The 69,943-nt window shown below is 38.8% G+C and overlaps 6 protein-coding genes, 1 long non-coding RNA gene and 1 other non-coding gene across 12 annotated transcripts; 4 read left to right on the top strand and 4 right to left on the bottom strand.

Moving 5' to 3' along the window:
• Positions 1–6,844: 6,844 nt before the first annotated feature.
• On the top strand, positions 6,845–21,204 carry LOC131330888 (serine/threonine-protein kinase STY8-like). 2 transcript variants are annotated; one of them, XM_058364634.1, is made up of 6 exons: positions 6,845–7,044; positions 7,919–7,973; positions 8,783–8,893; positions 11,864–11,917; positions 11,990–12,232; positions 20,876–21,204. In XM_058364634.1, the coding sequence occupies exons 1-5, from the start codon at positions 6,896–6,898 to the stop codon at positions 12,212–12,214; spliced, it is 594 nt and encodes a 197-aa protein (XP_058220617.1). In that variant the 5' UTR covers positions 6,845–6,895; the 3' UTR covers positions 12,215–12,232; positions 20,876–21,204. The 2 variants fall into 2 exon arrangements, with proteins under 2 accessions (XP_058220617.1, XP_058220616.1); XM_058364633.1 differs by lacking the exon at positions 20,876–21,204 and having other exon boundaries at positions 11,990–12,341.
• On the top strand, positions 15,557–21,204 carry LOC131330887 (serine/threonine-protein kinase STY17-like). Its single transcript, XM_058364632.1, has 7 exons — positions 15,557–15,878; positions 17,219–17,333; positions 17,993–18,042; positions 18,513–18,567; positions 19,736–19,846; positions 20,488–20,538; positions 20,664–21,204. Exons 1-7 carry the CDS (start codon positions 15,706–15,708, stop codon positions 20,886–20,888), a joined length of 780 nt encoding a protein of 259 aa, XP_058220615.1. The 5' UTR covers positions 15,557–15,705; the 3' UTR covers positions 20,889–21,204.
• Positions 21,205–30,924: 9,720 nt separating this feature from the next.
• LOC131330886 (serine/threonine-protein kinase STY46-like) lies at positions 30,925–43,173 on the top strand. 4 transcript variants are annotated; one of them, XM_058364628.1, is made up of 16 exons: positions 30,925–31,738; positions 32,805–32,919; positions 33,646–33,746; positions 33,846–33,959; positions 35,414–35,468; positions 36,302–36,412; positions 39,496–39,546; positions 39,620–39,795; positions 39,872–39,979; positions 40,733–40,806; positions 40,946–41,121; positions 41,515–41,610; positions 41,876–41,956; positions 42,077–42,130; positions 42,386–42,520; positions 42,650–43,173. In XM_058364628.1, exons 1-16 carry the CDS (start codon positions 31,551–31,553, stop codon positions 42,785–42,787), a joined length of 1,773 nt encoding a protein of 590 aa, XP_058220611.1. In that variant the 5' UTR covers positions 30,925–31,550; the 3' UTR covers positions 42,788–43,173. The 4 variants fall into 4 exon arrangements, with proteins under 4 accessions (XP_058220611.1, XP_058220614.1, XP_058220610.1 ...); XM_058364631.1 differs by having other exon boundaries at positions 33,843–33,959; positions 42,660–43,173; XM_058364627.1 differs by having other exon boundaries at positions 33,843–33,959.
• On the bottom strand, positions 33,995–34,963 carry LOC131330889 (uncharacterized). Its single transcript, XR_009201278.1, has 2 exons — positions 34,660–34,963; positions 33,995–34,604 (listed from the first exon to the last, which is right to left on the bottom strand). It is a non-coding gene; the product is annotated as an uncharacterized LOC131330889 (long non-coding RNA).
• Positions 43,174–47,407: 4,234 nt separating the features above from the next.
• On the top strand, positions 47,408–52,064 carry LOC131330885 (mechanosensitive ion channel protein 8-like). The gene is made up of 5 exons (XM_058364626.1): positions 47,408–49,480; positions 49,791–49,914; positions 50,157–50,450; positions 50,575–50,777; positions 51,435–52,064. Exons 1-5 carry the CDS (start codon positions 47,823–47,825, stop codon positions 51,721–51,723), a joined length of 2,568 nt encoding a protein of 855 aa, XP_058220609.1. The 5' UTR covers positions 47,408–47,822; the 3' UTR covers positions 51,724–52,064.
• A 4,956-nt stretch (positions 52,065–57,020) lies between these two features.
• Positions 57,021–57,173, bottom strand: LOC131331679 (U4 spliceosomal RNA). Its single transcript, XR_009201480.1, has one exon. It is a non-coding gene; the product is annotated as a U4 spliceosomal RNA (small nuclear RNA).
• A 337-nt stretch (positions 57,174–57,510) lies between these two features.
• LOC131330884 (high mobility group B protein 9) lies at positions 57,511–61,655 on the bottom strand. Its single transcript, XM_058364625.1, has 5 exons — positions 60,894–61,655; positions 60,605–60,683; positions 60,305–60,467; positions 57,950–58,308; positions 57,511–57,763 (listed from the first exon to the last, which is right to left on the bottom strand). The coding sequence occupies exons 1-5, from the start codon at positions 61,028–61,030 to the stop codon at positions 57,662–57,664; spliced, it is 840 nt and encodes a 279-aa protein (XP_058220608.1). The 5' UTR covers positions 61,031–61,655; the 3' UTR covers positions 57,511–57,661.
• Positions 61,656–65,020: 3,365 nt separating this feature from the next.
• On the bottom strand, positions 65,021–67,943 carry LOC131330316 (uncharacterized). The gene is made up of 4 exons (XM_058363853.1): positions 67,926–67,943; positions 67,683–67,759; positions 65,437–65,820; positions 65,021–65,345 (listed from the first exon to the last, which is right to left on the bottom strand). Exons 1-4 carry the CDS (start codon positions 67,941–67,943, stop codon positions 65,021–65,023), a joined length of 804 nt encoding a protein of 267 aa, XP_058219836.1.
• Positions 67,944–69,943: the final 2,000 nt, after the last annotated feature.

Here is a 69,943-nt window from a genome sequence, read left to right as displayed (position 1 = left end):
TTAATTATGACTTTTAGAATAATATGATCAGAATAACTCTTTATAGCCGTTCAAACGGAGTGAAAATTGGAGTACTTAATTTTTTTAACCATAATTTTTAATATATAAACGGTTTCAAAAAAGTGCTCAAATTTTCACTCTGTTTGAATCGGTGTAAAAATCTTGTTATTCTGATTATATTATTCTAAAAGGTCATAATTTATTTTTATCTCTAGGACTCTCATATTAAGTATATGCTCTTTATTTAGGACCCTGTGGAGTAGAAATGTGATTACGGGAGCCTTATAAACAAAAATTAATTATGACCTTTTAGAATAATATGACAAGAATACCAAAATTATTGCACCGATTCAAACGGAGTGAAAATTTGAACACTTAAGTTTTTTTTAGACGGTTATATATTAAAAAATGTGGTTAAAAAATTAAATACTCTAATTTTCACTCCGTTTGAAACAGTACAAAGATATTATTCTGATCATATTATTCTAAAGAGTCATAATTAAATTTTGTCTTTAAGACTCTTATAATCATATTTCTGTTCCATAAGATTGCAAACGGAAAATTTAGATTTTTTTTATACCAAAACGTCGACGTTTAAAACAGTGGGTAGGGGCTACTGCGCCTCCAGGGGCAGCAGAGCCCCCAGGTCCTGTGAAAGTAGCCCCTTTTGGAGTGATTTGCATGCGAAGCTGCATTTAAGAACCGACATTGCGTCTTCCACCTTCCCTCTCTTCATAAGCCCTTCAACAACCATGTTCGGATCAGAGCGTGTACCGAGCCATCCAAACAGATTGCAATATTGGTTATACGGATTATCGGCAGGGATTATCTAATAATCAGATTTAGATTTATCGGGTTATAAAATTTCAAGAAAAAATCAAAAAAAATTTAGGTTCTCATATTGTTTAGTATTTTTTTCGTTTTACAGACCGGACAAATATTTTAGAAAAAAGAGAGTATTAATGTCGTGATATCATAGTATAATGACAAACTATCATGTGTCGTGCTAATCCTGACAAAAAAAAAAACACGGTGTACCGAGAGTAAAGTTGGTCAACATTTCCTATTATGAGCAAAATTCTATTCTATGTATTCTTTTTGAGTAATGACAAAATTGAACAGAACTATTATGAAAGTACGTTTTGGTCCGAATTGAGTATACTGGCAAAGCGATGAGAAAAGAGATGACCCCAAAATGATGATCATTCATGCGACACAAAAGAGGGCCAACAACAATCCTATTTGATGATCCGAGCTATTCATTTTATAAGTTTCGATTTGTTTGTCCTCCACGAAAAAAAAAATTCACTCAGACATTGGTATATAACTAAACGAAGAAATTTTATTGCAGAAAGATAGAGGGTTAGACTATGACGGTTCATTTCTCATTGTACAAATATGAATCGACCAAGCCTTTACTTATACCTTATCAAAATAGATTTTATGCATGAACGATAGACACATTGATATTAACAGTTCAAATCGTCAAATGAAACCAGTGTCGGTCTCATTTTGTGTCAAATGACAAATCACATAAAGAATTGTCGCATGAAAGATCTCTTGTTTCCAACGCTTGCCGGCTAAGCCCCTTAAAAAAAGAAGCCAAAACTTGCCAATAAAAATAATACCTCACGAAACACATGACATGTCCACAAAGATATGGAATCTATAGTGATATTCATCAGCACCCAAGTCCCAAAACTTTTAAAAAGAAGAGAAGAAGGAGACGACTTTTCATTAACCAAATGAAGGTGCATGGAATCCCAAGATACATTCTTCATTTGATCACTTTCATTCTTTTGTTAACAGCTCTGTTTAGTCCATGGTTTTTACTTATTTTTGTTGGGAAAAATTAATTTTCTAAATCACTTAGAAAAATTAATTTTCTAAATCCCTTAAAAACCATGGACTATCAAACAAAAAAAATTAATTTTGTTAAGTGGACTGTGAAACATGTTTACAAGTATAATTAAGAAAATTCTGATTAACCCGTTTTGAACAAACAAAAAATGTGAAAAGAGTACTTCAAAGGAGATTTGAGGTGATAGAGGCTGGTCTAGTTTTTTTTTTTTCTTTTTCTGTTAAGAGGGAAGAAGATATTATTATTACTGCATAGAAGAAGGGGCAAATGCCCTAACATCATCGAGGGCTAAGGACGATAACCATTGGGGAAAATTTCCTCTCCAGTTCATCGTTCCCGTACCTGATAGGAATTCCTTAGTCAATTTGTGGGCTACCCTATTAAAATTTAAAAGCCAGCTGAATACAATCTAAAATTATAGTATCACAGTCCGCAGAAGAACGTGTCTGATTCAAGTGGTTGGATGTCTCTTTATCCGGTTTAAGGTCTGGATTCTAAATCGCACAAATAGAGATTCTATACCCCCACAAACCCTTCCCCTCAGCCAAAGATTAGAGTAGATGTTTGATTTGCCAAGGTCAAAAAAAAAAAAATTAAAAAGACTATTCCAAAAAGATGGTAAAGTATGAGATCTTGAATAGTTGTCACCAATGAGAGAAAGATCCTCTAATGTGGTGATTTCACACGGATGTGATAGAAAATGACTCACCATGATTCTATTCAAAGATCAAGTCATTGATTTCGAGGTATCAATGAATTATGACGAGAGATATTCGTTAAAAGTAGGGCAAAAAATCGTTCTATTGTTTATAGAATAATAGATTATTTTGACTAACTGTGATTCGACAAAGTCTTTTATTTATATCAGATGAACCTGATTTTTTTTATATGAATGGCGTACACATAAATACATACAAAAATAAAGCAATTTGAACTTGTGAATGGAATCATCGAGAATCTGATTTTGCATCACGTAATCACAAGAGAGATCGGCAAACAAGACAAACTTGACTAACCAATATTGAGTCCACCCAAATTGGGTCCTACTAACCATTCACGGTGGTATAATAAAAAATGGATAACCAAAAGTTGGCGCATCAGCATTTGATTATTCATTTAAAAGGTTGCTAAGCTTACCAATATTGAGATTCACAATTGTCGTTTTTAGTCCATAACCAAAATAAGGAGTCCACAATAATTTCAATATCTTTCTCCCCATCTGTTTTCCGCCATTCACTTATCTTTATTTACGTTTTTTTTGGCAAAAATATATCGATTCCCTCCTTTAATTTTGGGGGAAAATCGGTGACTTCATTCCCTTCTGTTGTGATTTTTTTAATTTTTATTTGGAGGGGGATAGAAACGGAAAAGAATAGTGAAATGCCTTAATCCGGCGATGATGGGTTGAATGGTAGATGATCGAGAGATATGAACTTTACTTTTGGAGGGAATGAAAGAGAAATAGTTTGTGGTTAAAGTGGAAAAAATATAAAGTTGGCGAAGAAGAGAAAAAGAAAATACCAATTGAAACATGCATGTATATAAATTTTGGAAATAGTTAACTAATGTGATGTGGGGTCGACAAATTTTGATTATTGAAAAATGTTGCTAGTTTTGGTTATTCAAAGTCTAAAATTTGATTATTTCTAAGGATGTTAAGTTTGATTATACCATTGTGAGTCATTTTTTGCACAAATATTGTTAACTTTAAAAACAATTAATTTTTTATTATATCACTGTGGACAAGGATGGGATCAGGGGGGGTCTAGTAGCGGCGACCGCCACGACAAGAATTTTAAAAAATGCAATTATTATATGTAAAAAAAAATTTATGCCCAACTTATATAGTCTCGCCACCACTAAATTTTTTTAGTATACATTTCGCCACTGCTAGGGTAAAATCCTGGTTCCGTCCTTGACTGTGGATAGCCTAAGAAGGCAATGAAAAAAATGGTCCAGTAGTATAAGGCAAGATGATCAATGGAGGATCTTATTCTCTGCTCTCTTACGTATTAAAACCCTGTTAACAAATACGGAAAATCTCAAAACACCTCTCGAACTTTGACATTAATGTATAATAAAAATTACGACTTTGTTAAACTTTAATTAGACACATGAACTATTGAGGCGTTATCCAATTAGACTCATGCTGTCTAAATCCGTCAAATTACTAACAAAAAGGGAAAATGACGGCCAAGGACGTGTTTGATAATTAATACTCTTCAAGGACATTTTCAGCATTAATAAATATTTTCAGCATGTTCTTGGCGAATATTAATTATCAAAACACCTAGGATGTCATTTTCCCTAACAAAAACTGATGACCGGGTTATTTATTCTGTTATGTACCACCACAACCACCCCCTTTTGAGAGAGGAGAGTTAGACGGTGAGGAGGAGATGGGGGCAAAGTTGGATTTTGCCACATTCGCTTTCAGAGGCGAGTCTAGTGCCGGAGTTGCAGGGGAGGCCGCCGTGGAGGAACGGTTGAGGATCGGACAGCCGAGGGTGCACTTTTGGTCGTGGAGTATGAAGGGAGGAGAGACAGGGAGAGCGTCATCCAGGTCAGCATATAACGGGAAAAAAAATAAATCCTGATAAGCAATTTCCGTCAGTAATTTGACGGAGTTAGACAGCAGTGCCTAATTGAACAACGCGTCGCTAATTTAGGTGTCTTAATTAAAGTTTAATAAAGTTTGAGTTTCTATTAGTCATTAAGGTCAAACTTCGGGGGTTTTCTGAAAATTTTCCTACAAATAAGAGCAGTTTGAGGCTTGAGCGGGAAAGTGAAGCCAAATCCATCGCTTATATATTCTGGAGAGAGAGAGAGAGAGAGAGAGAGTATTCATACAACAAGAAGATATTTGGGCAGTTTGTGTGTACTATTTTGTTATCTGGATATTTTTCAAGTTGCGATGGGAGGAGACACGGAGAGTACTATCACTACGGCGACCGGGTCGGTGTCGAGTCATCGGAAGCGGGTGCAGAAGTCCGACGTTTATGAGGAGATATCTAAGAAGCTCAGGGCCTCGGAAAACGAAGAGGCGAGTCAACCAGGTTTCGAGGACGAGTTATGGAATCACTTCAATCGATTTTCTGTTAGGTACTCTCTTGCCCTACCTCTTTAATATATATATACAGAAATCTTCAGGCGAGGACCTTAAAATGAGAATCTTATATGCAGACCTCCTATTTCTCGCCTTTCCCGATCGAATTTCGATGATCTAAGCCGCTCAATGTGTTTAGAACGTGATTTTAAAGGTATTCGTGAGAAGTCGGCAAAAAAAAAATGACCGGGAAGGGCTTGATTTGAGCAGTTGTTATTTGAATCTATAGATAAAAAACAAATAAAAACTGCTCGGATGAAGCCCTTTCCGGTCTTTTTTTTTTTGCTGATTTCTTGGATGTACCCTAAAAAACACGTTCTGAACATATTGAGCGACTCGAATCATCGAAATTCGATCGGGAAAGGGAGATCCGCATTTTATTAAAATAAGGTAGTTCTTATACTCTATATTTTATATAATTTTAGCGAAAAAATTTCGCCCAAATATTGACTTTTTTTAATATTTAGCGAGTGTGAAAGTGTCTTTTTAAAAACATCCAAACAAACTAAAATTCACGAGCAAGGATTGAGAATGCGAGCTCAGTGCGAGAACTGAGAGTGCGAGCGGAGGGTCCTAATGGAGGATTATGTGACTAAGGTGTTCACGGCGGCAAGAGATGTAAGCATCGGAGGTTTTATTTTCCCTTTCCTACCATCTTGGCTCGGCAAGTAAACAAAGGACTGTTATGGCTTCTTTTTTCTTTTGAAAATGCTTACTGTACTGGTTTTTGCTAATCATCTTTTCACTTTATACCTTTCTATGGCTCTCAGCATCAGTGTGTTGAAATGGTTTTTCGGAGATGTTCTTTGAATTGATCCTTCTCGTTAGAAGGTTTCGCTTGTGGTGTTATTTTATGGAACAGTTGTAGTCCAAGACATTGGGATTTCTAATTTTATGAGAAAAGAAACAGGAGTTGTACTTTGGAACAGTTTTCTATTTGGTCGTTAAGTAAATTATGCTGTTGTCAATTGGCAGAGACTGAAAATTTTCTCGAATCTGAAATTTGGGTTCTAGGCATTCTACCTACTTTTGTACTCTAGCGATGGCTGATTCACTGATAGACTGAGCTACCTATTGCAGCTATGCAACAGATGTGAACGTAGAGCAGCCAGAAGATATTATTATGCACATGAAGTTGCTGCATCTAGCAGAAGAGTCTAATACTAGACCTGCATTTGAAGTCCGTATTGTGCAGGTAATCTGTGTCAAAGCCGTCAGTTAACAATTAGAACAACTTTGTATGTTTGGTTAGTTGTTGAAGTTAACTTTGTGCATCGTCGATATTGGTGGTGTTTGTACGGATTCTTGTTATCTGGCTGTTCCAAATCTTGATATATTGCTGCATATGCAGATAAATGAATGACTATATTCGTTACCAATTTCCTTCTTTTTCTTTCCCCTCTTCGTTGCTGGCAACATTTTGTGTAACAACAACTCTTTCATGTTCTGAGAAGTAGGGTAGCCTGAGTAGGTCTATGTATACCATCAAGTAGGTAGGTAGGTAAGCTAGTTAATAGGTGGTACGAGTCATAAGAGACATCATGAACTCATGGTTGAGTATATATCCTAAATAAATGGTAGACACATAACTCAACCTTTGCTTATTAGTCACTTGTAATTTTTCACATGACTTTTGCATGACTCAAATGTAGTTTACTATTTTTTTTCAAACTACTACTATCACTTTTCTTTCTTGCTCCTCCAATTAGACTTGTAACTTCTTCGCTCAGCTATATGTATCTCGGCAATTTCTCTCTTATTCAGGTTCCTGTGCCTAATGACTCTAACGTAAGCTGCGATGAAATTGTTCATTTGATGAGAAATGCGGATCTACAAACTTCTGATGATTCTACCAGGCAGAAGCAAGATAATAAGAATGCTATCTGAACTATCTCTTTTGGTTTATCAAAATTGTCCAGCAACTCTGTATGAACACTATTTCTGAGTTTCTATACTCCTTCACTTTCAGCAGTCGTCCAACATATGCCTTTGGCTTGTCACCAAGTCTTGAACTTGCACTTAAGGCTAAAGGATCAAATGGTCAAGGTGGAGGTGATTGTGATCTCCACTCTTTTCGGTAATTACTTCTGAAAGATTTGCTCCTGATTGAGGTTTTCTTTACATTTGCTAGTTCACAGAGTGTTTGTGGTTGATGTCAAATTGTTCTTTCCACATTTAACGCCAAGATTACTTCAATCTTGTTGGAGTTTGTCCCACATCAGTTAATTATCTCCTCTAAAACTAGGATATGAGCCTGAGTGGACTCTCCACTTATTTTCAATTGGTTTTGAGTTGGATACTTTAACATGGTATTAGAACTAGGGTTTCAGAGAATTTGTTCCCCCTTGTTTGTGCCATAAGTGCACCGTTGTCTCCACGCACGAGCATTGTAAAGAAATGTTATTGAGTGTGCACAAGTGTTGTGATGATTTGTATTGTTTCATCCTTCAATCTTACTGTAACATTGGGATTTCGGATTTCATCCCGGTGCTACAGTAGAGGCTTCATAACTAGTATTAGCTAGAGCTCCTGGTGTTTACTTGGTTTGGGAATTAGTAATTTAGTATTTAATGATCCTTGGGATGGAAAAGAGAGGTGTGATGATTATTTTTGCACAACTTTTGGCTCTTTTGTTCACTTGGTTTGGGAATTAGTAATTTAGTATTGAATATACCAATCGGAGCTTAACAAAGTACCTCTTGCAAAGCTCTTTTTTCCATGTGTTCTTATTGGGTTACCTTCAGTGCCAGATTATTTTGGAGATTTTGAATGCTGTTGTGTTCAGATCATATCCACGTATATGATGAATTTATCTTATTGCTGTAGAATTCTATTAATAATTTTTATGTGACATCGTGAAAATGAGTTGTAACATAGAAGTACGGTTCAGCTAATTCTGGAAGATTTTTTATTCATGATCCAGTGACTGTAAAACTTTCTGAACTATGCAGACATTTCTATGAAATTACAATTTCAACTGTTGACAAGCCAAAGCTCCTCAGTAAGGTAGCTAAATTTTGTTTATTATCCTTTTTGATGGCTCCTAAAATATTTGCGTCTTCTTATTTTGCTTGTCTTCTTTTTGGTGGACCAGAACAAGCATTTCTATGGATCACTTACTATGTATACAGCTGCACTGTTAACCACTGTGATGTAATTTGATTCCAAATCTAATTTTGCTGGATAATTAACAAGGGTTGTTATTGGTTAGAGCACTAAATAGCACAATTTTGTTTACTATTTTTCGCAGAATCCTTTCCTAGTATACTGTATAGTTGTACAGACGTCAGGCATTTTTTAAAATATGGTTTAGTGACATGCTGACAGTGTAATGCTTGAATTAATCTAACCGACGTATATAATGACTGTGAACGCATCATTTGACTATGTTAATCTTGCTTCCTTGCAAGTATACAACTCCCTCTACATCTTTTTGTATTTTATGTCTTCCATCTTATTACCTCAGTCTTACCTTTCTTTCAGCACCAGCCATTATGTTTTTTCATGGAAGTCCCACTTTTGGTTCTTGGGAAAACCCTTATTTCTGTAGGGCCACAATGTTGAACTAGTGCCGTTTAGAGGCCATGATTAGCCTTACTGCACTTGAAAGAATCATTTTAGGAGTTGTTTCTTACCTCTTGTTCACCATCTGTTTTCTTCATGATGATTAGTTTGAAAGCTATTTATCCAACTTCTCACACTTGTTCTAACATTATTCAATTGCAATTGTCCAGCACAAGCTATGGCAATTTGTTTTTGCTGTAAGTTGATGTTACTTAGTCAGCTTCTTAATCTGTTGTATGCTCACTTTTCAGTTAACTTCCTTACTTTCTGAGATTGGGCTGAATATCCAAGAAGCACATGCTTTTTCAACTGTTGATGGTTACTCCTTGGATACATTTGTTGTTGATGGCTGGTCATCCGAGGTACACTGCTCTTTCTTAGAATTTCTCCAATTTATATTAGTTGTGAACTAGAAACAGGATACATAATGATATAATGATGCGAGACGATTAATGAAAATGAATAAAGGAAGATAAAACTTTAGGCATTAAGGAAGTAATGATATCCCTGTACCAAAACCATATGTAAAATCAAACATATCTATCTACTACTGAATAGAATGAGTAGAGTCCTTCGAATTGGCTCTTCAAAAGATAATAGATGATAACCCTAAATTCTTTAATAGGATATCTTCTCAAATAACAACTAAAAGTACAAAGTATAATCCTAACGTCTAAAGAGATAATGATCAATGGATGATGATAACATAAATCAATATCCTCCTCAATCATATACAAATAGCTCACGGGGCCCATGGGATATTCCTTTCAGTTCCCTATCAGTTCTCCCCTCTGAGAAGAACTCGACTCTAGCGAGCTAGAACTGTGATCCATCATTAAAATCTTGAAAAGATGCATGAACAAAACCAACTGTGATCCATCATTAAATTCTTGAAAAGATGCATGAGCAAAACCATGTTTTTGGAAGAACATCTTACAGAAATGACTATTGATGGGGTCGGACAACCAATCTTATCTATCCAAATGCTTTCTTAAGATCAAATTTCAGCCCCCAATAATTTGTTGATCTACCAATATGTGCAATATTATCCGTAAGTTGAACTGTAAGCTATCGAACAATTTGTTGTTCTTCCCCATTGCTTCTAAAGTTACTGTGTTTCTTCTCTTTGTCCGAACCAAAATGTTGGGGGTAAGGACTTGGACTAGGCAGTACTCCTTCTGTCCCAATTTGTTTGTCCAATTGTCGAAATTCATGTCTTTCAAAAATATACTTATATCTTACATTTTATAATGTTTTTTTATGATTTAGTATAATAAAACTAATTGAGATCTATCAAACAAGACCCATATTGCATATTAAAAACATTACGAATTGAAAATTATGGACAATTCTTTGAGAGGTCAAACGCTCTCAAAAAGTCAAAAAGATGACAAACAAATCGGGACAGAGGGAGTAGGATACAGTATTAGTTTCTGGGATTTACTTGTGCAGCGGTTGTTTATTTTTTTATTTCGAGAAGTAGAAATTGGGTTGGAAGCCAAAAAAGAAACAAAGATTGATGTTTACTCTAATACCTAATTGTTGCAGGAGCAGCAGGACAATTAGCGTAAACAAATAAAGGAAGCTAAAACCTTGGGCATCTCTGTGCCTAAGGACCCCAAGGAACTACTAATATCCATGTATCAAAACCATATACAAATCAAATATATTTCATGAACTATTGTATAGATTGGTAGAATCTTTTGAATGGGCTCTTCGAAAGATAACAGAAGTATAAACATGAGCTAAATTCTTTATTATGAGAACTCGTCAAATTACTAAGTAAAATCCTAGCATCAAAAGAGATAATTTTAAAGGGATTAGGATAAATAGATAATGATGACATAAACCAATATCCTTCCTGATCATATATGAATTGCTCGTGGGGCCCATGAGGCACTCCTTTCCATTCCCTATCACATAACTTGTAGGCAAGTGGGCTATTTGTTTAGTGCTACTACTCTGCCATTTTACCTCATTTGGTATAAATTGCAAGTTGTTCTATTTTCATAGTTGGTTATGTCATGTGACACTTCAAGTCTTCTTAATATCTCAAAGCATTATAAATTTCATATTGTTGATTGGTAATACAATACAAACTGCAAGATCACAATGCAATGCTTTTTACATGTTAAGGTCTCGTGTGGAGTTAATAATACTTGATCGATCTTTTGTTCTATTTTTGGTGAAGAAGAATATTGATTTTCTGTGAAACTATTGGTCTCTATTCTCGAAATACTCCGGAAGTTACGTTTATTGATAACATAAAAGAAATGCTCCAAAGCAGATAAGGCTACCTGAAGTTGGATGCGGTGAAAAGTTGGATTGCGCACATAAAACTTGGTGGATGAATTAATAATTATCAAATACTCTTGCAGTTGAGAGTGAAATCGCATTTGCTGTTGTGAGAATACCTAATCTGTTGTCCTATGAGTCACAAGGCAATGTGCCATGGGAAGTCCTTCTTTATGGGTATAAGATCAAATATCTTAGGACCGGTGATGTTTCCAAGTTTCTTGTCTTTTACTGTTTTGTCAGGGTTACTTTTATTGGCCTCTACCCGGGCTAGGAGTAGCCTATGATGCTAGAACAAGGCCAATTTTGGGGGTCTGGGAGGAGCACCTCGTCCCTCAAGGTTTTTGAGATACTTATTGTATTTCTGGGGCGAGTTTCTATAAAAGAGAGAACAATAGAGCTTTGGGTGTCTGAGAAGCGTAATCCTTAGTGGATTTGTCCTCTCTCTCGCTGTCGTGGACGTAGGTTTGCGTACCATGTGATTGATTTTCTTTAGTTACTGTTTTGTGTATTTGGAACCATCTTGGTATTGCATAACAGGTGGATTATGGTGAATGCCTTGTATTACCTCCATTGCTATATGGCAAGGGCACTATAGGTATCCATCAAGTCATTAAAGTTCAACATTTACTTAGTTTTCAGTTCTCGTTTCTTCATAGATTTCACGCGCAGTCTTATTTTTAGTTTGTGTATGCGCATTAGCTATTTATTAGTTTCAGTTTATTGCGTGCAATTGTTTTTTCTTGCGCTTGCGAGGTTGTTAGAAAATTCCACTATGGATCTGCTTCTTTGTTGTTGCTCCTAAGTTGTTGATATTTACTTTTTGTATTGTTTAACTTTTTCCTACATAGCCTTTCAAAAAAACTTTTTCCTACATCGTATTCATATATATAGCACTGTTTTCTGATGTCAAATGGCCAGATTCCCATATATGTCTATCTTTAAGGGATTTTATTTTTTATTTTTTGAAAGTTTAAAATGTTTATCTTCTATCTTATTACAAACTGATTGACTCATTTGTCTGGTGGAAAATTTAGGAAAAAATGGAGCAGCTTAGAGATGTATTGGAGGGGGAAATTCCTAAGATTACGGTAAATAGTCTACATGCTTTTTTCAGTTAAGAATTTATTATGCATGTAATACAATGGTTATGTACACTTCAGAATCTATCTCGGTCCAAAAATCAATTCAAATCGCCTTCGTTGCTCTCTCGGATCAAGGATGGCGATACTGAGAACGAAAGGATCGCGTCACGCTTGAAGATCGAACAGACTGCGAAGGCTCTTCAGGAAGCGCAGGTCCTTGTGCAACTATTGGAAAAGGAGCACGCCTTGGCTGTTCAGGAAGACCTCGCAATAGCTAGTGAAGCCACTTCTTCTCTGCAGTAGGACCCATATGATGATTTGGTTTTCCTTGTAACATGTTGTTTGCTTTATCTTTTGCAGCATGGAAATGGGAAGTGTTATTACGAAGCTTTTGGGAAAGGAATAAAATTTGTGGGACAACTTTCTGTAATCGTCGATTACACTTTTAATCACGTCATTATACAACTTGCAACGTATTGAATACCACATCAAAACTTCATTACATCATGGATAGTACATCTTGATGAACTTAACATTGATTGGGCTGGTTAAGAATCAGTCGCCCACTCTTGCTGGCCTATAACAGGCAGCTTTGGCTGAGCCGAGTTTCTCATTAGTGCGGTTGTCGACTTCCAGACTAGGTCTCCAACTTTGAACTCCCTCGGAGCAACACCTTTGTTGTAGAATTTGACAACTGGCTCCCAGTACTTCTCTTCATGTTCCGCGGCCATTTCTCTCCTTTCCTCTCAGGCTTCTAAATCTGCCCTTCTTTCCTCGTGAGTCACTTCTGTTGCAAGGGCTAGTCTTGCTGAAAGGACACTTAGCTCAGCAGGTAGCACTGTTTCTGCCGCACATACCGAGCTGAAAGGGCTGACTCGCGTTGACTTTCGCTTGGAGGTTAAATAAGCCTATAGCACTACAGATAATTGCTCGGACCAAGTCCCACCTTTCTCGTCTAGTAACTTGCTCAGAATCCTGATGAGAGTTTTATTATTGGTGGCCTCCGCCTGACCATTTCCTTGAGAATAATAAGGGGTTGATGTGTGATGTTCAATCGAATACGATACTAGGAGCTATCGAACATGCTTGTTTATGAACAATCCAATGTTAGGAAAGAAGGATAGGCGTTGTATTCACAGAATGCTAACCATATGTTTAGAATCTCCAAGATTGTATTAGGACTTTTTAGAACGTCATCAGCCATTACTATAGTATATATTGAGCTTCAGATTCTCCAAGATTGTATTAAGACTTGTTAGAAAAGAGACACTTCGAATAAAACAAGGTCGGTAATCAAGATTCTCTCATATATATGGTGATCACTTGTGACACATAAAAGGGCCAACCATGCACATAATTGATCATGATCCAAATTATTCAGTTTATAAGTCTCAATGTGTTTGTCATCTATGAAAAAAAAAATTAAATCACTAGGATGTTATCAAACTAAACAAAGAAATTTTATAACATAAAGATAGAAGGTAAGACTACGACGGTTCATTTCTCATTAGACAAATATACATGAATCGACCAAGCCTTTACTTATATCTTATATATCAACCTGATTTTATACATGAACGATAGACACATCAATACCTATAAAATGAACAGTTCAAATCGTCAAATGAAACCATTGTCAACCTCATTTTTGTGTCAAATGAAAAAATCACATAAGAGATTATCACAAGAGAGAGATCTTAATTCCAATCCCATGCATGGTTTGAGTCCAACTTCCAAATGACAAACGCAAAGTACATGTACTTGCCGGCTAAGCCAAAAATACATGACACGTCATGTCTCGTACATGTACTTTGTGTACGAGACATGACATGCACACAAAGATATGGTACTTGCAGGCTAAGCCAAAATACATGACGTGTACACAAAGATATGAGATCTCTAGTGAAATTCATCAACACCCAAGTCCCAAAACTTCTAAAAAGAAGAAGACGACGACTTTTCATTAATCAAATGAGGTATAATAATCTCAAAGATACATTCTTCACTGACCAAATGAAAACTGTACGAGGATGGAATCTTATAAAGTCTTCATTGCCCTTACCGGAAGAGATCGTGGACAGAAAACAAGGGCACTGTCTCATGATCTCCTCGAAGGTGTTTGGTAGTTTAATCAGGACTAGTATGTCATTCTTTTGTTAAAGCTTTTTGATAGTCCATGGTTTTGACTTAATTACTATTTTTGTTGGGAAAATTAATTTTCTTTAAGATTTTTTGTTAGGACTACGTCAAAAATTAAATGCGATTCAAGTACCAATTGAGGTGGGTCCAAATGGGATTATATACTCTAAGTAAGGGGTTTAATTCATGAAAATATGAGCAAAATCTATTTTCAGGCTTCTCATTAGTGGAGGTTCTATACCGCACAAGGCCTTCCCCTCACTCAAAGAATAGAGTGGATGTTTGATTTGCAAAGGTCAAAAAAATTTGAAAAAACTATTCCAAAACGATCTATGAGATCTTGAATATTTGTCCCCAATGAGAGAAAGGATACGATCCTTTCATTCATGTGGTGATTTCAACATGACCTTGTGTAATGTAAAATGAGATCCGCACCATGATTCTTTTCAACGATGAAGCCATTAAATTTATTAATTTTGAGGTGTCAATGAGTCAGGATGAGCAGAAATCCGTTTAAAGTTGGTCAACTTGTATTTGTTTTTAGAATAATAGATAGTTTTTATACTGTTCTGACAAATATGATTAGAAAATATCTTTATCGATATCTGATGAACCTGTTTCTTTTTCTTTCTGCATGAGTGACGTACCCATAAATACTTAAAAAATAAAGCAATTCAAATTGATCAATGGAATCATAGCGAATATGCTTTTTTATCACATACGTAATCACATGAAAAATCGGTACAAAAGATAATAACAACTCAACCAATTAGGCTCTCCACATTAGGTCTAAGAAGGCAAGGAAAAAGTTTTCTACTATACAAGGCAAGGTGATCATTGGAGGATCATTCGACTCATGCCTCTTACATATTAAAAGCACGTTAACAAATACTCCCTCCCTCCGTTTCTAAATAAGTGTCCAGCGCGCAAAATTGGGCCTTAGAAAATATGCATATTTTTCATTAAAAAATTTAATTTTTTTTTCACAATATAATAGAACTCATTGTTATCTATTGATTTGTGAAAAAAATTTGATTTTTTTATCGAAACAAATGCATCTTTTTGAAAGCCTAGGTTTGCGCGTCGGACACTTATTTATGGACGGAGGGGATAGGAAGGATTTCAAAATACCTTCTCAACTTTGAACTCTGGCCTTCAATGTTTAATAGACACTCGAACTTTGTTAAATTTCAACTAGACACCTAAATTATCGATATGTTATTCAATTACACTTTTGCCGTCTAATCTGTCGAATTACTTACAAAAATTGCTGACATCCAAGTCAGCATGTAATTGTTAAATAAACCTTAATCAGACATTTCGGTTAGCAAGTTGACGGCGGATTAAGACGGCAGGACCTAATTGAAGAGCGCCTCACTTGTTTAGGTGGCTAATTGAAATTTAACTAAACCTGGATACCTGTGAGACATTAAAAAGTCAAAGTTCGGGAGCATTTTGAAACAATCCCTAACATATATAATGGCAGTTTGAGGCTTGAGCGGGAAATTGAAGCCAAAGAGGAACCCCATTGGGGTGCGCATTGCGCCATTAACGTCCGGCCAAATCCATCATTTATATATTCTAGAGCAAGTGAACAGAGAGAGAGAGAGAGAGTGAAACCAGTCATTTTCTCTCACTGTGTAGTTCAAGTTGCGATGGGAGGAGGCACAGCGATGGAGCCCGTGTCGAGCCAGCCTCGGTGGCGGATGGAGAAGTTTGAGGTTTATCGGGTGGTACTTCAAGGACTCAGAGATTCGGAGAACAAAGAGGCGAGTCAACCAGGTTTCGAGGTCGAGTTATGCAATCACTTCGATCGATTTCCTCCTAGGTACTCTTGGCCGCTACCTCTTTGATGTGGACGTGTTCCTCTTGGCCCTGCCTCTTTAATTTCGCCCTTTTGCCGCAATCTTATTATTCTGTTTTAAAAGAGAAGATGCAAACGCAAATTCTGTTGAAACTTTCCGTTTGACGGCCAAGAGAATTGAGGAAAAGAAATGGAGAACAAGAAGAAGAAGGGATTTAATTTGTAGTGATGCTTGGTTTAACAGGGAAAAAAAAAACATGCTGCTAAATTCAGCAAAAAAAAACACAGAGCAATTTGTTGGGATAAATTCGATCCCACTTGCAACGGAAGCCTAAAAAAAAAACACGTACAAAAAGAACACAATAATTATTACGTGGTAGAGAAAGACATTCCACTACATATGAAAAATAAGAGATTACAAAGTGAGATGAAAAAGCACCCTTAAGCTCCTAACACCATGGCTCTACACAATGTTTTTCACACACCGCCACATCTCTATTTTTTCCTCATATTTACTCTCCTCTCAACTCATGACTTGTGTACCTGGCAACTCCCGAAGGAGCCGCTCTCTCACCACACTTTCTTCTCTAGAATATTTATAGGAGATGATCTTCTTGGAAGAAAGCACTGATTTGCCCCTTGGACTACTTGAGAAGAAGCTTCTGGTAAGTAGGCACTTCAATCATCCATTGGGACTATGAAAACAGTAAAGGCAAACCCTTGACCAACCTTCAAATTACTCCCAATATCTAAGGCCTTAACTCCAACCAGCCCTTCCCAAAACCATAGTCAATAAATTCACAACCCATTATTAGTTTTTCCCTTTCTTTAACGCATTATCACATGGGCAAAAAATCCAACAAACACCCCTTTTTTGCTATTCATCTTGTTCTATGTTCACCTAAGTCACATACTGCGCGAGTGCGGAAGTGTGTTTTGAAAACATCTCAAACAACTAAAATTCACAAGGATTGAGAGCGCGAGAACTAAGAGCGCGAGCGGAGAGTCCTAATGAAGGGTTATGTGACTAAGGTGTTCACAGAGGCAAAAGATATAAGCATCTAAAATTTTATTTTCCCTCTCCTACGATCTTCTCGGTGTTAGTGAGTTGAAATGTTTTTTCGGAGATGTTCTTTGAATTGATTGTTCTCGTTAGAAGGTTTGGCTTGTGGTGTTAGTTATGGTAGTTGCAGTCCAAGACATTGGGATTTCTCATTTTACGAGAAACGGAATGGGAGTTGTACTTCGGAACACTTTTCTATTTGGTCTTAAGTAAATTATGCTGTTGTCATCCACAGAGACATTATGTAGTGTAACAGATGCGACAGCTGATTCACTGATAGAATGAGCTCTACCTGTTGCAGCTATGCAACAGAAGTGAATGTATTGCAGCCAGAAGATGTTATTACGCACATGAGGTTGCTGCGTCGGGCAGAAGACCCTACTACTAGACCTGCATTTGAAGTCCGTATTGTGCAGGTAATCAGTGGCAAAGCTGTCATTTAACAATTAGAACAAATTTGTCTGTTTGGTTAGTTGTTGAAGTTAACTTTGTGCATCGTCAATATTGGTGGATCTTATCTGGCTGTTCCAATCTTGATATGTTGCAGCATACGCAGATAAATGAATGACGATATTTGTTACCAATTTCCTTTTGGCAGCTTGTCAAACCTCTTCATTTTGACTTTTTCTTTTCCCTCCTTGATGTGGGCAACTTTTCGTGTGTTAATTTTGTATGTTATCTTGCTTGAATTCTTTTATAATGGAGAACGTTCTCCTATAACTCTTCCATGGTGCTGAACATCTACTCTTATATATTCTGAGAAGTATGGTAGCCTAAGTAGGTCTATATTTATCGTCAAGTATGTAAGTAGGCTAGTTGCTAGGTGGTAAACAAGGACTGTGGTACGAGTCATAAGAGACATCATGGAACTCATGGTTGAGTATATATCCTGAATAAATGGTAGACGCATAAATCAACCTTTGCTTATTAGTCACTTTTTATTTTTCACATGACTTTTGCATTACTTAAATGTATTTTTTTTTTATTTTTTTCGAACTATATGCATCTCTGCAATTTCTCTCTTATTCAAGTTCTTGTGTCTGATGCAAACTGCGGTGAATTTGTTTATTTGAAGTTCAAGAGCAATGTGGATGCACAAACTTCTGGTGGTTCTACCAAGCTGAAGTAAGATATTAAGAATGCTATCTAAACTCTCTCTTTTGGTTTAACTTTGTGTGAACATTATTTTCTGAGTTTCTATACTCCTTGAATTTCAGCAGTCCTCCAACATGTATTAGCTGGAGCTCCTGGTGTTTTATTTCATTACGCAAAAAGATCCTTGGCATGGAAAAAAATCATTTCATAATTATTTTTGTAAGAACGACAATGCTATCAAAGTACCTCTTGCAAAGCTCTTTCCACGTGTTCTTGTTGAGTTAACCTTCAGTGCCAGGTTATTTTGGAGATTATGAATGCTGTTATGTTCAGATCATGTCCACATAGATATAATCTTATTGATGTATGCAAGTTGAATACTTTTAATATTTTTTATGTGACATCGTGAAAATGAGTTGGGACATAGAAGTAAGTTTCAACTAATTCTGGAAGAATTTTTATTCATTATCCAGTGACGCTAAACTTTCTGAACTATGCAGACAGTTCTTTGAAATTGCCTTTTCAACGGTTGACAAGCCCAAACTCCTCAATCAGGTGGCTAAATTTTGTTTATTACTGATATGATTCCTTTTGATGGCTCCAAAAATATTGGCGTCTTCATTTTTTGGTTGTCTTCTTTTTGGTGGACCAGAAGGTCCAGAACAAGAATTTCTATTGGTTACTTGCTATGTATACAGCTGCACTGTTAACCACTATGATGTACTTTATTCCAAATCTAATTTGCTGGATAATTAATTAGGTTTGTTTTTGGTGAGAGCACTAAATAGCACAATTTTGATTACTATTTGGTGCAAAATACTTTCCTTTTTTTGAACGGCAAAACAAAGTTTCATTAATCTTTGAAATTGTTACAAAGACTAAAGGGAACAATTATTAGATGGCATCATATGCCTAAAAAAAGAACAATCTTGTGCCAATATGAGACCCAATCCCGAGATTGGCAAGATGCCAACCAAAGAAATACCCCTTGGGACAAGCCCACGCCCAAAGGGACAAGCCCACACCCAAAGGGCCAAGCCCAGAACACCATAGGACAAGCCCAAACCAAAAGAAACCCTAAATCTATCAACAGGCACAGAATCCTTTCCTAGTATACTGTATAGTTGTACAAACATTCGGCACATGGGAAAATATAGTCAAGCGACATGCTGATAGTGTAATGCTTGAATTAATCTGACAAACGTATATAACAACTGTGAACGAAATCATTTAACTATGTTAATCTTTCTTCCTTATAAGTGTACAACTCCCTCTACATCTTTTCGTATTTTACATCTTCCATCTTTATTACCTCGGTCATACCTTTCTTTCAGCACCAGCGATTGTGTTTTTTCATCGAAGTCCCATTTTTTGGTTCTTAGGAAAACCCTTGTTTGTAGGGCCACAATGTTGAACTAGTGCCGTTTAGAGGCCGTGATTAGCCTCACTGCACTTGAATGAATCATCTTAGGAGTTGTTTGTTACTTCTCGTTCACCATCTGTGGTATCTTTTTCTTCATGATTATTAGTTTGAAAGCTATTTATCCAAATTCACGTACTTGTTACTTATCAACCAAAAAAAAACCTTCACATACTTGTTCTAACTTCTAACTATATTTGATTGCAATTGTCCAGCACAAGCTGTGGCAATTTGTTTTTGCTCTAAGTTGATGTTACTTAGTTAGTCGGCTTCTTAATTTGTTGTATTTTGATCACTTTTCAGTTAACTTCCTTACTTTCTGAGATTGGGCTGAATATCGAAGAAGCACATGCTTTTTCAACTTCAGATGGTTACGCCTTGGATGTATTTGTTGTTTATGGCTGGCCATCCGAGGTACACTGCTCTTTCTTAGAATTTCTCCAATTTATATTAGTTGTGAACTAGAAACAGGATACAAAATGATGCAAGACCATTAACGAAAATAAATAAAGGAAGATAAAACTTTAGGCATTCATGTGCCTAAGGTAGTAATCGGTAATGATATCCATGTATCAAAATCATTTTCAAAATCAAATATTTCTTCTCAACTACTGAATAGATTGAGCAGGCTCCTTTAAATAGGCTCTTCAGAAGACAATAAATGATAAACCTAAATTCTTTAATAGTAACTCCTAAATAACAACTAAAAGTACAAAGTAAAATATTAACATCTAAAGAGATAATGATCAATGGACGATGATAACTAAAAGTACAAAGTAAAATCTTAACATCTAAATCTTATCATTTAGTTATTCAAGGTTTTACCAGATGTCTGTTCTTAGTTTGTTGCTCCTGAGTTGTTGATATTTGCTTGCTGTATACTTTTACGTTTTCCTACATTGTAGTCATATAGCATTGTTCTTTTGATGTCAAATAGCCAGATTCTCATATATGTGTGTCTTTAACAAGGGATTGAAGGGAAAGCTGAGAATGTTTCTGTTGTATCGGTATTAATTACAAACTGATTGACTCGTTTGTCTGGTGAAAATTTTTAGGAAACAGAGCAGCTTAAGGATGCATTGGAGAAGAAAATTCCTAAGATTGAGGTACCTTGTCTACATACTGTTTTTCACTTAAGAACTTATTAGGCATGCAACATAGAAAACTTCAGAATCTCTCGAATCTATCTTGGTCGAAACATCAATTCAAATCGCCTTGGTTCCTCCCTCAGATCGAGGACATCAATACTGCAGACAAAAGGATTGCATCACGCCTGAAGATTGAACAGACAGCAAAGGCTCTTCAGGAAGCACGGGTCCGTGTGCAACTACTGGAAGAGGAGCATGCCTTGGCTGTTCAGGAAGACCTCGCCATAGCTAGTGTAGCCACATCTTCTCCACAGTTGGGCCCAGACGACTCTGTTTTTAAGGACGTCTTGATTAGGTTTTCATTGTAATATGTTGTTTGCTTTAACTTTCACAGCATGGAAATGGATTATGTACTCTATGTATTATAGCAATCCCCCTTCATACCTTATCCACCCAAAACATTATCCGCCCGACAAACAGGCCGTTATGAGATTGTCAACGGCTATTATACGCCAGCAAGAGTGGGATGGTTTCTTAATCGGCCCAATCAGTGTTAACTTCATTAAGATGTACTATCCATGATGTAATGAAGTTTTGACGTTGTATTCAAATAAGTTGCAAGTTGTATAACGATGTGATTCAAAGTGTAACAGATGAGTTACGAAAGTTGTCCCAAAAATTTCATTCCCTTTCCCAAAAGCGCTGTATTATTCTATTCTACATTATTTTCATAGTATATGTACACATTCCATTCAAGCTCCAAACCTTGATAGCTACTACATTCTCCCGCTTCTGCTTCATGTAACTAAGGGTTAACCAACACAACAATCCTATCATGCAATAGACCTGAGCCGTTTATGCTTTCAGAGTTGTAGTCAAGGACTCAAGGTATTGCAACTTGGGCGCATCTAGGGTGGCCTTAAACTCTAGGTATGATTCGCCTAGGCGACACTACTTATCATGTGTTAGTCAGGAAATGGATCCCCTTTGGTGATCTACTTAATAAGGGAAATGAGTCCAATCCATTGTAACAGTGTATTATATCGTATCTTGTTTGGCTTTAAAAGGAGATTTTGCCCAGTTCAGGATCTCGTGTACCACTATTACTTTGCAAAGTGCCAAAGTTTGTCTCCTTAGCCAGCATCCGGCCGAGATGGGAAATAGAGCCATGCAAAGCTTGATGACCCCATTGGAGTACATGAATACGTTGCTGCATGTGTTCTTTCTTAGGGCCAGCGCGAACTTCTCTAGAATTAGTGAACACTTCGCGGTGTGCACAGAATGAGCTATAGAAATGAAATCTGCATGGAATCATGTTCCTCGTGTTCTTACCTCTGTGGCACTGGTAATCTCTTCCAACTTTTCATAATGGGATATTTTTATAGTCCTTGTGTTAGTTTTCTCGTTTCTGTCGTATTTGTTTCAACTAAAGTTTTTACTCCTGCATTTCTTTGTTTTCCGATAATCTGTTGTCTCCTCTCTCTTTTCCTTCAGCAACATGTCATTTCAGTGTTTCACCGTCATTGCAGAATCGAATAGACCAGAGGATCATCCATAGATTTCATACTGATGTGAGTTTTTCCATCCCTGATTTTCACTAGTACATTGTTTTCCTCTTCTTTACTCGTTTTTTTTTATAAATCGCTTTGAGGGGGTTTTGACTTTTGATGCGGTCGTTTCATGGCCGGATTTTTTTCTAAACAGATTATTTAAAGTCCCTTGCGTTTTTGTGGCTGGGTAATTTGATATTTTCTATCAGAGCTTATTGTGTTCTTAGCTGTCCTGATGTATACCCAGTTTGGCAGAACCTTTACGATTGCCCGTTAGTTGGCTGAGGTTCTCAAACGAATCGAGTGATTTAAACCCAAGATCCTTTTTCCCTTTTTCGCTTTTGTTTCCAAATTTGACTAGATCAACAGCAGTTCCAGTTCTGATCATTGGATGTTTTGGTATGGAAAATGTGGACGGCCTTTCAACTGCACTGGCATTGGACAGCCAAGACTTTTGGGGGGGGGGGGGGACGGGGGGATGTATGGAGCTTGTGGATTTGGTGAAACTGAAGGACAAGGGAAGCCCATAGCCGCCCCGTTTGTTAACCCTCTTAGCCTTTAGGGTGGGACTACCAATTCCAAGGGACTACCAATACTTTGTTTGATAATTCAAAATGAGTTTGGCCTATGAATTCAATGAACTAACAAGCCAGGGATTAGAAGGTATTAGAAATACCCTGGGGAAGATGGTAATAGTCCAAACCCAGAATTTTGCATAAGTCCACTATAACAGTTTTCAAACCCATCTAGTCCACTTCTAAACTTCATAACCTACTAAGTCTACTAGCTTACAAAAATACCAATATAACCCTCTATATATAGCCTTAATCACTACATGTAGCCCTATATATACCCCATTATATGTAGTAGTTTTTTGAGAGAGAGAGAGCATCTCGTTCCATCCTCCTGTCGTTGTTGCCTTCGCCACCGAGCGTTGTCAAAATTCAAAGGAATGAAAAAAAAAAATGAAAAAAAGCCGGCAAGGACATTTTTGTCTTGTATTAATTCATTTTTGGCTTGACAAGGGCCCAGTTTGGCAACACAAAAAATGAAATAGAATAAAAATACATTTTTTAGTCTAAACCAAATAAGGCCTTTGTCTGAGTGGACCTAGTGGGTTACAAACTTGAGAGGTAGACTTGGTGTTTTACAAACATGCTACAGTGAATCTTAGACCAATTTTTTATTCTTATTACCAATTCTTTCTATCAATCTAATCCTATCATCTAATCTCATCTCAAACAAACATACTCATTACTAATCCCTTCTCATTATCAATTTCAATTATAATCTCATCTCCTTATGAATCCCATCCATCTATCCCTCCCTGTTATCAAACAGGAAACAAGGTAATTTATGAATTAGGCTTGTCAATGGAGCCGATTTAGTTTGGATGTGCTATGATCCGAGTCTGAATCCGACTACAATCCAATTTGATTCGATTCGATTTGAACTGATTGTAGAAGCAATCCGGGTATGAGTCGATCCAAATTCGCAGCCAGCATAATGGATACCCATCCGATGCGACTGACATTTGAATCCCAGATTCTCTTGTGAAAGTTAGACCCTTTTCGGAATGATTTGCACACTATGCTTGCAATCAAGAACCAACATTACGCCTTCCGCCTTCCCTCTCTTCATAAGCCCTTGGACGACTGCGTTCGGATCTGATCAAACATCAAGACAGTCAACCCCATTTCAATCGGGTACGGGGAACCTGGGCCGTCCATGCTCGGCAATGGATAGATCCAGATTAGAGGCTGTTTAAATCTGTTCCAGGTCTACCAGGTATGGCTTGAGATTAAAATAGGATGACTGAACATAATGGGGTTGATAGAAGATGTGTGTTTTCGGATAAACATATCTGTAAAGGTGCAAAGTTGAAATTTTTATATTGTATTGGATATCCCACTTATCCATGGTTATATGATTCTGCCCTTTTTAATTCCTTTTTTTAATCTGATACCCATTTTAATGCTGCTTACTGAATTGCTTATCAGACAAATAGAAAAAAGAAACAAGAACATCCTCCAAGGGCAGATTGCTCTCAATGGGCTCTAGCCTAGATGGCATCTCATGGTCCTCTTCATATAGGAGGTCAGGGTTTGAGCCCTGTCATAGGCGTTTGAAATTTAAGATTATGGATGACATCTAAAACCCACTGTGAACTAACCTATTAATTTTCTATTAACACCCCACCAATGTATACAATATTGGAAAAAAGGAGGAAGAAAAGTGTGAATGAAAAGCACACCTATAAATCCCCCCTTCTCCTATGTGAGAGTTAGGGCGATTCCAACCCCATCTCCACATGTTGTAAGCTTTAATAATTAACCATAGAAGTGAATGAAAAGCAGGCATGTTGTGTGTGATAATTATTCATCTTTGGAAGGGGCTTAGGTTTAAAAAATTCACATGTTAACATATAATAGGCCAATTTGTAGCATTTTAAAAAGGAGATTTATTTCAAAAGTCAGCATGATACTTCTCCAACAACAAAATATGGTATAGTTTAATTGAGTAAGGGGTGGAGGCAGAATTTAAACTTGTGGAGGCGTATTGAATAAGAGAATTTCAAATTTAAATTTGATTCTAGTGTCTGTAGAATCATTTTAAAAAATTGAAGAATAAAATCTAGAGATGTTATTGGTAGCATATATAAATGACATGTGATATTCTATTGAAGTAATGAATTATCGTGTGCCATACTAAAAAGCCCACAAAACTTGGTGTGCCAAGACTGAAGGTGGTCAACATCTTCGAATTATGAGCAAAATTCTATGTATCCTTCCTGAGTACATGATAAAAATTGTACAAAACTACTCTGCAATGTAAGTATGTTGTGGTGGGGCTTGGACTCCAGCGGTTGCCGCGCCACGTAATACCACTACCACTGAATCAAGATTCTTTTATATGATGATCACTCATGTGATAAAGAAAAAGGGCCAACCACAATATTTTTTTTGATGATATGAGCTATTCGTTTTGTAAGTTTTGATTTGTTTGTAATCTGCGTGATAAATTAGATCATCTGACATCGGTATCTGACTAAACGAAGCATATTCATCATAGAAAAATAGAGGTGTGGGCACGCTACCTGGAAATGCTCGATTTAATAAAAATCGGGTGCGGCCCTTTTTCGGAAAGGCACGGGGAAACGCCTCGATTCAGAGTCGCCACTCGGGTTTTAGCGGTGAAAACACCCAAGGAACCGAACTCGAAAACGTTTGCCACGTTTGTTTGATTTCGAAAAGGCTTGTAGACTGGTCCGTCGTCACCTTCGATATCTGAGGTTCGGGAGCCAGGTTACGAGAGGGAAGGGTTTTATGGCACCCCTCTCGCCCAACCCGGAGATCGGTCTCTACTCGGGCATTTTGTAAAAACGTTTGCATTTTTCTCTCATTTGATCATTTTTTAGCCAGTTAGGGCGAGGGAGCAGTTAATGGGGATTAAAACCGTGACAAGTTGCAGTCATGTGACAAAAAGTTTATGGATGATTTGATTGCAATGCTAAACTTAGATTGAGAACAAGCACTGAGCAAACTGGACAAATTGAAGTACGCTGCCCCGCAGGGGCATGAGCAAGTTCTACCGGCATGCACTGGTCAAGCCACTGCATGTTGGTTGGACCTGCGCACGCCACAGTAAAACTGGCGTACTCCACTTATCTGGTTTCACAGTCTTTGTTTGCAACCCTCTGGGCTCTGAAAAATGACCAGCGCACACCCAGGACAAACCATACAGTTAAATAAGCAGGATATATATATTTACAGACAGATGAGATGGCTTGAAGCCATAAAAACAGACAGAAAACCCCCTAAACAGAGTGGGGACATGAAGCAAGCCAAGATCACACTAAGATGCAAGGGCCAGCCACTGGGTCGTGGGACAACTGCCGTACGCCATTCATACGATGCCGTACGCAGGTGTAACCATTATCCAGTGCATGGCTTTGCATCATCTGGGCACTGGAACATGACCAGAAGGATCCCAGAGGCCATTTTAAACAAGTAAAAAGTAAGCAATAACTACTACATCTAAACAGCTCTAAATATACAGAAAGAGGTAAACTGGTTATTTAGCATGCAAGGGTGATTGACAAAATGATAAAACAACAGAAATGATGATCTATGATCCCCACGCCAGTAGTGCTCATACTGCCATGACTGGCGTACGGCATAGGAGTACTGGCGTGCGCCATGTTCCATCTCATACGATTGTTGTATTTTACCGGTTTAAGGCCAGGACTAGTATTGTTTACCAGCCTGGGCCTTACTGGTTCCCCTCAGGGGTTGAAAACAGTAAAGAACACAAAGGTGGTATATCTTTTTGTTTGAGGATTGAAGATGGTATTTGAGCTTAAAGCTTGGAGATGGAAGCTAAGATAGAGACTGTGTATCAGTAGGGTGTATGGAAGTGGATTGCTTGCTTTCCTCTTTCAATGGAAGAAAAGGAGATGAAGAGCAAAAAGAAAGGAGAAAGAGAGATTTTTCTTCTTAATGAGGCTAACCCCTTGCAAATGAATGCAAAGGGGGTATTTATAGAGGGGGAGTGACTGAGATCGGTCTGGTTTAAGGCTTGTTTGGCTGGCTTGGGTCAAGAAGAGAGCCTTCCCATGCATTAAATGCATGGGACTAGTTGATGGGGGGTGTAGGAGAGAGGGGGAGCGGGCCTGGCCGATATAATCATCAGGGGCTACTGTGGCCGACATCAGGGTGGCACAAAAGTCTCGTCCATGTGGCTGAATAAAGTTGATTTGACTGGGTTTGACTGGCGTGCGCTACACATTGACTGGCGTGCGCCACTTTTAACTGGGTCAACGGTCGATGACTGACACGTGGCAGATAACTGGCGTACGCCTCCAAGGCACTGGCGTAGGCCAGTTGGGTTTTGCTGGGGCTGTTTGGCCCTGGTTTGAAGGGTTTGAAATGGGTTCGAAAGGGGTTTGGGACGCTCAAAGCTCAAACACACCCTCGTCCTTAGACTGTTTTCGACCATAATCATCATTGGGGGAATAAAAGATCGACAAATAACGTTATCTGGACAGTTCAGAATGGGGTGTCTACAAGAGGGTTAGACTATGACTGTTTATTCTCTTCAGACAAATATGAATCGACCAAATTTTTGCTTATATCCTATCAACCTAACTTTTTAAATGGACTATAAATACATCCATACATATACAATGAATAGTCTAAATCATCAAATGAAACTGTAGTAGGCCAAATCAAAAGGTACCACCACATTAGGCTAAGCGCTTGGGCCACACCGAGTTTGGCGGGCCGGCACCAATGAACTGCCCCAGACATATTGCCTAAGCGTGTGATCTGAATCGAATCATCCTCGGTCGGGTTCAAATCGACCCAAACCACGATTGTGGGATTCACGTATATTGCGGATAGTTCGTTCGGCCACATCAGCATAACCGCTTGGATATGGCTCGTCATTCATGACATCACACCAGGCAGTTAGGGCATGTGTCTGGCTTGAGGTGACTAGAGGTTAAGCCAAGGGGTCCTATATGAAATACAGCTTCATACCCTAGAGAGGTACTGATCTATCACTATTCTTCTAAGAGCTCTGAACTTGATCTTCTTGATCAAGGCTTTACTTAATCATTAGAGTGTCTTTCCGGTCATCATCGACGGGTTAGGCTCTAACAGTGATTCCCTGCCAGCTTGCAGAACTAGGTTTGAAGCCTTGTAGAATTAGGTCTGAAGGCAGAGCCCAGACCAAACAAGAGGTCGAGCTAAGAAATTCTGGAGGAACGCCACCCACAAAAACCATTGTCGGACTCATTTTGTGTCAGATGAAAAATCACAAAAGGGATGATCAAATGGGAGATATTGATTCCTAACGCCCATGGTCTAGTCCAACTTTCAAATGACAAACACAAAAAGTACATGTACTGAGACACAATCAACATGACACCATTGATACCCTTATTATAGTACTACAATATTGGAAGCAGGAAGCCTCCTCCATGAGTACTGTCAAAGAGGATATTGTTAGTCAAACTGCCGGCCAAGCAATAAAATAGCCAAAACTTGCCAATCAAAATAGTAGTACCTCTCAAAATGCATGACATGCACAAAAGATATGGAATCTCAAGTGAAATTCATCATACCCAAACAAATAAGAAGAATGACTTCTCATTGATCAAATGAGGGTGGAATCTCAAGATACAATATTCTCATTGACTAGATGAAATTAGTACGAGGGTGGAATCTCAAATATAAAGTCTTTCATTGCGCTGAGGCCCCTGACTGGAGGCCTCAAATCTTCCGTGCCAAAACTTTGTGCTTTTGTATCGATGGATTTTTTGACCGTTGGATCACCCAAAATTTTTAAAAACATAAAAAAAAAAAACTCATACAATTCAACCGCCGAAAACCCTTCGGCACAGAGGCACAAGGGTTTTCAGCACAGCCGCACAGAAGATCTCGCGTATTGACTGGAAGGGATCGTGGATAGAAAACACGGGCACAACCCTATCTCCTCGTAGTTGTTTATTTTATAGGTAATGCAGGATGTTTCGAGCCAGCTCTCACACACTTCGGACTAATCCTTACAGCCTCTCTCACAATCATTTCACATGCTCACGCATGAGGGCAATGTGGCCCCAAGAATTGTTGGCAAGGAGAATTTGGTTGAGGGCTACTATGTCACATTCTTTTGACTTTTCATAGTCTGGTTTTTAGTAATTCTCGTTGGGATAAATGATTATCTATTTTTTTGGCATCTTTGAGTCAAAACTTAAATTCAAATATCAAATTGAGGTGGGTCCAAATGGGTTTGTGTACTCCTGAGGGTTTTTTTCTTTAGTGTTATTATTAGTAGGGGGTTTAGTTCCGGAAAAAAAAATGAGCAAAATCTATTATTAAGAGTTTGAATAAGAAATACTCTCAAGGTGGGCTGTGAAACATGAATTGGGGGATGATACTGTGCAGTGGTGTGTGCGGCACGGTGTTGCGCACCTCTGAACTGTCAGATCGTGCATCTGACGGCTCAGATCTCATCTCGGCAATGAACAGCTCTCGATTGTTAGTTGCTGAGATGAGATCCGAACCGTCGGATGCACGATTCGACGGCTCGGAGGTGTGCACCTCACTGCACAGCATCAACCCGGAGTCCGTGAAACATATATTTCCATACAAGTCTAACTAAGAAAATTCAGCTTGACCCATTTTTAACAAAATATAAAAAGAAAAAGAAAGTGAAGACTACTTCAAAGGAGACAAGGAGATAGGTTGGTCTAGCTAGTTGGCTGTCTCTTTTACCAGACTTTTAAGGCTTAAGGTCTGGTCCAGTGTGGATTCTAAATCCCCTAGTAGAGGTTCTGTACCCCACAAACCCTTCCCGTCACCCCAAGATTTGAACTAGTTTGTATTTTGTACCGTAGCAAATCGAAATGCTAAAAATTAAACGCAAGTAGTTTGCGTATATGTCCTATATCATTCGAAACAACCATTCATTTAAAGACTCATTAAACGCAAAGTTAACTCAATTGACAACACACTTACCAAAATTTCCTTTTACTGACAAAAAGAAGTTCTCTTATAGACGACACACCGGGACAGTATTATTTGCGAAAGGAAAGAGCCGCAGAGAGAGGGGTTGTTATGGCGCAATTGACACCATCTTCAGGTGCACACTTCAAAATTGAAAAGGAGACCAAAGTTTTTAGGATTGTAAATGGAAGAGGAATAAAGTATGGGGAGAAGGGCTTGGTTGATCTTGGGATAGAACTTCGTGTTAGCACTTCCCATCGAGAAGGAAACCAATGTGCAGGATTCTACATGATTGAATGTGGCAGTTATTGAGTTTTTCTTCTTCTTCTTGTTGAGTTACCTTAGTAAGATGTTTGAAACTTGGGTTTTCTTTGTCCCATTGCGGAGGCTTCAATTTTGAGTCAACGTCGAATAAAAGCTATCACTTATATATTAGAATAGATCAATTATCTTGGTGAGATATGTGAAACTTGGGTTTTCTTTGTTTGATAGTCTGATTGCGGAAACTAATTAAAGTGAGTCGACTTCAATTTGGAGTGTGCATCGAAATAAGGCTTTCCCTTTATATATTAGAAAAAGATGTTGCATAAAAAGACTTCCGCCAAAAAAATAAAAAAGATGGGATCTCGGATCTCACAATATTTGGAATGACAGAACATAAACGACCATGAAACATAATGCCTACGGTAGAAATAGTTGTCACCAATGAAACCATCATGTCATTCTGTGATTCCGTATGACTTTATGTAACGTAAAATGAGAGCCACCATGATTCTATTCAACGATCAAGCCGTTCATTTCATTGATTTCAATGTCTCATAGAATCAGGATGAGCAGATATCTGCTAAAAGCTGGTCAAACCGCATTTGTTTTTCAAAATAATAGATAATTTTTACTCTTCCAGCAAATACGATTTCGACAAAATCTCCATCGATATCTGATAAAACCTGATTCTTTGGACGAATGACGCGCACACAAAAAAAAAAGAAAGTAAGCAACTTGAATTGTTGAATAGAATCTGCCGATTGAACCAAAAGAATCACAGAAAATCTAATTTCACGTCACGTACGCAATCGTAAGAGAGATCGGCACACAAGAGAATCTTGAGAATCTTGACCTAAACCAATTAGGCCCCACGCAAATTGGCTCTTACTAAGATGGCAATGAAAAAAAAAAAAATTCAAATTTGTTGTCTAGTGATATAAGGCAAAGTTGATGATTGGAGGACCTAATTGGTCTCTTACGTACTAGTACAAAAAGCCAGTTTGAATATGGTTAGTTTTTTTAGGGGGTTGAGTGGGAAAGTGAAGCCCAAGCGGCACCCCATTGGGTAAGCCATGGAGGTGGGAAGGATAGAATCACCATTATTAAATTCCAGATTTCGCTATTGGATAAGGAAACTAATTATATTAGATTCTGATAAACAAATCGCTAAAATAAGGAAAACCCCACCCCCGCTTACATTAGCGAGACAAATGAAACGTCGTTTGAATCCACGTCGAAACCCGCTGATGGGTGCGCATTGCGCCATCGACGTCCGGCCAAATCGGTTTGTTTATATATATATATTCTGGAGCCAGACGACACTCGCAGAGGAGAGAGAGAGAGGAGAGAGAGAGGAGTTAACCATCTGTATGTACGATTCACCAAGGAATCTGCACACAGTAAGATTCATACGATTCTTCCACTATACGTATAGATACTCATGACATATATATATATAGCGTATTGAAGCTATTGGCCTCGGCGTTGCCAAAGTTATAGCTGGTTCTTTGACGTCGTCTTCGTCCGCGTCGTTGTCCGCTTGCGCCTTTGAATCTGCTCTTCACGTGAACCGCGTGTGATCAGCGTTGTTGTTTCGTTTTCGAACAGTACGTCGCCGTTTCGATTTTCCTGTGTCAGTCTGCCTGCGCGTGCTTTTTTCTGTTATCTGGATTTTTGGAAGATATATTTTTTGGAAAAGGGGGGGATGGGAGACACGGAGAGTTGTAGTAGTACGGCGACCGAGTCGGCGTCGACCAAGAGGCGGATGAGGAGGCAGAAGTTCGACGTTTATGAGGATATATGTCAGAGGCTCAGGGCTTCGGAAAACGAAGAGGCGAGTCAACCAGGTTTCGAGGATGAGTTGTGGAATCACTTCAATCGATTTTCTTCTAGGTACTCTCTAGCCCTACCTTTTTAATTTTGCCCCTTTTGCGCCGTTAATCTTATTATTGTTGTTGTTGTTCTGTTTTTTAAAAAGAGATGCGAACGCAAATTCTGTTGGTTTTATTCGTATTCTTGATTTTTATTACTACGACCTTTTTGAATTTGGATGCTGAGAATACCGTTGACATAGGAAATGGAACTACAGTGTAATTTGATTCCTGTTGTCTAGTTAGAACTTCTGTTTGACGGCCAAGTGGATGAAGAAAAGGAGAACAGGAAGGAGAAGAAGGGATTTAATTTGTAGTGATTATTGGTTTGACAGGGAAAAACAAAAACAGGCTGCTAAATTCAGCCAAGAAAAACATTGAGCAATTCTGCTATTCACCTTGTTCTTTCTTTGTTCACTAAGTCACTTAATGCGTGAGTGCAAGTGCGAAGGTGTCTGTTAAAAATCCCAAACCACTAAAATTCTCGAGCGAGAACAGAGAGTGGGAGTGGAAGGCCCTAATGAGGGATTATGCGACTAAGTTGTTCACAGCAGCAGGAGATATAAAGCATCCGAAATTTTATTTTCCCTCTCCGAACGTCTTCTCGGCAAGTAAACAATGGACTGTTATGGCTTCTTCTTTCTATCGAAAATGATTATTGTTCTGATTTTTGCTTATTGCACTGGTTTTTGCTTATTGCACTGGTTTTTGCTTATCATCTTTTCACTTCATACGTTTCTATGGCTCTCGGCGCCTGTATGTTTTGAAATGTTTTTTCGGAGATGTTCTTTGAATTGATTGTTCTCGTTAGTAGGTTTGTCTTGTGGTGCTATTTTACGGAACAGTTGTAGTTTAAGACATTGAAGTTCTCATTTTATGAGAACTGAAACAGGAGTTGTACTTTGGAACAGTTTTCTATTTGGTCATAAGTAAGTTATGCTGTTGTCATATTCGGAAATATTAGGTAGTGTAATTTGGCAGGGATTTAAATTTTCTTGTATCCAATATTTGGGTTTTATTGGGCATCCTGCCTACTTGTGAACTCTAGTGACGGCTTATTCACTGATAGACTGAGCCACCTGTTGCAGCTATGCAACAGCTGTGTACGTAGAGCAGCCAGAAGATGTTATTATGCACATGAAGTTGCTGGATCGGGCAGTAGACCCTACTACTAGACCTGCTTTTGAACTCCGTATTGTGCAGGTAATAAGTGGCAAAGCTGTCATTTAACAATTAGAACAACTTTGTCCGTTTAGTTAGTTGTTGAAGTTAACTTTGTGGATCGTTGGTGTTGGTGGTTTTTATCTGGCTGCTCCAATCATGATATGTTGCTGCATATGCAGATAAATGAATGACGATATTCGTTTACCAATTTCCTTTTGACAGCTTGCCAAAGCTCTTCATTTAGACCTTCTCTTTTCCCTCCAGGATGCTGGCAACTTTTTGTATGTTAATTTTGTATGTTATCTTGTTGCAAAAATATTTTTATCACGGAGAAAGTTCTCCTATAGCTCTTCCATGGTGCTGAACATCTACTCTTTATATTCTGAGAAAAGTAGGGTAGCCTAAGTAGGTCTACATATATCGTCAAGTATGTAAGTAAGTTGCTATATAAACAAGGACTGTGGTTGAGACATCATGAACTCATGGTTGAATATATATATATATATATATATATATATATATATATATATATATATATATATATATATATATATATATATATATATCCTGAAGAAATGATAGATGTATAAATCAACCTTTGCTTACTAGTCACTTTTTTTTTTCACGTGACTTTTGCACGTCTTATATATGTTTTTTATTATTTTTTTTAAACTAGTACTATCACTTTTCTTTCTTGCTCCTCCGATTAGGCCTGTAACTTCTTCGCTCAGCTAAATGCATCTCGGCAATTTCTCTCTTATTCAGGTTCCCGTGACTGATGTAAGCTGCGGTGAAACTGTTCATTCGACGAGAAATGTGGATCCACAAACTTCTGATGGTTCTACCACGCAGAAGCAAGATTATAAGAATGCTATCTGAACTATCTCTTTTGGTTTAACCAAATTTTCCTGCCACTCTATGTGAACACTATTTTCTGAGTTTCTATACTTCTTGAATTTCAGCAGTCGTCCAACATATGCCTTTGGCTTGTCACCAAGCCTTGAAGTTACTGAGGCTAACAATTCAAATGGTCAAGGTGGAGGTGATGGTGATGGCGATGGTGAACCGCACTTTTTTCGGTAAATACTTCTGTAAGGTTTGCTCCTGATTGAGGTTTTCTTTACATTTGCTAGTACACAGGGTGTTTGTGGTTGATGTCAAATTGTTCTTTCCACATTTAACACCAAGATTACCTCAAATCTTATAGGATAACTGGTGGGATTCTGGAAAAATAAATTGTTGAACATTGTAAAGAGCTGACCCTGTCTTATGTATTGGCAGACCCATCTAATGGTGTCATAACTTTAGCACACCAAACAGCAAAATCAAAAAAGAAAAGAGAAAATGAAAGAAAGATAGAAAGAAAAAGTGGAGTACTTTCTGGTAAAAAAAGCTGGATTACTATTGAAACTATTGATCTCAATATCGAGCAGCAGCAGTTTGCCAAACCGACAACGAGTCATTACCTCAATTCAAAGTCATGGTTCCTCTTGCTTCTTCTAACAAATAGGACAACAGCATGTTCAGTTTGTCATGTGAATTACGGTAGGGGGGAAACAAAGAAACAGCTGAAACGGAAGGATTACAGGTACTATTTATGGCGAACGTGGAAGTAACAAAATATTAGCTGATTTTGATGACATTTATGTCCCATTGAAAAAGCATCTAGCTTCTGTGGTCATCTGTAAAAATAGTCCTTTGCACAAGGCTGGCAGAAAGTGTTACTACTAAACAATATAATGCTATTTCCATATATGACGCCCAGAAAAAATTTGTTACTACTAAACAATATAATGCTATTTCCATATATGACACCCAGAAAAAATTTATTATTCGCTGCCAAATTTTTTTGGTTTTGTTCAGGAGTCTTATCGTTGATTAGATTGTCCTTCATTAGATCTTGGGTCGTAAAAATTGATATATCTGTGAGCTGATGGGATGGGATGAGACGATTGCTAGAAATATGTGACAAAACTAAAGAACTGTTACTGATTTTGCACAACTGTTGTAATGATTTGTGCTATTTGGTCTTTCATTCTTACCATAATTTGGGATTTCATCCTGGTAATACAGTGGAGGCTTCATAACTAGTATTAGGTCTAGCTAATACTAGTTGGGTTTTCACAACTTTTGCCTCTTTTGTTCACGTGGTTTCAGATTTAGTATTGCATTTACAGTCGGAGCCAAGTCCCCATCTTCTTCTGAATAGACATATTTTTGCCCCCCCAAAAATCATTTTAAATATATCTTTGTGAGAACGACCATGTTATCAAAGTACCTCTTGCAAAGCTCTTTCCAAGTGTTCTTATCGTCTTCAGTGCCAGATTATTTTGGGAGATTTTGAATGCTGTTATGTTCAGATCATATCCATGTATATGATGAATTTATCTTATTGCTGTATGCAAGTCAAATTCTTTTAATATTTTTTATGTGACATCATGAAAATGAGTTGTGACATAGAATTAAGTTTCAGCTAATTCTGGAAGATTTTTATTCATGATTCATTGACTGTAAAACTTTCCAAACTATGCAGACGTTTCTTCGAAATTACGATTTCCACAGTTGACAAGCCAAAACTCCTCAGTCAGGTAGCTACGTTTTGTTTACTATTGACACGCTTCCTTTTGATAGCTCCTAAACTTACTATTGGCATCTTCATCTTTTGGTTGTCTCCTTTTAAGTGGACCAGAACAAGCATTTCTATGGATTACTTACTAGTTACCATGTATACAGCGCACTGTTAACCACCATGATGTACTTGATTCCAAATCTAATATGCTGGATAATTAATTAGGGCTGTTTTTTTTTGGTGAGAGCACTAAATAGTACAATATTGATTACTATTTGGCACAGAATCCTTTCCTACTATACTGTGTAGTTGTACAACGGTTAGGCACTTGGGAAAATATGGTCAGGTGCCATGCTGATAGTGTAATGCTTGAATTAACCTGAGTAACATATAACAACTGTGAAAGAAATCATTTAGCGATGTTAATCTTTCTTCCTTGTAAGTGGACAACTCCCTCTACGTCTTCTTGTATTTTACTTCTTCCGGCTTTATTACCTCAGTCATACCTTACTTTCAGCACCGGCCAGTATATTTTTTCATTGAAGTCCCACTTTTGGTTCTTGGGAAAACCCTTGTTTTTATAGGGCCACAATGTTGAACTAGTGCCCTTTAGAGGCCGTGATTAGTCTAACTGCACTTGGATGAATAATCTTAGGAGTTGTTTGGTACTTGTTCACCATCTGTGGTATGTTTTTCTTCAGGATGATTAGTTTGAAAGGTATTTATCCAACTTCTCGTACTTGTTGTAACGATATTCAATTGCAATTGTCCAGCACAAGCTCTGGAGTTTGTTTTTGCTCTAAGTTGATTTTCCTTGGTCGGCTTCTTAATTTGTTGTATGCTGACTTTCAGTTAACTTCCGTACTTTCTGATATTGGGCTGAATATCCAAGAAGCACATGCCTTTTCAACTACAGATGGTTACTCCTTGGATATATTTGTTGTCGATGGCTGGTCATCTGAGGTATACTTCTCTTTCTAGAATATCTCCGATTTATATTAGTCGTCAACTAGAAACAGGAATAGAGGATACATAATGATGCAGGATGATGATTAATGACAACAAATAAAGGAAGATAAAACTTTTGGCATCCCTTTGTCTAAGGAAATAATGATATCTCGTTATCAAAACCATATTCTAAATCATATATATATATTGGCTACTACTGAGTAGAATGAGTAGAATCCTTTAAATAGGCTGTTTGAAAGATAATAAATGATAAAAGGACCTAAATTCTTTGATAGAATTACTCCTAAAATAACAACTAAAAGTAAAAGGTAAAATCCTAACATCTAAAGAGATAATGATCAATGGATGATGATAACAAATCAATATCCTCCCCAATTATGTACGAATGGCTCGCAGGGCCCATGGGATATTCCTGTAAGTTCCCTATCATTTCTTCTCTACCGAGAAGAACTTGACTCCAGCAAGTTAGAACTGTGGTCCATCATTAAAAACTTGAAAACATCCATGACCAAGACCATGCTTTGAGAAGAACATCTCGGAGAAATGACTATTGAAATAAAAATTGGGTTGGAAGCAAAAACAAATAAAGATTGATGTTTACTCTAATACCAAACTGATGCCGCACGATCAGCGGAAACAAATGAACGAAGGCAAAACCTTAGGCATCCATGTGCTTAAGGACCCCTAGGTATCTCTATGCCCAAGGAACTATTGATGTCCATGTATCAAAACCATATGCAAATCAAATATTTTTCATCAACTGTCGAATAGAATGAGTAGAGTCATTTAGATGGGCTCTACAGATGATAATAAAAGGGTGAACATACCTAAAAGCTTTAAGAAGAAATTAAATAGGCATCCTATTTAAAAGACTTATTTAGGCGTCCATCCTTCAAGGTTTGAATTATTATGTTTTCATCCTGAATTTTGAAAAAAATCCAATAATACCCTTATTAAAAGAAAACACGTCATTTTATAAAGCCTAATAAGTTACCTCTCCCCTAAATACAAAACCCACATACCTACTCTCGATCGATCGATCGATCGATCTCGACCTGCCGCCGCCCGACGCGTCTGTCCCACCGTCGCCGATCAACCTCATCGTCCCGGTCAATCCCACCATCGCCGTCAACCCCATCGTTGCCAACTGGCGCCAGCAAACCCATCATCAAATCAGATCTCATGCTTGCGATATAAATTTGGGCTTTCTGAGATTCTTGTGCGGCCTGGAGTATTTCAATATCCTTGTCCATGGATCAATATTTTTCATATGTGGAGCGTGTGCAGGAATTTTGGACCTTATATGTGAGATTTAAGACTTGCGGCTGTCTTTGTTTGGTAATTTGTTGTTTTGTGCGTTTTTGTACTTTAGGGCGTGTTTGGTTTTCGGCATTAAGCCCGTTGGAATGGGCCAGGATGTGGTCGTCTCCTAATGTCTTTTTTGTGGGTTTTTTTTAATCGTAATGCATAAATGTTTCATGAAAAAATGTATGATTTTTATGGTAGATTATGTTTGTGATTATTAAGCCTCAATTTTCATGATAATTCATAGAAATAATCCATAAAAAACGTGATCAATTTGATATGTCAACCATGTTCCAAATATATGTTTCATGGTAATTTTACAAATAATAACCATGAAAACATGATCAATTTCAATATACACCATGTTTTGAAGATATGTTTTATGGTAATTTTGAACAATAATCTATGAAAACATGGATTATTTCGAAATTGATCATATTCGAAAATTAGTAATACATATGACGTAATAAATGAAAGTTGACAGTTTTATGATTTTGAATATAGTTTTAAATTTTGTTTGGATCCTATTTAAGTTCCCCAAAGCTGAAGCTATTAGGAAATGGGCCTAACAAGTAACAATGTATATCAAGCTATCTAACACCCTTCTTCACGTGCAACCTCGCCTGGCATTGGAGATGCAAATTTTCATAGATAGAGCAAAATAAAATGCAAAAGGGAGAAGTAGAATGCAAACGGAGAACAAATGCAAACAGAGAGACTTGAACCCAAGACCTCTTGCAACTTGAGCTCTGATACCATGGTACATGCTCTTGGGTAGAGCTCAACCCCAAAAGCTAGCTATTGAAGTAAGGGTGTGCTCAAGCTTATATACTTCATATTATTTTGGTACCCATACAATGTGGGATTTCGCTTCACACCCTTCCTTACGCGTAGCATACTCATTCGGCAGCACCCGCCACGTGTAGGCCAAAGACACACCCCCTACCTCGGCAGCATCTACTGTGTGCAAGCCAAAGACACGCACTCTACCCATCTCTGGTAACCAACTCTGATACCATGTTAAGTTACTAGTAATTCCAAAAGCTTAGGGTGTTAGGTAATGGGCCCAACAATGTATATCAAGCTATATAACAACCACATACCTTGTGTACTATGTGATAACAACCACATTCCTCGTGTACTGTGTGATTGATTGTCTTTTGGTTACTGTTTTGTGTATTTGGAACCATCTTGGTATTGCATAATAGGTGGATTTTGGTGAATGTCCTGTATTACCTCCATTGCTATATGGAAAGGGCACTACAAGTTATCCACCAAGTCATTAAAGCTAAACATTTACTTAATTTTCAGTTCACGTTTCTAATGTACTTCTTAAAGTTCAGGCACATTAGCTATTTTGGAGTTTTCAGTTTATAGCTGAACCTTGGTACTAGGGTACCATTTAAATGAACTATAAAAAACCCGACAAACAGATGCTGCCATTGTTTTTCTTGCACTTGTGAGGTTGTTAGAAAATTCCATCCTGGATCTTCGTCTTTGTTTTTCTACCTAGCAGAAATATCATTTAGTTATTTCAAGGTTTTAGCAGACATCTGTTCTTATTTTGTTGCTCCTAGGTTGTTGATATTTAGTTGTTATATAGTTTAACCTTTTCCTTCATCTTATTCATATAGCAATGTTTTTTTATGTCAAATTGCCAGATTCTCATACATGTGTATTTTTTAGGAATCCAAGGGAAAGTTGAAAATGATTCTCTTCTATCGGTATCAATTACAAATTGCTTGACTCGTTTGTCTGGTGGAAAATTTTAGGAAACAGAGGGGCTTAAAGATATATTGCAGAGGGAAATTCCTAAGATTGAGGTAGCTTGTCTGCATAATGTTTTTGGGTTACGAATTTATTATGCATGTAACATAATGGTTATGTACACTTCAGAATCAATTTAGGTTGAAACATCAATTCAAATCGCCCGCTAAGGTGTTGTGTCAAACTGAGAGTGAGCTAAGTCATGAATATGTGAAGATACCTACTGATGAGGGTGATGTCTGGGAACTTGATCCCGTGCTGTTGAAATTCGACCACTTAATTGCTACTGGATCATGTAAAGAATTGTAAGTGTTATGTACAGTATGCGATGATTTGATTGCCTTGTATTGCATGCTCAATAGTATGTCTTCATTGACACAGGTATAAAGGTACTTACGGTAGTCAGGATGTGGCCATCAAAGTTCTTAGGGGTGAATATCTCAATGCAGACGTGAAGAGGGAGTTTGGTCAGGAAGTTTTTATACTGAGGTTTGTAGATTTTCCAAGAGTCATGAAACGTTGATTAAGTAGTGTCTGACTTTTCTTAGATTGAAGCTAACTTTTGGTGTGTCTGACATTTTCAAAAAGAAAAGCTAACTTTTGGTGATGTAGTTTTCCACTAGTTCTATATCAGTCTCAGATTCCTTTTAATATTGGATTGATCAATTCTGTTCTTTGGTTGTATTTGTGGAACATTCTCTGTCGGGACCTTAAAAGCATTTAATGACTCTAATCTAGTTGTCATTGATTGATTGGTGTAGCTGTAGGATACACTTGTAGTACCATATAATATGGAATCATGGATTGCAAAGAGGGTCTGAATAGATGAATTCTATTACAATTCCGTTCGTCTATACAATTGCAATTTCTTTTCCGTTTTGGGATTCGAGTTATTTAGAATGCACATAGCACAAAATAGTATAGAATAGATATTTTGTGTTTCCTGCATTCGAAGTAACTACTACCCTTACTGGAAAGAGTACCATAGTTAAAAATCAAATGTTACATATGGAACTGAAGTGAATTAAGTTCTATTCTACTTGCATGTGTAATCCATTACCACTTGGGATTTAACATTTTCCTTTGTTAGGGAATCACACAAAAATGTGATTGCTAGGCATCAGCCAAACATTCCTTGCACTTGATTGGTTTGACTATCATTCATCCACAGCCATAACAGTTAATGGAAAATTAGCCCCCATTCACAAGCTCGTCTCTCTGAATTCTTCCTTAAATTTGCAGAAAAGTTCGGCACAAGAATGTCGTGCAGTTTATTGGTGCTTGTACAAGACCTCCTAGCTTATGCATTGTGACAGGTGATTCTATTTTGATTCTAATTTGCACATACACAGTTGTTTAAGTTGTTGATTTCCTGTTCCTTTTTTATGCCTTTTTTTTTTTCTTGAAAGAGTTTTATCTTTTGCTTATTTTAGTCTCTTTGCTTTGCATTGTCAGAGTTCATGTCTCGTGGGAGTGTTTTTGACTATTTGCATAAGCAGAAGGGAATTTTCAAGCTGCCAGCCATGCTGAAAGTAGCAATTGATGTCTCTAAGGGGATGAACTACTTGCACCATAATAAAATAGTCCATCGAGACCTCAAAGCTGCCAATCTTTTGATGGATGAAAATGATGTAAGAACTCAATTCCCTTCGTTAATTACTTGTGTGAAATGGCCAAGCAAGATTGTCTCTGGGATAGATAGAGTGAGAGGCAAGGAGAAGGGTGCCCTAAAGCTTACCCTTCCTATTCCAAAAGAGTGTGTGTGTGTGTGTGTGTGTGTGTGTGTGTGTGTGAGAGAGAGAGAGAGAGAAACAATATTGGTTGTTATTTTTGCTAGGAATATTGGTCGTTATTGTAGCAGTAACTTTTTAAAGAAACCAGTCCTGGTTGGTTTTATGCCTCACCCTACATTGTTGTAGCAGTTTAGGTCGTTGCATCCTGACAATTCTTTGTTGTTGGAGAGTTATTCAGCCCGTATTATACTTTGCATAGCATCAATCTGTATCCTAAACTCTTCCTATTAGGTTGTTAAAGTAGCTGATTTTGGTGTTGCTAAAGTGCAAACCCCAACTGGAGTGATGACTGCAGAAACTGGAACTTACCGTTGGATGGCTCCAGAGGTTAGTTTCCTTCATATACTTGTGACTTTTGACAATTATATTTACTTGACATGTCGCTATGCTGGGACAATTTGTTCTGAGTCAGCATTTGAAGTTGAACCTTATTTCCAATCCTAGATCGATGCTGTTGGATTTAATTCCAAGGTGACTGACTAGGATCATAGTTTTTATAACAAGGCCGTTTTATGGCAGCCTGATACTAAGAATCCTAATTGGACCATAACCCACGTCTGACCTTTTTTTCAACTTGTTTGGATGCGTGAAGGTTATTGAACACAAGCCCTATGATGGCAAGGCTGATGTTTTCAGCTTTGGAATTGTGCTGTGGGAGCTGCTTACTGGAAAGGTTCTATCATTTGGCAACTCAATGCATCTGTTTTGTTTCTCCTTTGTTCTTTTGAAGCTTAATAATTTTCTATTCGTTTTGTTTTTCCTTACATTCATCTGTATTTGAATAATGTGCCAGGTTCCATACGAACAGTTGACCCCGTTACAAGCAGCTGTTGGTGTGGTTCAAAAGGTATTTCCATAAACGGTTACATATGCTGATAATCTCAATTTGTATGACTTGAACTAGAGTTCGTTTATGTTTTCCCCTTTGTGAAGTTAGAAAAAGTGACTGACATTGCCTATGAACTAGCAAATCGACTCTTAAGTGGTGTAACTGCACCAAGTTTTGGCAAAAGATCAAACCCTTTCTTGTAGTACTTTCTTGAATGGGATTATCAATAACTTGTGAAGAGATTAATTCCTTGTTATTGACATTGTCTTTTAGGGTTTAAGGCCTCTGGTACCACCGAACACTCACCCAAAGATGGCCGCGTTGCTTGAAAGATGTTGGCAGCAAAACCCATCTTCAAGGCCAGATTTTTCTGAAATAACAGAGATGTTGCATCAAATATTAAATGAGGTATGGATGAGTTTTGTTCAAAAAAAAAAAAAAAAAAGAGGTATGGATAAGTAAGTATTCTGAAAATTTTCACTTCCACTTGTACTCTTATCAAGAAACTTGATGTATGTATCTTAATAATTGGGCTAGGTTACAAAAGAAAGGAAGGCTGTTCATTCACCCAAAAAGAAAGAAGAGAAGATTGTTACAAGGATTCCCTTTTTAGGAGGCAGTTCTAAACACACTGATAGGTGTGCAGTGAAAAAGCAAGAGAGCGCAGATGGTTGATAATCTTTTTATACAGAGTGCTCACATAGTTTCCTTGTTTTATATCGTCATTTGGTTTCAATCTAGTCTGTACTTGTCGATGAAAGTTATTTAACCGTAGCCCCTACCACCCTCGTGCTTTTGTAGCGAGGATGTATATATATCTTCTTTTTTGTTTTTGTTTGTTTTTTTTTTTGGGGGGGGCTGTAGCGAGTTTGGCCGGGCTGTGGAGGATGACTTAGCTTCTGAGTTTGTTTTTTTCCCCCAAAATACGAGGTCTTCCAGATTGTAATGGAAAAAGCAATCGGTGTGTTTGTTGTGCCAATGAATCTTTCATCGTGGAGGGACTGTTTGATAACCGGGATAGACTTATAGTGAGATTATTAATGAGGTGGAATTGTGATTGAGATTCGGATCGAGTGAGATCAGTGCTGAGGTTGTTAGTCTATATTCCATCTTTGTTTGGCATGGGAATTAAATGATGAGATTGTAAATATCACCTCTTTTTTTACTTGAAAGAATAATAAGCAAGAACTTCAATATATGAAGTAAACAACACTACCAAAAAGATCTACAGTGCATGGGAATGTTAAAATCAGTATAAGCTCAAGTTGGTCTCCTGTCAATTGATGCTACTTGAAAGGCTGAAAGTCGTTAGAGCGTGCTTAGCTAAGAAATGTTTAGGAGAGAGAGAGTGAGAGTGGGATGAGTCCAATTTTGGGAATCTCGTCCTCATGGAATTATTCTTTTTTAGTAGTGAGAGAAAACAGATGATGTCCCCTAAAACGTAGCCTTTTACTCCATTAATTTCCCGTAAAGATTCTTTGAGTAACAGAGTTGCGTTAACCCAAAATCTTAAATTAAATTTTCTTGCCCAAAAAAAAAACTTAAATGAAAATCAAAAATTGCATGTAAGTAGTTCATGTTAGCTGGTAATCAACTAGCAATTTGTCTACCGTGACCTTCTTATCTTATGAAGGACACAACAAATAAAGTTGGGAGACTTGACTTTGTCTACGGTATTCAGGGGCAGACCTAAGTAGGGTCTCATGGGGACACGGATCTCACTCGATTTTGTAGAATTACATTAATTAGGGGCCGACTCTGTGGACATTGTACTTAACACAATATATCTAATATTCTTAGATATTTCAATTATGATGCCTAATAAATTTATGATTGTGTCCCAGTAAAATTACTCTAAATTATCTGTACAAGGACATTTTTCAAATGTACTTTCTTAGAGTGTTAAATTTTCACACCATCTTTATATGCAAAACCACTTTTCTCGGTTAATTATAACATAAAGTTGAGTATATTATCACCACTTTATTATTTATCGGCAAAAATGCCTAATTTCAAGAAATTGTAATCTTACGTATGGGTTAAGTTTATTAAGTAGTGCCCTCAAGAATGCAAATTTTTGAATTCGCCCCTTGACGGTATCCTTCTTTATAAGCAAATGTCACGATAATTACATGGGGCGATCACCTCATGGTAAGCTTTTCTACAGCTGTTTGGTATTGTATGGTAGGAACCTGTCACCATCGGCTGCTATTTGGATGGAAGACCTTCTTTGTGGTCATAGGGCCGAGGAAACTACTCTGGAGAATATGGCTGCCATCTTTCAGGTGTGTTGGGCCATTTGGAAGGCTAGAAATGCGTATGTATTCACAGGGAAGCCCCTAAATCCCGAGGATACAATTGAATGTGCAACTGGGACGAATCGTGATTACCTTCTTGCTTTGTTCAAAGGATCGAAAGTGATAGAAGATGGTCCCCACCCCCCCCCCCCCCCCCCCCCCCCCCCATTGTCTGCTCTAAAGTTTAACACAGATGGAGCATATAAATCCTCCTGCAGCTCTATTGCCTTTGGTGTTATCGCGAGAGACCATGGTGGATTCGCTCAAATTTGACGTTCAGGAAAAGCAATGGCATCCTCTGCCATTTCCATAGAGGCTTTGGCTCTTAGAATTGCTTGCGGAACTACTATGGATCTAAATCTCTACGAGGCTGTCTTCGAATCTGATTGTTTAGAGTTCATTAACTGCTTTAAAGAGTCCAATTCTTCTAATCCATAGGAAATCCGAGCTGTGATAGAAGATATTAAAAGCTGGACATCCGGTAAGAAGTGGTCATTTATTTGGTGCCCAAGGGAAATGAACAACGTGGCGCACTAGTTAGCCACGAATTGTCTTAATAGAAATTTTGTTTTCTCATCAGGTTGTATTCCGCCTAAGCTTCAATGTCTTCTTAACTATGATGTAATCTGTTGATCTCGTTCTATATAACAGTGACCTTTTCAAAAAAAAAGAACCTGTCACCATTTCTCCCTTGGTAGAGTTCACATGAAACTCTTCGTTTGCTCGTGATTACAATAAAATTGTGGAAGATGTTTATGGTTGTCACGTTTTCCATCTCTAAATCTTAGCTTTTTTTTTTTACAACTAGATGCATATCCAAGTCAACTTACGCACACCTCAACTAATTTTAAGAAATCTATCAATTCCTTCCATGAGACGTGCATTGACTTTAAAGGTGGATTGTAACCCAGGTCAAGTTAAAAATAAATTAAAAAGATTATATGTAAAATTTTAGCACACCTCATTTTGTTTATGTAGCCCAACCCATTCTATGTGATTATCTTCATTGAAAGAGAACTTGTTAAAAATATCGACTTTAGATTCGAGAATAAATGATTTATACTCTCTAAAACAGTGTAGGGAACAACTTTAATAAGGTACATCTTCAATAGTATACATTTTTGTACTTTTTTTTCATTTTATTTTTAACTTGCATAATTTTTACAAGTTTACTGATATTCATTATAAAACTCTTTTGGTTCATATGTATATATCTATATTAAATTTTGGATTAACCCATAATAGATTAGGCTTCTGGTTCCGCTCTTGATCCCACCATTCACTACTCATTTAAAACTAGAGCAAATCTTATCCACCTAGCTTCCTATTGATCTCATGCAAGTGTTCCTAGGATAGGTGCCAGACAGTACCATTTCGAAGACAACCAATAACACTTATTCATAATCCAACGTTTTTGAAGACATAACCAACACTACTTGATCAGTTACGTTAACGATCGTCATACTTTGGAAAAATATAATTTATTAATGGTGTTGAATAAACATAACAAAGTTATCCATCTCTCTAATAGCTTATAAAGTTTTTAAATGAGTTGGTGGTTAATAATCTAATATAATATCATTTTTAAATGAGTTGGTGGTTAATAATCTAATATGATATCAGAGCAGGTAATAGATCTTGCAATTAATAATAAAATTTACACGTGTTTAGCCTGTTCATGGATGAGTGCCCTGTATATACTTGAGGGAACATGTTGAGAATATAAATACACCTCCGTCCTAATTTGTTTGCTCATTATGAGAATTCTCCTATTTTATTGACTCAAAAGCTTTTGGGTTGAAAGTATATACATTTCCAAAAATACCCTTTAGAACAATAAAATTAAATAGTTGTGTTAGAATTTTACACATGTTTAGGACTTTGCCCTTTTGGTGGTTTCCAATTATGAAAAATTGCAAACAATTTGCAACAATCCCCCCCCCCCCCCCCCCCCCCCCCCCCCCCCAAAAAAAAAAAAAAAAAACAGAGCAAATAAAATGGGACGAAATGAGTAATTAAATGCCCCTCTCTCTAATAGGTTAACAATTTAATAATTTACATGCCCAATGTCCTAAAAAAACACATGAAGTGGGAGTCAACCAACAAACAATACCTAAAGAGCCAAGCTTATGTTTAGTTTTTAGTGAATTCGAGCACTAATTCAGTCAATGAAAATAACCATGCTGAGCTTATGTTTAGTTTTTAGTGAGTTCGAGCTCTAATTTTCAATGAAAATCACCCAGCCGAGCTGATGTAGACTCAAATAAAGCTCAACCTAGTTCACCGGTCTTAACAAAGCTAGTAATTATATAAACATGTGTCTTTGCCTACATTTAGAAAATCTGTCTTTTTACTATTATTATTAAATTGTTCTATTTGTCTCAATCTTTCTACTCATTAAAACCCTCTCGGAAGAGATTGTGATATGTACTTCCGGTATGCATGCATGTTGCTTCAAAAGTGTAACTACAAGATAGACCTTAATCTAACACAATAACTTTATTATGTAAATAGAATAAAATTATAATGTAACTAATATTATATTCATCTTATTAGCCTCAATCGAGCTGAACTTCAGCTTATTCGAGCACAACTTATCACAACACAAACTTAGAGCTCATCTGCTAACTTGACGAGTTGAGCTTAAACAAGTCCGAGCAATTTTCAAGAAAATATCCAGAAATGAAATTTTCGAATGTTTGGGATCAATTACTACATGATTATTTTCAAGATTTATAGTTTCTTAATTGTGCCAAATGAGTGCAACTTTCAAGGAAACACCCAAAAAAAATAAAATATTCGAGCAATGACATTCATTAGTAACCCCACATGGGACTAGGTTTTGTCTTGATCACACATTACTATATGGGACTAGGGATGGTGGTGGTTTCAACGGCTCATTAGCAACCCTGCATGTTTTTTAGTTACTTGGACAAAATTGGACGGTTTCGATTTCGGACATTCCAACATTAATATTGCCGCAAACATAGCCAAACACAACACAACACCCTTCTCTCTCTCTCTTTCTCTCTCTCTCTCACACACACACCCCTTCTCTCTCTCTCTCCTCCCAAAAGGCTAAAAACCCTTTTGCTCTGTCTCTCACTTGTATGTCACCAACTCCAACCCACGCCAACCCCCCTCCCTGGCGCTGGCAGGCACGAATGCCGATGCTTTAAACAAAACAAAACACAACACAAAAGAAAATGTTATTTACACAACGATCCAAGCACAAAACATCATTTCAGTTACGTCTTTCCTAAAACCTCAGAACCCTAGTACTAATATCCTAAACCAAACCCACATTACTTGATTATATTTCCATTCTTATAGAATCATCTCCCCCGCGTTACCCTTTTCACTTCAAAACCCAGATTTCTATTCCCTGTGTATTTATTTGTTCATCAACTTTGATGGATAAACTGAGAAAATCCGTCCAACCCAACAAATCACCGGAAGAACGCCACATACTCTTGCACCAACAAGACGATCCAATGGCCCAGAGCGACCGCCGAGAGGAAGTAGTCATCAAGATCAACGGCCAAGATTCTCCCTTGAAAGAAACAGAGCTCGCTCCCTCTAAGTCTCCGTCTCCGTCGCCGTCGCCATCGCCTTCGAATCCCGACGACCCGCAGGGCTTCAATCGGGTGTGGCGAGACGCGAGCTACGACTTCTCCAACGACGCCATCAAGGTGGCGCGCGAGTTCGAGTTCTCCGACTCGCCGGTATCTCGCCACGACTTGTCGCGAATCGCCGAGAGCCCGACCCCTCGTGGCGGCGGCGGCGCGAGGGTTTCGTTCGGCGAATCGAACAATAATAGCATACCCGAACCGGTCCACCGCCGGTCCAATTTCGCCGGCGCCGGCAGAGACGGCGACGAGGTGTTGGTTTGCACGTCCAACTCGCTAGGGCGCAAATCGGGCTTGTTGATGACGAAGACCAAATCGAGACTGCTGGACCCACCGGAGCAAGATAACAGATCACAGAGGTTAATGAAGTCCGGATTTTTAGGTCGAGGTAGTGAAATTGAAGATGATGACCCTTTCTTAGACGATGATTTACCAGACGAGTATAGAAAGATGAAGTTCGATACGCTTTCTGTTTTACAGCTATTGAGTTTGATTTTGATTGTTGCAGCATTAGTTTGTACTTTAACTATTAAGATACTTAGTGAAAAGAAACTGTTTGCACTTGAGCTGTGGAAATGGGAGGTGATGGTTTTGGTCCTCATCTCGGGCCGGTTGGTATCCGGTTGGGCGATTCGGGTAGTTGTGTTCTTCATTGAGAGGAATTTCTTGTTGCGAAAACGGGTTTTGTATTTCGTGTACGGGGTGAGGAATGCTGTTCAGAATTGCATATGGTTGGGTTTGGTTTTGATTGCTTGGCAATGTATTTTTGACAAGAAGGTTGAGAGCCTGACTGATGGGCAGGTTTTGCCTTTTGTGAATCGGGTTTGGGTGTGTCTTTTGGTGGGTACTGTGATATGGCTTTTGAAAACCCTTCTTGTCAAGGTTCTTGCTTCTTCTTTCCATGTGAACACTTTTTTCGACCGGATTCAGGAGTCTTTGTTTAATCAGTATGTGATTGAGACGCTCTCGGGTCAACCGTTAATGGAGATTCAACACGAGCAAGAGGAGGAGGAGAAGATGATGTCTGAAGTTGAGAAACTTCAGAGCGCGGGGGCAAATATTCCGGCTGATTTGAAGGCTAGTATTTTCCCAAGGAGTGGGAGAGTAATAGGGAGTGGGAGACACCACAAGAGCCCTAAAAGTGCGAAGGGTACTCCGAGATTTAGTACGCCGAGATTTACTAGTGATGGTAAGTCACAGACACAGAAGTTGGATGAGGGTATCACGATCGATCACTTGCACAGGTTGAACCAGAAGAATGTTTCGGCTTGGAATATGAAGAGGTTGATGAATACTGTTCGGAAAGGGGTGTTTTCGACTTTGGATGAGCAAATCCAGGATTCAAATGGAGAGGATGAGGCGGCGGTGCAGATCACAAGCGAAGTCCAGGCGAAAGCTGCAGCCAAGAAGATATTCTACAATGTGGCTAAGCCAGGGTCCAAGTAAGCTTTTACTCCCTCGACCAATTGATTGAATTGTGGCTTTAATTGTAAATGTACTCGTATATTACCTGAATATAGAATGCACCAACTCGAAAGGCAAATTCAATTGTTCTGTACTTGCCTTTTGAAGGCATGAGAAGGATCTTTAATATTTGTTTGAACAGAGAAAAAGAGTGTTTGGATCTAGATATATACTTTACTGTTACATTGTAGTGTTCGTCCGAGATCAAAGTATTATATTGACCACAGAGGCATCTTGTTGTTCAGGATTTATTTGCCATGTCTTAATGGTTTACCTTATTATCATCAGATACATCACCCAGGAGGATCTGATGCGTTTTTTGAGAGAGGATGAGGCTTCGAAGACCATGCGTCTCTTTGAAGGAGCAAGTGAAGGCAAGGGAATCAGCAAGCGAGCTCTGAAGAATTGGGTGGTAAATGTTATCTTCATTTTGCAATTTGTCTTCTTTTGTGCTCGTAATTTTGTAATCGAAATATACCTTTGCAACTTCAATGCTTCTGTATCATTCTTGGATGAAATGTTTATGCTATCTTGCTTTCTTGGGTCAAGGCATTTCAGTCAGGATCTTCTTTTGATACAGAATGTTATTTCTCCTATTGGAGTTGCGATTGATGAATCTGAGACTGCGTGGACCTGTTCTTTCTTTTTTCCCAGGTCACTGCATTCAGGGAACGAAGGGCGCTGGCATTGTCCCTCAATGATACAAAAACAGCTGTGAACAAACTCCACCATATGTTGAATGCTGTCGTAGGAATCCTCCTATTCGTTATATGGCTTCTTATACTCAAAATTGCAAGTTCCCATATCTTTGTCTTGGTCGGCTCCCAGACGCTTTTGGTGGCTTTTATGTTTGGGAACACATGCAAGACAACCTTTGAGGCAATTATCTTCTTGTTTGTAATGCACCCATTTGATGTGGGTGATCGCTGTGAAGTGGACGGAGTTCAGGTAATCAGATCTTATTTTGTGTGCGGTTTTTTTTGTACCTGTGATGTTACTCGTTGGTACGCTAGCATTTGAACTTGTGTTTGTATGGATATTTGAGGTTGTAAATTCCTGTTGCTTGTCTCAGATGGTGGTTGAAGAGATGAATATACTAACGACCGTGTTCTTGAGGTTTGATAATCAAAAGATCACTTATCCGAATAGCATTCTAGCTACAAAGCCCATCGGCAATTTCTACCGTAGTCCGGATATGGGAGATGCAATTGATTTCTGCATCCACATTGCAACTCCTGTGGAAAAGATCGCTTTGATGAAAGAGAGAATAACGAGGTATGGACATGCTCCATCTTTTTATTTGTAAACTTTTTCTCCCTTATTCTAGGCATCATATCTTTAATAGAGTTGTTTAAGAGACAGTGATATTATACGTAACTGATTGCCATAAACATGCTAGGAAGCAGTGATCGAATAACTCAAGATTCTGATTTAGTTGACTGTTTCCAAATATGTCAAATCTCTTTTCTAGGTTTCCAGTTCTTCCATTCGAGATGAACTGGACAATCAAAAGATTTGACTTAGAGAAGAGAAGTAGGTCCCTTGTTTTTGGCAGGAATAGTTCCAGCCTCTGTTGCCCCCCAGTAGAGTGAGTCTACTTAGCGAACTGGCAGGGAAGAATCGCGAGCATAATAGACCATGTTCCCAGAAAAATATACTTTCGAGAAACGACAAGAACAACTGATGTGGCTATACATACAAATCCAGTTATGGGTCTTTATGCTTCTCTAAGGACTAGGAATCCCAATGAAAATGTTGGCTTTTTAAGCATCTCTAAAAGGGAAGTCTCAATTCATTGTTAGTTGATGGCTCTGTGTGATATTTCCCTCGTGTCAAATGCTCTTTTCCATCATATTCTCTTGTATCAAAAAATCAATCCTCAATTGTTAAGCTGTAACTTTTTTCTTTCTGTTATGGCTGCTGCAACTATAGGTACATTGAAAACAAGAGTGACCATTGGTACCCAGCTCCAATGGTAGTACTGAGGGATGTGGAGGACATGAATAGGCTGAAAATATCCGTATGGCTCTCGCATAGAATGAACCATCAAGACATGGGCGAGAAGTGGGCAAGGAGAGCTCTTTTGGTAGAGGAGATGATCAAAATATTCAGGGACCTCGATATTGAATACCGCATGTTGCCTCTAGACGTGAACATCCGAACCATGCCAGCCGTGGGTTCAAACAGAGTCCCCTCCAATTGGACTACATGCTCGAACTGATCAGACATGGAGAAAAAGAGCTACCATCGACTCCCTTACAACCGCTTCCATGTAATTATCAACGATTCTCCATTTCTATTTTTCCTAAGCTTTTAGGCAGTTGGTCCATAGATAAGTTATTTAAGAAGAGCCTGTACTTTGATAACGGGAACTACGACAATATGCGAAGAAAACTAGTCTTCTCTCTACCTGTATTCAGTTTTTATGAATAGTGAGGAATTAGGTAAGAAAGAAAAAGTTTTTTTCCGACCAGGACATAAAACACCTTCTGTATGATCAACAGTTGTATCTTTGTATTTTGGCTTTACAGTTTTACGTGAAATCATGATAGTTCTAGATTATGGATCTGTAGAGTTTTTTATTCGCGGAGCCAACGTACCCGGGGGCGGGCGGTATCTGAACAGGTAAGAGCTACCTCCAAGATTTGGGAATTTTTAGGTAGTCGTTCGCTCGCTCGCGGACACGTGTGCGACACTGATGTGAATGGGGGATGCTTTTTGAGGTTGATTGTTTGACTTTGCACAAGCAGTTTCGAATTTGATAGCATTATGGATGTGATAGTTTATGGGCGGATAATTGTGTTGCCCAACTTTGTCTGTTTGATGGGAGTTTTTATATTGTTGATGAAAGTAACAGGTGGCTCGAGGTGTTAATCATCAGAGCCATTGCGATGGCAGAAATGAATAAAGAAAAACAACCACCATGGGTCTACCCAGGATGGAGTAGTAGAGTAGGTTTTGAAAATTTGCATGCTGGTTGGTTTGTGCGATGATGTTAGTTACAATAGAAATTTTTGGGTGCCGAGCGGGTACCATGTGACGGTACCGTTCTTAGCTGTCCAGCTATCCAAACATGTTTTGGACGATTCAGATTTATTCCCTCTCTCCCTCACCCGATCACTCTCTCTCCTCTTTTTCTCTCTCTGAAATCCGGACTTAAAATACGTTTGGATAACTGGAATTGTCGACAAGATACCATATGTTTGGTACCTGCCCGGCACCCCAAAAAACCTTCTCGACAAGACAGACACGGAGATACTTCTTTTAGATTATCATTCTCGAATTGCATGCATATTTTATCAACCTCGTTCAATTGTCGATATTTGTTGGTACATCTATTTGATTTTTCATTGCAAAGGCTATGATGCTCCCAAGTGGTATGGGAGCATCATACTCCCAATGAATTATAGGCAATACTTACCATTCACTAAGGCAACACTTACCATTGTATAAGGCAGAACTTACCACACTTGTGTGGTAAGTTCTGCCTTATACAATGGTAAGTGTTGCCTTAGTGAATGGTAAGTATTGTCTGTTCTGTGGTAAGTAATCTTCCGTTTTTTAGATCAAAACCGCCTCATTTTTAACAAAACCACCCTATTTTTAGTTTTTGGTTTTGATCTAAGGGCTGTGATTTATCTATTTTCAATCCAAAGGCTGTAATTCATTGGGAGTATGATGCTCCCATACCACTTGGGAGCATCACAAAAGTTTTGCTTCGATGATGCTACTGTTGATGTACTTGTAATCTTGTATTTTAATCAAGGACGGAACCAGGATTTTATCCTAGCAGTGGCGAAATGTATACTAAAAAAATTTAGTGGTGGCGAGACTATATAAGTTGGGCATAAATTTTTTTTTTACATATAATAATTGCATTTTTTAAAATTCTTATCGTGGCGGTCGCCGCTACTAGACCCCCCTGATCCCATCCTTGATTTTAATGTAATTAGGTCAGATTTTTTATCTTATTAAAGAAGCAAACAAAGGGTGTGTTAATTTCGTTATTATAATGAATTTTTTTTTGTTGTTCTCTCTCAAAAGAAGAAAAGAAAATTACAGATGGTTGGTTAATTTTATTTAGAGGCACTTTTTGTTCTTTTCACATTTGTCATTTTACTCTGTTGATTGTTGATACCACATCAACCTTTCTTTCAAAAACCAAAAAAAGCTTAATCCATTTCGGGAATTTTTTAAAAACAATTTGGAATAAAGGGAGTGAAATGCAAATCTGTTGGTGCTTCATTCGCTGCTCTCTTTTTTAAACACAACTCAGTAATGTTTGTCTCAGCTTACGCGCATCTCTCGACTCGCTTTCTCAGATATTTTACTATCAATTAGAAGGCCCAAATCAAATTGGGGCAAAGTCTCACGTCAACCGACCACACGAGCTGATAGCACCTAAGCAATTTCAAATAAGGGATCTAGGATGTAGTCAACTCTTACAATCTTATGCCTGCATTACCAGGCCAAACCTTTGGAGGGGTTGATTACATGAATTGGGAACCAAATTATACTTCTAGGGATTGGTCTGATCTCAAGACTTTTTTGGGTCAAAAGATTTGCAGAGGAATTAATCAAGAAAGAGGAAAACAATGAACTATGTTAAAAGATTACATATAAACCCTTCCCCATTGATCACATAAAGGACTGTTTAGCGATCCCTCTCCGAAGCAAAACGAGTTCTTTCAGATCCTTCATGCCCGGCTTGCGTTGATGACCCGGGCGGCACACTTGCTTTTAGTCCCTCCACTGCTAACTTCATTCATGGCCTTCTTTCCCCTTCGTCACATCTTTCAAGAACTGATCCAAACCAAATGGATCATCAGCTTCTCTCTCGAATTCAATGGGCTTACCATCTCTTGCACCAGTATTTTCAGAGCTACTCCTCTCAGACCGCGGCGCCTTCTGAGCTAAAGCATGCGATTCCAGATCTTTGCTTTCCTCCACCTTCTTCATCATCATCATCATCTGTTTTTGAACCTCCAATCTCATTGTAACAGCCTCCCCAGACTTCTGTTCTGCGGCAAATGCATACAACATTTCTGAAAGCTTTGCAAAAGGGTCATCGATCCGAACCTCGTCCTGAAGCCCTCGTCCCGCTCTTCCTCGATCTCCTCAATCTCTTCTTCCATCTCTTCAATCTCTTCTTCCTCCTCCAACTCTTTAAAAGGTTTAACTGCCATGGAAACTGCCTGCTCACTGATCACTGCTGATTGACTCTCTCTCTCTCTCTCTCTCAATAAGGGTCTCTCTCAATAAGGGTCAGAGGGGAAGCCTTAAGGAACAAGGAAATCCAAATCGTAAAAGGTTTACGTTCCAGAAATAAAAACCACTGCAGATAATATCTAATCAGACGGTACCTAAGATTCTATGAGACCCGTTGAAATTCGGGTCTCTTCGGTTTAACTTTTTTGGTTAGACGCATACAATTAACTAAGCATTTAATTCAAACAAATATAGGGATCAATTTCTAGTCGCATAGCTTCATAATAATTCTGTAAAGCTTCTTCATAATTTCCTTCGAAAAAAAAAATGTTATTTAGAATAAAAATAATAAAGCGAGTTTTTACAAATTATATTCATATATTAAGTAACCTCTGAAATTATTTCAATATTGGACCTTGGACAAATCTTTCGAATATCATTTGAGAATAAAAATTTGTATTGTACCCCAAAAATTTATTTTGGTTAGAATCATTACCAGAAAAAAGAAAATGATTCTGTTATGGAGGGCCATCATTGACTAGTTTTCGAAATAGTCTTTTTTTCATCTAGTCCAAGGCAAATTTCCTCAACTTCAAACTGTGAGTATTCTTTGGGGACAGTACACACGCTTTGGCACTCCAGCCTTCCCTGCGTCTAACCGCGCGGAAATGGAAAATGGTTCTACCCACCTCTTTTTCTCCTATTCGAAAATGAAATAGGTAATTAATTAAGCCGAATTTGCGGACAAGCATATATCGTGGATCCCCTTTTTGGAACAAAAGAAGACGGCAAATTCTTTTTTTTATTGTAAGCCACTTTCTACGGAAAATATAGAACAAGCTTATCGCCAAATGTCTCTTCGGCGCATGAGCGCTCGATCAGTGAGCTATTATGCACTCTTTCAAGGGTGGCTGCTTCTAGGCACCCCTCCTGGCTAACTGAACTTTCTTCAGAACGTTGTCTTTGCTTTTTCGTTTTTTCAATAGCCCTTTTCATTGCTTTTCGAAATGGAACAATTACTGAATAACTTAATAAAATGGTATTTTTCACTTATAACTTGTATAGGAAATCTTGCAATTATCAAAAAAAAAAAAAATACTTGAATAGGAAAATCCAATTCAAACTGGAATAGGAATGGTTGGAACAGAACCTATTTCCTAATTGACATAGGATTTGTATGGGTAGGCAAGGCGGTGAAGCCTTTTGGTACACGATGTGAACAGAAGTGAATAATTATTCAGTAATCCGGAAGGATATCTAACAAAACGTACGGAGCCTACATGTGAGCCCACATGTGGGACACACATATTATGTAAGATGAGGAATATACTGTTTATATACTCCCGGAGTATTGAATAATTCTCCGTTAGTATTAGTCATGATGGGCAGCATAGGATGGATAATGGAGTGAAACGCAAAAACTATTGGTGCTTCTCACTTATGTTTTTTTAGTCAACTCTCAATGATGTTTGTCTCAGCTTACATGCATCCATTAAAAGGCCCCAACCTCAAATTGGAGCAAAGCCTCATAAGAACTGACCACATGAGCTGAGATAGTACCTCGGCCATGAAATTTTTTTATTTTTTTCACAAAATAGAAGGGTATAGCGTCCAAATGTTGTACACCCACAAACAAATCTTGATCGCCCAAATAATCAAACATAGCAGAAAGACTCCACACGCACAAACAAATCTAGATCACGCTTAATCACCATGAAAATCAATGGTTGAGATTGCTTTTCAATTTTGACCAATAACTTGAATGATTATATGATTATTGCCGGTCAAAATTGATTTTCAATCATCTGGTTGAAATTGCTTTTCAATTTTGACCAGAAACATGAGTAATTCTTGCCGGTCAAAATTAATTTGATTGCTTTTGAATTTTGACCGATAACATCAGCAATTCTTGCCGGTCAAAATTGGTTTGATTGCTTTTCAATTTCTGACCGATAACATGATTGCCGATCAAAATTGATTTTTAAAAAGATTCTCGTTCTCAATTTTCAGCGTCCCAAATAAACCATATATTAAGCTTATATGCTCCAAACCCGGACACAATTTTTTAATCCAAACCACACCCTATCCCGTTTCGTTCCCAAAAATTGGTCGACGCTAGGCCCAACTCAAGTCTGAGCGTTTAGGCCCATGAGTTTAACTCAAATTTTGAACTTACTCTCTCTCATGCACGGCACTTTGAAAGCAACAACTTATCACGTTTCGGCCCAGAACAATTCGCGGACGCTAGGCCCAACTCAAGTCTTAGCCCACGAGCCAAGTCTCGAAAATTTTTGAACTTCAGAATTGTAGGGCCGAACCCCGTGAGGGGAGCCCTTCCAGAAATTCTCAACGGCCAAGGCTGAACCCAGGCCGAAGAGGGGGTTTGGAAATAGTTTTCAACCAGCAATTGACGCGCCTCGGTTATTACCTCACTAGCTGCGTCATTGCCCCAAGCGCAAAGATGCCTTTTACCCTTCCTCCTTCCTTCCTTTATATAACACCCCTCTCCCCCTTCTCTTCCCTTCTTTCCCGATGTGGGACTCAGATCAGAAACTTTTTTCTATTCTATACTCCTCTCTCTCTCTTTCTCTCTCCCCAAACCCCTACACAACACAAAACCCACCTCACAACATCTATTGGGGGGGAGAGAGAATTTTCCCTCAGATTAGATTTCCCTGCACAACACAAAATCCACCTCACAACATCCATTGGGGGAAGAGAGAGAATTTTCCCTCAGATTAGATTTCCCTGCACAACACAAAACCCACCTCACATCCATTGGGGAGAGAGAGAGAGAGCGAGCGCATTGAAATGTCCATTTGGGAGCCTCTTTTTTTATATATATAGTTGAGCTAGGAAGTTAAGAAGTCAGATACAGATTCTTTCTTGGAAACATTTTCCCAAAGCTTAAGAAGATAGAAATCCTGTATCTATCTATCCATCATCTTATTCTACAAAAGTTCCTTCTGCTGCCTGGGGTTAGTCCTCTCCTTGTATTCCTTCAGTTCTCTCTGGTATCTCTCTTTGTCCTTCAACCCAATGCTCTGATAAACCTGTCATGCAAAATAAGCCCATCAACAATCAAGTCTCGAGTCTGATTTTCGTTCACGAATTCTATTCACAGATTCGACATCACAAAACCGAAAACCAGGTTGTATATTTAATACTGAGTAGTACTGTTAACTCAACCACAATGGACCATGTCATCTGAAAAAACCAATATACTTTTCCTAACTTACCATCCTCTCTTCTTGACTGAGGTTGGTCCAAGACTCTCCGATCATTTTCGTGAACTCCCTCTCCCGGTCTGGATACAACGATTTGAGTGTGGAATGTTTTTCAGCGAAGAAGAAGTTGTAACCGCTTCTGTTTGGTTTCGGGCGGCTGGGGTCTCCTCCCCTTCTTCTCCTTCTCCTGTTCCTCCGTCCCGAATTGAGAGGCTTAGGGTTGAATGGGATCAAGGTAGTGCAAGATTGGTTAGTTGCAATGGAAGAGGCAGCTTGATCTGGGTAGTAGAGAACCCCATTCAGAATCTCGGAACCCACTTTCACAGACACCAAATAGCCACAGTCGAATTTCCCATCGATTGTTCCGGTAGCTGAAAATCACGGATAAAAGAAGAAACGTAAAATTCAAGTGCAAGACATCCTAAAAAATCCAAATGCTTCATTGATTTTTGCAAAATAGAAGACCGTATAACAAGAGGAAATCGCGGTCAATTCAACATCAAGAAAAGCAGCTAGAAACCAAACTGGACAAACCATTAGAAATGGATCTGTTGGGTGAAATTGCCATTGGCAACAAAAATAAGACAGGCGAAGAACCAACGACACCAAAATGCACCCCCACCCCAAAAAACGAAAAGGGAAAACATAAGACACCAGATTTAAATGGTTCAGCTAAATTAGCCTAGGTTCGCGGGAGATCTTCTATTGTTCTGTGTAAGGGGAAAGATCTTCCGGTATCACTAAAATAGGCATAAGTCGGATATTCACCGGCCAATGAGGCGTGGGAATATCTATTTCTTTAAAGAGATTTCAGCCCTCTAAAACTAGCAACGCCTAGATACCCAAAGCAGCAGACTTTTTTCATTTCAGGCTTTCAGCAAAGATCCCCGACAGTCACGCCTGAGTGTGGAGTTTTTTTGCGGTTAATGGTCCGTGGCTGCAGTTCAATTTGTGACAGTAATTTTTAGTAATTTCCTTAACAGGATAAATATAAACTCATGAACGAGATTATTTCTTTCATAAGTCCGGATTAATTTCCTAGTCAAAAGAGTGTAGTGGGCCGAAATAACCGCGGTCAGGAAGGGCAAAGAGATCAGGGTCAAAACTAGCACCTGTTCTGGACACGTCATCCCCAGGGCTTTCAATTCGTCTATAACGTCATCACTCGTCGCGGGAAGGCACTCCACTGTTTAGTCGAACGATATCTGAGTCATCCGACCTCCAGTTCTGCCGAGCGTACTTTTTCTTATGTCTTAACCAAACGATCGTTCGGCATACCTTAGCTTGTACGGCGGTGTAAAGCTTTCGTTCGGAAGGTACGTTATTATTCGGGAAAAAATCTCAAGAATAATACTTGCAAGTGGGAATCAAAGGGTCATTTAGAAACTTTCTGCCAATGGCTGAATCTAGAAGCTTTCTACTTATGGCCAAAAGTGACATGATCTAGAAGCTTTCTACTTATATCCGAAAGTAACATCATCTACTTGTCCAACACTCAAAACCTTGCCTATAAATAAGAGGTGATACTACAAGGTAAAGAATCTGGTCTCTCATTCTTACAAACTTCACTAAAAGCATACTTTCCTCTACCTCTCGGGTTCTTACTAACTTACTCGTCGGAGCGTCTTCCCGGAGGTACACCTTCTTCGGTTTTCAAGTACCCAATTCACCGTTCAACCCTTTATCCGTACAACAGCAAGTAGGAAAATGTTCAAGGATTTTTTTGGCCCCCACAGAGTGTTTGGAACTGTGAAGAAACAGAAATGGGAATGACTTCGGTGTCTCCGGTCATTTTGGGGACACCGTAACTTTTGGCATAACAAAACCATTATGAGTATATCCAAAACCCATTACAAGCATAACAGAACCATAACAAGGCATAACTTATTTGTTATGCCTTGGTTGAGTTTAGTTACGCCTTGATTGATTTTGGATATTCCTTGGTTATGCCTTATTTGGGTTCTGTTATACTTGTAATTGATTTTAGTTATGCTCATAATGGTAAAATTATGCCAAAAATTACGATGTCCCCAAAATGACCGGGAACACCATAGCATCGTCCGAAAGAAATTTATCCTAAAGCATGTGCTCTCAAAAATTGCATAAACAGCCACAAAGTCTGACAATTTGGAGGTCAGAAAATAGATATGAGGCACCCTTCAAAAGGGTGCTTCTGATAATAGATACTATCATTCAGTACCCTACAATTTTGAGACCACCCCTTATTAATTACTTTAGAGGAACACCTGATAAGGTGTGCTAATTTTTGGGTCCACGTGAAAAAAGCAACAGGATGCATAAGAAGAAATCATGTTCAATATTTTTCAATGGTAGAGAGAGAGAGAGAAGAGCTACTATTATATATACCTGCTGAGGTAATGGAGGGACCTTGCAGCTTAAAGAAGTAAACCTGTTCATATTGGTGGAGAAGACTTGAGTAATGTCTCCTCAATGCATAAGAAGCACTTGTTGTTGTTGGGGAGAAATCGAAAACTGTACCAATTTCCCTCCATTTCTTCTCTGAGACAACCTATTCATCATTCTCTCACATAAACAAATCTTACTTAGTAAAATAAAATAATGCTCCTACTCCTTAAATAAAGATTTTTAAATACTACTTCTGATAAGTAATAGGATCTTGAACAAAGTTTTATTTAAGTTCTATACCTTGTCATAACCACCCCTTCTTGTCACCTCCACATACAACACATGCAAGTTTAGCTCCTTCCCTCCAATCACAGGGACCCTTCAAACAACACCACTCACAAAAATTAATCGTCACAAATAACCCACATATTTAAACCTAAACACTCTAGGACCACACTTTTAAAACATAACTCGGGGCACAACAGTGTCCTGAACCATTAAATGTATGTGAATCCGTTTGCACCTAATGATTCCGGGCATGGCTGCGTCCGGCGTTGTGTTTTATAGGTTTGTTTGTAGAGAGGCTTACATATATTTGGTGCCTAACTGAGAGTGGAAGTTCCTGAGAGTGTCCCAGAACAGAGTGGGGTCCTTGACAACATCCTCATGTGAAGCCAGCGGCGGAGGAAACCGCCTACCCTCCACCCCGTTCGCCGTCGACGACATTGTGCCACCGCCGGCGACTTCCACAGGTCGCCGGAAAATCAAGATAGCAGAGACAGATTATGAGGAAACACAGAGAGAGAGAAGTGACAAAAAAGAGAGGCTAGCTGAAATGATTTTTTTTTTGATAAAAGAGAGATGATTCTAAAAGATAAGCTTGTACTTAAGGGAAAAAGCAAGTACTAGAGGTCTGACCAAAGCTGGAATTAATAGAAGACGGTGAGACGCGTGTGAAACAACGGTTATACAAATTTTGGATCTTTCTGGTTAGCTGTGGCCAAAAGCAAAGCACTGAACCAAAAGGCTCATTAATTTCCACCGGCGAGTAATTTACTACTCTCTCTCTCTCTCCTCTCTCTCTCCTTCTCTCTCTCTCTCCTCTCTCTCTCTCTCTCTCTCTCCTCTCTGAAATGTGTTGTTCGAAGTGGGTTTGTGGGTAGACTGACAACTGCGGCAGAAAGTAGTATACGGAGGAGAGGAGTATGAAGAAGTGCAGCAATCTCTGTTACTCTTTCCAAAACGTTGACATGCCCATTGAGTTGAACCAAGCTGTAGGCTGGGGAGGTTTAGTAGGGTAGGGGTGTCATAGTATCTGATCATATCTTGACGTACATCTGTGGGTGGATTCCTGCAGCAGGCGAATTTTCGAAGGAGGAGGAATCTTGTGTGTGGCGTGGCACAGGGAAACTTATGGAAAAGAACGTGATCTGAACCGTTGATGTGCTCTGATTTCTGTGATAGGACGCCTAGTTAGTTGTCGTTGTAAAGATGGAATCTTTTTCTTTTTTTTGGTTGAACAGGGTAAAATTGGAATTGAGTACCTTCGTCCCTAAAAATACTCCGTTACGAAAAACGCATAATGGCCTCGTTTGATTCGCACACTAAAAGTGAGGTTCCATTTTCACTAATAAAAATTATTAAATATTTAACATATTTTATTATCTCGTTTTCATTAATAAAAAAATTTCAGCATTTCATTATTTTATTTTCATTAACAAAAAAGTAGTCAACAAATACTGTTTTAGTTATAGTAACTCTACTCAAACCGTCAACAATTTATTCACTACCGGAAACACCTAACAACTTCTCAACCACAAATAAAAATTTACAAATTTTTCACTACCGGAACACCCCTTGAGTATGAGATTGAACTATTTGAGTATGATTCTTTATTATTCCACGTTTGGTTCCCGAAAACAATGGACAGACTGATAGTCTTAGGAAAATATTTATACCTATATGAAAGTACTAAATTATTCTTCGCATAATTTTTTGAAGTTTCTTTTTACCAAATTAATTATACATAGAACTATTTTGTGTTTTGATAAAAAAAAAAATTGTCGAATGTCTATCCATAATAAACTATTTTTGTCAGGCGGAGAGAGTAGTAGTTTCCATTTTACAATACCTTTTAACTCTCACGGAGCGCATAGTCTTTTGCTTGATGCCACGCTAGTTTACTTTTCGGATTTTTTAGTTTTGACATGGATAGTCTTTATTTATTTGATCAAGATTGAATAAAACATTAATTAAACTTAGTTATCAAACAATAAAGACATCGATATTTTTATCTTGGGGTCGAGAAGGGTCGAGCCTTTCATACATAAGCTTGATTGGGTGGTTTACAATTGCGGATGAGGAAAACCACATTTGATCATATATGTAGGAGTATATACTCTCGTTGTCACAATTGATTATCAAGTGCTATGGTAATGAATGAGACCAGTTAAAAAAGGAGGTCCTCCTATTTGCATTTCAAATCGGGTCCGTCCATTCACGGGCGCCGTGATCTTAACCGTGTGATTTGATTTTCTGAGCATTCTTAGCCCACTGGGCTGCTGGGCTTTGCTCAGCTAGGCATTTTTCTATGTTGGAAAGTCTATTTGTACTCTACTACTTAGCCATTTAGTATTTTTCCTCGTTGCTGGTTTTTTTCGCACTCACATTAAGATGGGCCCACCAACGTCTCGCTGGTTCGGTGGTAGAAAATTTTACTTGGTTGGACAAGGCCCAAATTTGAGTCACTAAATATTTCGTTATTGGAGTTAAGGATGCTTGGAGAATGCATATAATTTGTTTGACGAAATGTAAGTACATATGGTCTAGTGGAATTCTTTGAAGCCCAATGAGATGAGACCCCAAAATGGGTATGAAGCCCAATGGGGTGACTATGATTTCAACAATCTGAGCTTCTTCTTCTTTTCTGGTCAAACGGAAATTCATTTGAGCTTTTACTAAAACATGAGCTTTAGTTGCAGTGACGGAGCGAAGGGGTGAACCATGAAAGAAACTTGGTGAGATAGTTTTTCAAGATTAAATCCACTTTTTCCGATTTTTATGGAATGGTTGTGTGTCATGCAATCTACTGACACACAGTATGATTCAGCATAATTCTAGTGCGCTCACGATAAAGATTGTACTTAATTTTTAATTATGCATAATTCACATTTTATTAACTTCTTTTGTAAATAACTGCAAAAACTATCCAAGCTCATACATACAAAAAAAAAAAAAAAAAAATTGGGGGGAAGGGAATTATGCTCATGGACTTGCAGTATATAATACAACCTGATCATCTTAGGTTTACTCATTGTTAGGTGCTTGTAGCCATTCCAGGCTTGTTAATGAGGAAAGGAAGTAATTTGAGATAATGTCATTGTCAAGTGGTTATAAAGTTGAGCCCAAGTTAGATCACTATTCAACTATTCATACATGGTTGATCTTTTAGTTCGTGATTGACTTCTGAAAGAAGCTCATTCGCGCGATGATTGCAAGTACCCCAATGAAGCCGATGTGGCCGTTTGAGGCCCTCTTCGTGAGCTTGGGAGTTGGGAGTGAAGTTGCAGAGTTGCTGAGAAATGTTTTCTCTGAACCCATCCGGCTCAAGGGATTATCTCATATGTCTGCGGCTGGCCATGGACTTAGGATTCAATATGTGAGAACTTTGACGAGAGAAAGAGGCCTCACGAGCAGCCCTGAATGCAGTTTCGTTGAACATAAGAGCAAGATTCGCCACTTTGTTGTGGATGACCAAGCACACCCGGACACAATAATTTTTTGGAAGAACTTGCTGAGGATATTCCTAGGCTTGATACGTCCCTTAAACAGAACCTGTCCTCCACAACACTCATGATGAAGCTAAGCAAAATATGATCAACAGGTACAGAGAAAAGTTGGCCATTGCATTGGGCCTTTATAGTTTGTACTAAAGAACCTCAGAATCAATGGTGATTGTCACAGCACCGCAAAGTTTGTATGCCTCAATGAGTAGCATATCGGCAAACATCAGTCTGGATGCAAAGCCGTTTCCCTGTTTAGCTATTCTACTGATGGGCATGCCTTGCAAAGATTATTGGTAAGTCTCCTCTTCTTTTCGTGACAATTTAGTCCATAATCATAGTTTTTACAGTAATTACAAATTTAAAAAAGGTTCCATTTGATGTTAATGACAACTGATATGTCTGATTTATTTCATTTCGCCTATGGATTTTATATTTGTATTGCTTCTGTAGCTACAGTTTGAAACTTTTGATGAAATTGGGATGGTTCCCATAGAACTGCCTTCTGGTGATAGATCCCCACAAATGGGCAGAGAGAAGGAGATCATAGTCTTGTCAAACTGAGATGAAAGACTGTCCTATTCATTAAAACAAAAGGTGCCCAATTACACCTTAAGTTTTTTTACATAACTCAGGTATTCGGGTCAGCTTACGTGCACCTCGATTAATTCTGGAAAACCAATTCAACTGCTCACTTGTGGGGGTTCCAATTAAAACCATAGCAAATGGTACTACTTTACTTGCCAAAGTCCTCAAAAGGCAGGAGTATATGGTTAAGAACTGTACTGAGACATTAATTCGAGTGTATTAGGCAGCCAAAGTTAGTTCACAAAATAGTAACAGACACAACAATTATCAAGCTACTATTATTGGATCTCAACAAAACACTTCGTTATATCTTGCAAGTATAAGCCATCCTATGCCTAATTTGATCTCACCTCTGGCACAAAATACCCTTCCCCTCAATACTACTTCCACTTTCGACCCTCAACGCCACTCCATCTCCATCTTCCTCTTTCCTTAACCCGAACTTTGATGCCGAGCAGTCAGTGGCAAACAGATGAGAAGAAGCAAACTTCTCTGCCCCACCCATGACTGGCATCGGAGTGGCCATTTTGACTCGACTTTGATAATTTTGTCTATAGGTCTGCCCCAAAACTCCATCCACCGTCTTGCTTATGGACTCAAACTTGAAATTCAGCTCCAAATGCGCAAAGCAATCCTCTTCTGTCACATGTAACCATGAACCCTTGATTCCTCTGAAGTGATTGGAACCACGCGCGCTTCTATATCAAACAATCCTTCCACTTTGACTTTCACCTTGTTAGTGTCGGCTAAACGTTGAAATACAATCCTGTTTCGGGTGATTTCCATGTTTTACCCTCTCCATTTGGCAACACGATAAATTCTCCATTCAAATGGATCAGCATGTTTTCAGTTGATTCCTGCCATTTCAAAACAGTTCTTCCTTCTAGGTAGAATTGATGATGCCCAAACAAGATCCCAATCGAGTGGACCGAAGTGAAATCTCTTCCTTTCTTGCTTTTCTTCCCAATGAAATGAGCATTAATATGGAGTGTAGGATCGGACACTAAGCAGAAGTCCTTGTCTTTCCTGCCGTGAAAGTAAAACATGATCCCATCTCCGCCAATGAGTCGTGGGTCCTGGCACACTGCTCCTGGCTTGTCACAAGCTGATTCCGACCAAAAACCAAAAATTAGTAAGCCAATGATACTGAGTAGCAGAAGAAAACAAGATAAAAATAGTGAAATCCAAATGGAAAGAGGAACTCAGGTGAATCAGTAGTAGAACACCTAAATCTAGCCTAGAATGCGTCCAAGACTCTAAGAGCAATATCTGGAATGTATGTGATAGCTTTTTCGAACCCTGGTTCTGAATTCTGTCATCTTGAAACCACCTCCGTTTTTGGCGCCCAGTCCTGGGCAAGCGTTGAAAGGCTATTTAATGATCTTTTAATTAAATTGGGCCAAAGAAATAGAGATGAATTGGGTTAAAATTAATGGGTCAAACTCATGTTGACTGGGCCCAATTAATTTTAATTTGGTTCGGGCTCGAGTTTGGAGGTTTTGGGCAAATTTGTAAAAGAATTCGGCTGGCCCAAATGTTGGTATGGGCTAAATATGTTAGTAGGCCATTTAATTTAATTAAATGGCCCATTGCCCAAATGGTCCATGACAAGTGGAAAGAAATAAGGAAGTTGTTGCCTGGTGAGAGCCATTTGACCGAGTCAAATGGCTGGGAGTTTAACTACCCACGGAAGAAGGGATGATGTGGCCCATTATTTATCAACCGCCCATGGAAATAGGAAGTGGAGGAGAAGATCATGGCCCATTTCTCTCTTAACCGCCCATGATCAAGAGTTTGCACATAGGTAAATTGGTATTCACTCCTCTCAACCGCCCATGATCCCATGATGAGAAGAATCATGAGACACTTGTCATTACGAGAAGAAAGGGCGGGAAATCTATTTTCATGCCAAAGCCGTGGAGCACATTGCCTATAAATACTAGAAGACAAGAAGAAAAAAGGGTTCCCACACCAATCAAGCTCAACGCTTAAAACCAAAGCCTTCCCAACGAAGCAACTATCTCAATTTCCTCACCTTCACTCAATTACTTCACCAAGTAATTCGGGTTTCTATCTCTCTTGTATCCCAACTTTATTATTACGAAACATAATAAAGTTATTCATATCTCTCTTCATCCCCTACTTTATTATTACGATATAGTAAAGTAATTCTATGCTGTTACTTTCTTTCCTACATGGTTAGAAAATTATTAAGTCCTCGCACGAATAGGCAAAACCACGGACCTTCACTGCAATCCAGCCCTTAGGTTGCAACACTATCGCCCTCTCAGATCTAGAAGTCAGAAAAGGGACGCTCAACCCTTTACGTTAGACGCGACAAGTCTTGGCACGCCCGCTCAGTCCTTGAGCCACATTTCGAAGCCGAACATCTTTTTGGCACGCCCAGTGGGACCCTAATCGTCTAAGGGTTTTATCATGGTCAAGAAGCCGCAGCAACAAACGGATCCACCACAGAGTCCTGAGGGAGTGGCAGTCGACGTGCCATTACTCGAGGAAGCTGGTCCTCAGATCAGCGCCCAAGATCTTAGCGACGCTACCAACAGCGTCAAAAATTATATGTTCATGGCAGGACGTGAGATCTCCAACAACGTTATGCAGTCAATCTCGCAATCGTTCACTCAGTCCTTGGAACCTCTGACCATAGCAGTCAACAAGATGATTGCTACGCTTACAGAGAGGCTACCGCTCGCTCCTCAGCAGCAGGGCTTTCCACAGTTTGGTGTCTTTGGCAACGGTCAAGACCAAGCTGGCTTATTGGGGGTTCCTCCCCCTTCTCAGACATTTTACCATGCTACTTCGTCTAATAGCCCTACACTCGGGGGGCAAAAAGAGAAGGGAGTCGTGATTAGAGGAGCTTCGACGCCTCCGAATAACGATCAAAGGTTTACTTTGGTTGAGGACCAGAGCAAGCTTGACAAGTCTGACAAGACGGACAGAAGGCCTTTGCAAGGAGGCCAGGGCTCTGGAAAGGACAAAGGAGCACATACTCCTCAAAGCTCTGATACTCGGAGGGCAAGTCCAGCCCAGAACCAGCAGGCACAAGAGGCGCACCCACAGCCTCCTCCTAAGCCAGACCCAGTCATGGGAAGGGATCAAGTCTTGAACCTGCTTCAGGAGCAGTTAGGACCTGGTTTCAGACCTTTGGGAAAGCCAATGTATAGGAAGCCTCATACTGAGGAGGTGGACAATACACCTTTCCCAAAGGGTTATAGAGTCCCAGAATTTCAGACCTTCAATGGTGAGAGCATGCAGTCAACGGTGGAGCACATTGCCAGGTTTCAAGTTCAATGTGGAGAGACTGGAACCATTGATGCACTGAAGTTGAGGCTTTTTCCTAATTCTCTTACTGGGACAGCCTTCACTTGGTACATCAACTTGCCACCTAACTCGGTGCATACCTGGGCACAGTTGGAGGAGATGTTCCACCAGCAATTCTACAGGGTAGAACCAGAAGTCACGTTGGCGGACCTATCATGCTATCGTCAAACCCATCTAGAGTCTGTGGAGTCCTACCTCTTACGTTTCAAAATTGCTCGATTCAAGTGCAAGATAGTCCTTCCTGAGGCCGAATACGTGCGTATAGCATTAAACGGCCTGGGCTTTGAAATGAAAAAGAAGTTTTATGGAACGGAGTTCAGAGACCTGTTCGAATTATCTTCTAAGGCTTCTCATTATGAAAAGTTCTTGGCGGAAGAGTAGGACAGGAAGACGGCATCCAAAGGGACGTATTACCATGACCCTAATTACGAGGTTGCTGCAGCGGAAGCAGAGGCAGACACAGACGTGGCAGTGGCTGAAATCATCAACAAAAAGCCATATGTTTGCAAGGCTTTTGTCAAGATGGAGCCCACAAAGCAGCCAGCCCAGAGCACTTTCAATAAGTCAACCAGGACCTATACATTCGACGTGGGTAGGGCTGAAGCTATCTTTGATCAACTCCTGGCCGACAAGCTGCTCAAACTGCCATTTGGTCACAAGATTCCAACTTCGGAAGAACTGAAGGGCAAAGAGTATTGTAAGTATCACAATTCTTGGAGTCATACTACTAACAACTGCATAGTATTCAAAAATGATATCCAGGACAAAATTGAGCGGGGAGAGTTCAAATTTCCTGAGAAAGACAAGCAGCCCATGGGGGTGGATGGCAATCCCTTTCCTTCAGGGCTGAATACAAATATGGTCTCCGTCAACATGAGGGACATGCCTAGGATTGTTCCTAGGCAGAAGATAAGTTTGGGAGCCCCTTCCAGAGCAGTCTATAAGTCTAGCCCAGGTAGGTATTGGGATCCTTATTATGATGAGGGTGATAACAGGACTGAGCGGGTTAGAAGGTTTGAAAAACTGAACTCTTGGTGGTCCAGACCTTTGGGAGTGAAGAAACCAGAGAAACCAACTTGTTCCATGGTGTGTACAGAGTGTGGACATCATGCCAGTCCTAGCAAACCAGTCCTAAAAAGCATTATTGTGGGAAGGGCTGAGCCAAGTCCTAAGGAGCTACGCAGGTCTAAAGGGAGAAGGGTTGTACGCGAATCTGTGTTCAATTGAATTCAGCAAGGGTTAGTTGAAATTGAAAATGAGCTCGTCAACTTGAGGATATCTGCTCCTTCCAGGGATAAATCAAGGGCTGTGAAACCTCCAGTCACTCCTCCAAATGAGTGGCATAGGGTTGAACATCCAAAGTTTCCCTCTGAACCTCCACCTTTGTCCAGATCTCAGAAGAGGCACCGCCAACATTTTAGGCAGGTAGCAAGAAGGGCTGAGGAAGAAGCAGACCTACTCGACGATCCCATGAATGAAGACGACCTCATGAATGGAGATGATCCCAAGGGGAAGACGAAGATGGAGATCCCAGTGGAAGAGCCTATGGTCGAGAAACCTAAGGCTAAAAGAGTGCACAAGCCCTTGGAAAGGACTATGGAAGAGGCTATCGTTGAGCCTCCCCCAAGGACTTTACCCCAGAAGCAAATCCCGTTCAAAAGGACGTACGAGGAGGTCGTTACCAAATCACCTCCCAAGCAGGCAACGGTACCCAAGAAACAACCTCTCCTGGAAAGAACTCTTAAGGAGGCTAGGATTCAGCCTCCACCAAGACAAGTTACTTTGCTCCAGAAGACAGCCCTCGAACCTAGAAAGCAGGACTCGGGGGGCAAGTCGAAGTTGAATCCGCAGGCCAAGGTGTTTGTCCCTGGACAGGGGCATAACATGCAGTGCAATATGGTTGTGTTCTTACCAGCAGATCTGGAAGCCA

This window comes from Rhododendron vialii, chromosome 6a, assembly GCF_030253575.1.
Source record: "Rhododendron vialii isolate Sample 1 chromosome 6a, ASM3025357v1".
In the NCBI taxonomy this organism is placed as follows: Eukaryota; Viridiplantae; Streptophyta; class Magnoliopsida; order Ericales; family Ericaceae; genus Rhododendron; species Rhododendron vialii.
The sequence above is the reverse complement of the archived record's forward strand: the minus strand, read 5'-3'. Positions and strand labels throughout refer to the sequence as shown.

Bases quoted from the DNA above. Each gene is read 5' to 3' on its own strand.
- LOC131330885 (XM_058364626.1), top strand. From the start codon at position 47,823: ATGGATAAACTGAGAAAATCCGTCCAACCCAACAAATCACCGGAAGAA. The intron at 49,915-50,156 runs GTAAATGTTATC...CTTTTTTCCCAG, and splicing joins GAGCTCTGAAGAATTGGGTG to GTCACTGCATTCAGGGAACG. The intron at 50,778-51,434 runs GTATGGACATGC...CTGCAACTATAG, and splicing joins ATGAAAGAGAGAATAACGAG to GTACATTGAAAACAAGAGTG.
- LOC131330888 (XM_058364634.1), top strand. From the start codon at position 6,896: ATGAACACTATTTCTGAGTTTCTATACTCCTTCACTTTCAGCAGTCGT. The intron at 7,045-7,918 runs GTAATTACTTCT...TGAACTATGCAG, and splicing joins TGTGATCTCCACTCTTTTCG to ACATTTCTATGAAATTACAA. The intron at 11,918-11,989 runs GTAAATAGTCTA...TGTACACTTCAG, and splicing joins GGGAAATTCCTAAGATTACG to AATCTATCTCGGTCCAAAAA.
- LOC131330884 (XM_058364625.1), bottom strand. From the start codon at position 61,030: ATGTCGTCGACGGCGAACGGGGTGGAGGGTAGGCGGTTTCCTCCGCCG. The intron at 60,684-60,893 runs GTAAGCCTCTCT...TGTTGTTTGAAG, and splicing joins CAGTTAGGCACCAAATATAT to GGTCCCTGTGATTGGAGGGA. The intron at 57,764-57,949 runs GTAAGTTAGGAA...TTTGCATGACAG, and splicing joins TCAGTCAAGAAGAGAGGATG to GTTTATCAGAGCATTGGGTT.
- LOC131330887 (XM_058364632.1), top strand. From the start codon at position 15,706: ATGGGAGGAGGCACAGCGATGGAGCCCGTGTCGAGCCAGCCTCGGTGG. The intron at 18,043-18,512 runs GTAAGATATTAA...TGAACTATGCAG, and splicing joins GGTGGTTCTACCAAGCTGAA to ACAGTTCTTTGAAATTGCCT. The intron at 18,568-19,735 runs GTGGCTAAATTT...ATCACTTTTCAG, and splicing joins AGCCCAAACTCCTCAATCAG to TTAACTTCCTTACTTTCTGA.
- LOC131330316 (XM_058363853.1), bottom strand. The intron at 65,821-67,682 runs GTATGTGCTCCT...TCTGCTACTCAG, and splicing joins GAGTATCAGAGCTTTGAGGA to TATCATTGGCTTACTAATTT. The intron at 65,346-65,436 runs GTATTTCAACGT...CAATCACTTCAG, and splicing joins AAATCACCCGAAACAGGATT to AGGAATCAAGGGTTCATGGT.
- LOC131330886 (XM_058364627.1), top strand. From the start codon at position 31,551: ATGGGAGACACGGAGAGTTGTAGTAGTACGGCGACCGAGTCGGCGTCG. The intron at 36,413-39,495 runs GTATACTTCTCT...GGAAAATTTTAG, and splicing joins TCGATGGCTGGTCATCTGAG to GAAACAGAGGGGCTTAAAGA. The intron at 40,807-40,945 runs GTGATTCTATTT...TTGCATTGTCAG, and splicing joins TAGCTTATGCATTGTGACAG to AGTTCATGTCTCGTGGGAGT.